We start from the raw sequence: 72089 nt of genomic DNA, 5'->3' as shown, positions 1-72089 counted from the left end.
TTTAACAGAAAGAATAATACACTACTTTCTTAATTTGTGAAACATTAATCAACTTTTAGAGACTAAAATATCAATATTCAGTTTTTTGAAAATTGAAATCCATTAAATTATTCAATTTCAATAGATATTAGGCGGCTAAACTCTAAAGCATTATGCTTTATTATACTTGGGGAGAAATCAAAATAAAAAATAAAACAACTAAATTGAAACAGAGGATATATTCAGTACTCATGTTAATTAAAGAGGTTATAACCAGCAAAAATTAAAGAGTCTAATTAAGCAAATGAGATTAATCTATAATGCATGAATTTTGAGTTATCTACTTTTAATTTAATTATAATTAAAAAAAGGACTTTAACTTTAGACATCAGTCAATTCATATATGGCGCATAAATTCTTGCACTATATATATAGTTACATTAAGTATAATTTTTCTTTTATATGTTATTTAATCTATTTAAAAAAAATTCCATCACTTAGATTTCAAACTCATATAAATTATTATGCCACTATTAGTGCCGGCAAAATGAGCCCATATTTTAGAAACCTATCCAATCCGTTCATATTTTAATGGGTTGGGTGAGTGACTTTTTACATGGGTAAAATATGGATTAGTCAAATGGGTTAAACTTCTAACTTTTATTCACTCAAAATTCATGATATCACTAAAACAAATTGTAACTTCTCTTCCTTTTTATGTTCTTCTATAGAACTAATTATTTTTCTCTATAATTGAAAAGGTGAAGTCTTTGGCCCTTCAAAAATATATATTTTAATAAATGTACATTTCTTTTGTTAAATATAATTATATTTTTTTAATAAATGATAGTGTAAAATAAGCAAATCATGTATTAGTATTGACATTGCTTAAGCCTTAAAGTGCATTAAGCATGTTTTAATCCTAAAATGCAACTATTCATTTACTTTGAAATTAAAAATATTTTCCCATTGTTATTAAATAAATTTATTTTATATTGAAAAGTTAGGATTTTCTTTTACTTTTATGATACAATAAAACTAAATGAAGCATTTTCAACATTTTTCATCTAAAAAAAGACTAAAATATTTTCTCCATGTTAAATTCTTAAGTATAGTACTATTTACTCATGAAAATATGGGTAAACTAATATTTTACCCAATCCATTTGTTACCCAATCAATTTTTACCCATACCAAATATGGACGGATTGAATTATTACCCATTTTATGTTGACCCATATTTAACCCGCCCAACTTTGATCCAACCCGCCCATTTGCCACCACTAGCCACTATATAGTCAAGCAGCCACCTTTGACAATAGTTGTAATGCGACTCATGCATCAATATTTCTGACGAGAAAATTCTCGAAAAATGAAACATGACAACAAAATAATACTAGTATAACTTTTGAAGTAATGCAAGTATAGGTCATTGGCTACTCTTCTACGGAGGTGAGAAGTACTAGCTCGAAATATGGACCATTAGTAATATTTTACAAAATAAATTTCTAATGATTTTATTCCACAACGAAATAGTGACAACTGAAAGAACGATGTTAATGAATATCCTCCTAAGTTATAATATGTGGTTTAAAAAGATGTTTGATTAGTAGCCAAATGGAATTGACTTATGATCCCATAATTCCTTGGGCATTTATTTTGTTTTAGTATACAAAATTAAAAGATATATAAAATTGACACGTAAGGACAAAAATGGAAATTTATATTTTATATTTGTTATTTTCAAAATAATACCATGATTTATATATTCAGATGTTAAGAAAAACAATATATATATATATACACAAGAATAAAATATCTACCTATATCACATACTTCTAACACAAGATGAAAGCAAATAGATAGATGGACTTTAATCATAGTTTCGACTTACAATTTTCTTTTAGAAAAATAGGAAGTAATTTCTTTTCCTTTTAATTGATTTTACTCGAGACAAATTCAAATTAATTTGAGGCTAGAAAGTGAATAGTCAATATCATGACATTAACGTGCGGTTCATAAGCGTCTATTAAATAAGTTAGTCACATAAAAATATGTTTTTTCATTTATTTTAATTATAAATATCAGCAGTAATTAATTATATATAAGTATTAGTTACTTATTCCCCAAATCATTTTACAAGATCTAATACTAAATATCACTCCATATGAATATCATGGTAAAATATTCACATCAATTATTACTTCTTAAGAGATATGCAAAGTCATTAGTGGACAAGTAAAAATGAATGAAAGGTGTATATTTTGAACGAATATCAATTACAGTATATCATCCGCAAATTAAACAATTTCTATGACTCACTTTCCTTTTTAATCAGTCTAAAAAAGAATGACACATTTCCATATTTAGTAACAATTTAACTTTTAAATGTTCATTTTACCCTTAATGAAATGATTAGTCATACAAACATCTATGACTTATTTTAGACCACAAATTTCAAAAGTCTTCCTTTCCTTTCTTAAACTCTATATCAAGTCAAACTACCTCACATAAATTAGGACGGATATAGTACTTCTAAATTGGTCCCGAAACGGAGACTGGTGCAAATTTCAAAACCAAAAATGTTCTCATTTTATTTGAAATTTTTGAAGTTGAAGTTGAGTTTAAAGGCATAATACATGAATGTGTCTTTAATTTGGCTCTACTTGTCATCTATGTCCTCCAACTTTGGGTGTGCATAAGTAGCTTAAACTATTCAAAAATCGAACTAGTAGACACACACGTCAAATGTGGCATTCTATGTGGCAATTCGCTTCCTACATGGTATCCTATGTGTATATGCAACATCGGATACATGTGCTTACTTGTTCAACTTTATACAAGTTTAAGTGTCTACTTGTGCATACCTAAAGTTGAAGGGCATAGATGATAGGTAGAGCCAAATTAAAGGGCACATTTATATATTATGCCGATTTTAAACTTGTTCATTGTATAAATGGATTTCTCCATAGTTTTGAAGAAACCACTCCACATAAAAAGAAGTTGTCTACTATGCAAAAATGGAGTCTATTGCAATTTATTTCTTTGCTTCTCTACTTTTCATACTTGTTATTCTCAAAATAAGAAGTAGCCATGCTGCTTCTTCTTCTTCTTCTTCAAAGCTTCCTCCAGGACCATGGAAATTACCTATTATTGGAAACTTACATCAATTAGCAGCTGGTGGCCCTTTAGTCCACAAAGTCCTTAGAGACTTTTCTAAAAAACATGGACCAATAATGCACTTGCAACTTGGACATGTCTCTACTATACTTGTTTCCACACCTGAAACTGCAAAACAAGTGATGAAAACTCAAGACATAGTCTTTGCATCAAGGTCTCAGCCTCTTGCTGCTAAGATTATTTCTTATGATTCCGCCAACATAGGATTCGCTCCATATGGTGATTACTGGAGACAGATGCGTAAAATATGTGTACTTGATCTTCTAAGCACCAAGCATGTTCAGTCCTTCCGGTCTCTTAGAGAAGAAGAATTCTCAGGTCAGAAGTTGATTCAAAATTTTAAATTAATGATTTCAAATTATGTTTATATAAATATAGAAAACCAGCAAAACTTCTGATGAAATTGTAAAATTCACTTGTTTTTTTGTATTTCCTCTTTTTTTTTAAAAAAAAAAATGAAATAGGGAAAGGGGATTACAAGGTAAGGAATCGAACCTTCACCAATAAGATAAAAGTTCAAGTAGTTAACCAACTGAGCTACTAAGATCCCTCCATTCGCTCTGTTTTAACTGAAGTGTCTAACATTCTTTTTTAGTATGTTTCAAAAATAGTATGGAGCATCTCTTTCTATGTTTGGTAATTCTCTAATCCAACATTCTACGGGTTCACTTGAACTTATTCTTGACATTCTAGATCCGCCTCCATCTCAGGTCTTGCTAGATTCTTGGCAAGTCATGCTGGATCCCCTGTTAATTTGACTCAATTGCTACATTCTACTATGTTGGCTTTCACTTCTAGAGCAGCAGTTGGGAAAAAGTTCAAAAGCACAGACAAGTTCATATCTATATTATGTGAACTTCTTAAAGTTGGGAGTGGTTTTACTATTGCTGATTTTTACCCTTCAATCAAGTGGCTTCAACATATAACTGGTCTTAGGTCAAAATTGGAGAAGCTTCATCATGAAGTAGATAGGCTACTTGATGAGATTATAGATGATCATATTGTTGTTGACAACAACACCACAGGTATGCATGAGGACCTGGTGGATGTCCTTTTAAGAGTACAAAATGACGGAAATTATGAAATAACTCGAAAAAATATTAAAGCAGTGATCTTGGTTAGTTCACTCTACTCCGATACTCTTCTCATTTTAGTTTGTTCCAAAAAGAATTGACATACTTTTATATCTAGAAGCTATGTGAACTTCTCAATTTATATGACATGTTCATATATTCATACGATGTACACATGTAACAGGACATGTTTGCAGCGGGAACAGATACTTCAGCAACAACTGTTGATTGGACAATGGCAGAAATGCTCAAGAACCCAAGTGTCTTAGAGAAAGCACAAGAAGAAGTCAGGAGAGTTTTTGGTGAAAAAGGTTATGTGGATGAATCAAACTTTGATCAATTGAAATACTTAAAAGCAGTCATCAAAGAGACACTAAGGTTGCATCCACCTGCCCCTTTGTTACTCCCAAGGCTAAGTAGAGAAAAATGTAACATTGATGGTTATGAAATACCACACAAGACTCAAGTGTTGGTGAATGTTTGGACAATTGGAAGAGACTCAAGATATTGGGAGGATGCAGAGTGCTTTAAAGCAGAGAGATTTCTTGATAGTTCAATTGATTTCAATGGGAATAATTTTGAGTACATACCATTTGGTGCAGGAAGAAGGATGTGTCCTGGCATGTCATTTGGTCTAGCAAATGTAGAGCATCCATTGGCTCTTTTTCTATATCAATTTGATTGGAAGCTACCCAATGGAATGAAACATGAAGAATTGGACATGAGTGAGGTGTATTTTGGTGTGACAGTGAGAAGAAAACTAAATATGCATGTAATTCCTATAGTCTCTAAGCCTGTGTAACAATAATAAAAGCATCTATATGTCTTCGCACTTACTAATAAGCTTAATCATTGGTGATATTGTACCATTAGTTGGCCAATAATGAAACTGTTGATTATTCGTACCATCATAACTCAAGTTGGATAACTTTCAGATAGTTCAAGGAAAATCTTTCCGTAATTTCATATTTTGCGTCTACAATGACGACTAGATCGACCATCAGGTCTTCTAATTTAACTATATCAATGCGCACAACCAAAATATCTTACCATCGGACAGAGTACGCTCCGGTGTGCATGGAGGCTCAAACTGATCCCCAAACTGAGATGAATCAACACAGGGAGCAATTGCTGGGATAGGTCTTACCCACTGCGTAGACCTCAACTACAAATTCAATTCCTACTCTGTGAAGATTGAAGTTCATGACACTAGGTACAATGTATTCATAAATTTTACAAACGATGATGATTTCAATCTAGTATGGTACAAGAGAGTTGTTGAAATTGAAGGCTTCAGAAACGTTCACCAGACTATAAGCCTGAAGAAGACATTTCTATTGCTCTAGTTTGGATAACTTGGCCCATCAAGTAGTTCGAAAACTTACTAGACAAGCAAGTACGATTCCCATACAAGGAACAATTTACCTATGATACACTCATACTCCTAAATCAGAGAGAATTCCTCAAAACTATCAGAGATGAATGTTAGCTATCAAAAAAACTTGGTAAAGATAATAGATGATGCGCCTAATGATGCCCTACCAAACATCTAATGTCTGAAGTGTCTCACGTTGGTGAAAACAAGTGAGACTCCATACTTGTTACAGCACTCCACTGCATCCTTGTCCCTTATACTCCCTCCTGGTTCTGCAATAACGCTCACTCCGCTTTGACACGCCTCTTCAACAGCATCATTCCATGCTGATTTAATTCAAAAAAAAAATTGTTATGAGAAAAAAAAAATCAATCAGAAACATTCGTCTAAGGCACACATTATAAGATGATAACAATTTTTTTCTTTATCGTATATTTTCTTAAAATTTGCACTTTCAACTAGTCACAGTTTGTCGAAACCTATTGTCCCACTTTGTTTTAAAGTTAGACTTGCTCTACCAGTACACGTACGTACCAAATGGGAAGAAAGCATCACTTGCCAAAGCAGCTCCTTTTACTTCATCTCCAGCTTTCCTCATAGCAATCCTCAAACTCTCTAGACGATTTGGTTGTCCACTCCCCATTCCTAACATACAATTGTTCTGCAATAAATAAAATTATATTTAGAAAACAATGAAAGAAATATCATTTATTAGATATATCAGCTAGAAAGTACCTTGGCAATTACTATGGCATTGCTCTTGACATGCTTGACACATAACCAAGCAAACTGTGCATCATTAAGCTCATTTTCTTGTGGAGTTTTGTCAGACATGACATTGAATTGGATATCTTCCGGGGTCAAATCATCTGAGTCCTGAGCTAACCAACCACCACCAATTTGCCTAAGAGAAAGTTTTCCCTTGTTGTTTTTACTTGCCTCAAGGATTCTCAAAGTCTTAGACTTCCCACGGAGAACCTCAAGACCCTTCTCTGTGTACTTTGGTGCGACTACTATTTCATAAAACATCCTAGTCTCACCATCTGTAGGGCTTCTAAATTCTCGAATATCCTTTGCAAGAGCCTGCAAAGAACCAAAACAGATTAGTTAAAAGAGTTGTCAACCTTGATGTGACACCTAAACTTAAAGTTCGATTTTGTATTTCTCCAACACTAGAAGGTGTGGTATAGCAGATAAAAAAAAATTCAACATAACTCCTATAAAAAGTAGTACCAAATACAACGCATCATCACCCATTTAGGTTTCTAGAAAGAAACAAAAAGAGCACAATTGTAAGATCATAATCAACAAAATTATCAAAATATGCATCTGAATAGGTCCATTGAGTAATTTTACCTCATCAACTTCGACATTGAAGGCTACTATACCACCAAATGCACTAACTGGATCTGCTTTCACAGCTAGCCTATATGCTTCAATGATATCATTCCGTGATGCAACTCCACAAGGATTTGTATGCTTCACAACAACACATGTTGGTTTATTAAAATCACAGACACAATTCCAAGCTGCATCGGCATCCAGATAGTTGTTATATGACATCTCCTACATCAAGAAGAAGGCAGAGTCATTAGCCTTGAAACTTCAACTAGAAGAATCCATTCATGTGATGTTAAATTTAGAGCAATGAAATATGCAGTGTGCAAATGGACACTAAACAGAATTTGAGAACATGCCAAGTTATGAACATTAGAATTCTAACCTTGCCATGGTGTTGGATAACAGTTGCAATTCCACCAGCATTAACCTCAGACAGAGACTTGTCAGCATAAACTGCAGCCTTCTGATGAGGATTTTCACCATATCGAAGTTGGTCTTTTAGAGAGAGTGGCACTGTCAGGCTGGGAGGGAACTTATCTACCAACAGAGACCAAAGTCATCAATCAGCATAATAGCAGATGAAAAGGCCTGCACTCTCTCACACACACTCAGTTTTAACATCATATTCAACAGAATATTTCATCTCAAAGCACAATGAGTCTTTGAAGGCTACTGTTCATCAAAATTAAAATAAATTTGGAACCTTATTTTTCCATGGAAAAACCATCGACATTTATATTTATTTCAAATGAAGAGGCCGAAGATGATCGTTTTAATGTTTCCAAGTTCTTTATTGAACCTCTTTATTTCTTGTTATGGGGAGAGAGGATGGGAGGAAGAGGGATTTGTTTTATTGGGCTGTATTAGTTTTGAAAGGGAATACCTCCAACAGTCTGTTTCCACAGCCACTCTGAAACTGCAGAATCATATGAAGCAACATGTTGAAAAGCTTTCCAGGCCAACTTCCTTCGAAATTGTTGGTCATCACTATCTCCGTGTAGGAACTCCAAAAGATCTGGGTAATCTTCAGAATCAACTACGACCAAAACATCCCTATGATTCTGTTAAATAAGCACTGCCCACAGTTAGACACAAAGTTGTACACAACACAATGTAACAGTCAGCATTTACTAGAGAAGGTAGTTTTATAAATGTGGGAGAATTCACACAGAGAAGTACACCAAAAGATAGAAAGCCTACCCAAAAGATTCAGCAAGCATTATAAATGGTGTAAGACACTAACCATGATTTTACCAGATACAGTTTTGTTATTGATGTATGCCACAAATTGAAGCATACAACATATTATCCAGAAAAGCAATTCATAGAATTTTAGCATAGCTGGAATACAAGTTAGCTCCTTGTTCAACTCAGATACTTTATAATGAATAAGAGCTTCCTACATAGCACAGAATGGCATTATGAAGCTAAGAGGAAAGTTTCAAATTTCAGATGTACCTACTTTATCCCACAACCTTTCTGATATATAAAGCATCCTATACAAGCCAGATTGCCACAAACTCCGAGTAGGAAAAAACATTTTTCATCTTAGGAGTCATGATTGCTCCCACAGCATTTATCCAATTAAGATCAAGAAGCCAAAGCATATACCTAAGAAAACCTAAAGCTGTAGCAGAGAAGATTCGAAGATGAAAAAATGTTGGTTCACAAGTGAAATATATGTGCCAAAGCTTTAGATGCAGAGGTACAGAATGCATTAAGATAAAAATAACTTGTCTTATACAAGTTGCAGGTAAGGGAAAAGTGATAAGCTAAGCAACCTTTGCAGCAGCTCTAATCATGGCAGGTCCACCAATATCGATGTTTTCAATTCCATCCTCAAATGAAATTCCACTTGAAGAAGAAACCTTGGCATAAAAGGGATACAAGTTGACCACTACAACATCAAATGTACCTGCACATTGAAAACATCATTCATTTGTTTCCTTATTCCTAACATAGCATCATGCTCCTCTAAGAAGACTAGATGTATGCCGAACCCCAGGCTTTTTTGGTAACCAAGCAAATAAGTGTTTCCATAATGCAAAATACTTTTGCAACAGAAACCTTGATTCCTTTTTTTAATTAATAAAGACCTTGATTCCTTTGGGTTCCAAGGTCAGGGTGTAAACTATGTATTCTACCATAATAAAAATCAATTAGCTCACCAATTTCATGCTTTTCAAGAGCTTCCATGTGATGCTCCTGATCCCTTCTAGCAAGAATACCTCCATGAATGCCTGGATGCAAAGTTTTTACACGGCCATCAAGCTGTGACAAGGAGAAAAGTTCTCAGTTATGTTTTTGAAGTTAAACGTCATGAGTCACTGCTCTCGAGTTATAAAATCAACTACAAGGATGTGTAAGCACAACACTTATTGGACCAAGCATTAAGAGAAAAGTTTGAATACAATATCCTACGAACCATACAAAGTAGGGGTGGGCATTCGGTTCTTGGCTAAGTTCTTTCAAACTTCGGTTTTCGGTTATTTATTAGTGTATACCGAAAATCAAACCGAATTAATTCAATTTGGTTCGAGTTTTTTCTAATTCTGTTCTTTGGTGTGGGCCTAATTAATGGCCTATTTTTTTCTGCTTGTAAAATGGTTTTTTCAAAATGGCTATTTTGTGTTTTATGAGGCAAATACCTGCCTCAATCTTAGCTTATGAACTTGCGCGTCAAAAAAATGGCTCGACACATAATAATTAGCTTGGTGAATTTCACCAAAACAAACATGATATAATCTAAGCTAAAATTTTGAAACAGATAATTTCTAATGTATTCCCTTATTAGATTACATTACTGTAGAAACAGACATAATACTTAAAATTTGATACCGTTTTATAGTTAGATTATATCCTCATTAGAATATGGTAACAACAACTGAATGAAAGGCAAAACTTTTAACCGTAAAGAAATGGCAAAAGAAATAAACGTACGCCAGAAAAACATACCCTGCAGAGCTATTAAACCATTCCCAGAATTTCAGTTAACTGAAGAACCGGGATCCTATAACCAAGAACCAAACAGAATACTGAAGTTTTGAAAAAATTAAAACTGAAACCAAAGAACCTAATTAATTCGGTCCGATCCGATTTTTGGTTCTTTGGTATCTATGCCCACCCCTAATACAAAGATGTGCAAGAAACATGAAATTGCAAAAGGAAATAAAGGTAAAATTACATGTAAAAACAAAGTTGTGCAGCTAAAAAGAAGTCAACCATCATAGCGAAGATGCAAGGATTGGCATTTCGAGGAAGGTGTTCCATAAAATTTTTATTTTATTGAGAACAGAATTATTTTTAATAACCGTGGTGTTTGGAGCAGCCTGTGCACACCTTGACTAATTCCACAGGGTACCTGCTACCTCCCACCGGCACAGATACCAGGTAGCTCCATCCACCAAAGCTTGGACAGATGGGAAAAAACCTCATGGTCGCCTTGGGGTGTTTAGGGATTGCCTCACCCCCGGGCAAGTTCCAGTTATACCTTTCAAACATTAGTCAGGAGTTCCTACCATTTCAGGGAAACGTGTCAGCTCTTCCACTTTGGTGACAGACACACCAGCACCTTCCAAAGCGGATGCAGTGCCTCCCGTTGAAACAATTGTGTACCTGCAAAATAGATTAAATAAGAGGTCTTTGCAATTTGAGAACTATCCAGTGGGATGTAAATAAGTTGTATGATTTTGGCCAGTAAATATAGGTAGCAACTAGACACTTCGATTTGCAAGATAATGGGTACAGTTTCATCAAAAGGAGCACAAAGCAAGACATAGGGGACACCAGCACCAATCAGATTAAGCCTAGATGATATCATAACCGAGTGACTCTCAATGCAGATTAGGATTATGCCCTTTCATGTGATGCTCGACAGTCTTTTTTTTCTTTAGGAAAGTAACAGCAAGTGAAGTTCGGCAGTCATGTACATATAATTAAGATTCACTTCAGTAACACACTAACAGCTCTAGGCCAAGCAATTTGACTTGTAGATGCTGCAACCATCCTTCATTATTTTTGCAAAATATGAAAAAATGTTTCTGCAATCTTTACCCCAACTCCTGCAGCCCATTGCCAAGCTTAGCCAAGTCTGTCTTATCTGAAAGTGATATCAATGCTTGCTTCCTCCCTAACATAACCATATACATGAATAGTAAGTTCACATGAAAGTATAGTGATTGAATACATTCCAAATTTTAAATTGATAAAGAGTTATTAAACACTGGCCTGACTTCTAAAACACAAGGTTGCTATCATGAAATGTCAATTTTGTAAGTAGCATTACTTTAGTATTACATGAAATTTTTTGACTTATCCAAAACAGCATTTACCGAATCAGAACACAAACTGATCAGCAAATTGCATGTTGAGCTTTATTTGGGTTGATTTTATAAAGTCCTTACTATGTTTGATTCCTTGATGCAAGCAGGAGAGGTAAACAAGAGAGCCACTTGTTGTTACTTTCTTGATATGTTCGTTTACTTCTGATTGTTTTCTGTATGGAATAGACTCCTAGTAAAAGAGATATTTCCACCTTTTCAATCAATTCAAAGCAATTGAAGAAATGTCCAATCTATCCTCTTTTACTTTCCCCCTCTTTCTATGCATCCTCACCAGATGAATGAAATATAGCATAACTTCCCTTTCATACCCACCAAGTTTCCTACTTTTAATCCAAGTGAACACAATCACATAAAAATGGATTAAAATGTACCAAGGAATATCAAAATAATAGTCAAGTATGACCTTGCAGCTACTCCCTCAACTCCATAACTTCTTTCCACATTTACTTTCTTCTTTCTTATTGGAGTGCCGTGTGCATAGACTCTTTGACATTGACCTCTCAAAGGGAAAAATGGAACTTCAGAATAAGATGACAGTCAAAATAGTTAAAAGGTCAAAAGATGACTCTTAGAGGTCATGTTGTATTGCAACTGATACATTCTTTGTAATTTCAATTCTTGTGTTCATTTGCATCTCCTTGGTGCCATCAATGAATACTCTTACTTCATCAAAAAAAAGATCCATCAATGAAGACTCTTACTTCATCAAAAAAAGATTACTCTTAAGAGGTTGGTTGGTTTTATAAGAAGATATAATCTCCTTATCACATATTACATATATAGCATTTGGATTTTCAGCATAAATACCGTTGTTTGGTTCGCAGACAAAGATATCACGGGATTACAATCCTGGGAACTAATTTATCCCACATGAGAGGTGGGATAAAATAATACTACCAAGTTAGACGCAATAAGGTGGATATCCAGAATTAAAGTTGGGATTAAATTTATAGTTCCAAGGCGTTTAAGACCACCTTTACCAAAACCGAGAGCAATGATAACTGCTAAACTAGTTTACAGACTATACAAACATGTTCCAAAATTGTTCAAAATTTTCAAGCAACTATTTATTACATTCAAAAAATTAAAAGGGATTAACTAAAATTTACTCCAAAAATAATTAAAGTAAAAAAAAAAAAAAAGACCTGAAGTTGACAACTTGGGAGCAGACTGAGTAGCTACAGTTTCAGCCATGGCCTTCACTGGATGAACAAACAACCTATACGATGTCTTCGAGAACTGGACCACGCAGACCATAAAACTTATTTTATTATAAGATAGAAGAAGAACTATTAGGAGTATTTTGTTTTATTTTTCTCAAATTTTCATTACCTGTTGTGGACCGAAACAATGATCAGTTCTTGTTCGGATTGTGTGGAGCTGCGGAATTTGGGTGCGGAAAGCTTTGGCGGCAATGGCGGTGGCCGGCGTGGTGGCGGCGGAAGAGGCCGATAGCATTGTTTTTGTTCACTTTTTTGGGGTTTTTTAAAAAAAAAATTATGTCTGGGTTTTAATTTGGAATTTTGGATGGAGAAGAGAAGAGGCAGCACTTACCTGTTGCCTTTGTACTTGCCCATTAGCCCTAGAAAATTAATCTTTTTTTTATTAGGCGATGAGTTAAAAATATATTTTGATAGTAATATTTTTTTCGTAAGTTTTACATTTGAACTATTAAAATATATATACTTTTTTTATTAAAATCATTACTATTAATCATTTATCTCGTATTTAATTAGGTTAAGTGTCTGAAATAATCTTAAAAAATTATATGCTTATTTAATTTGTTCGTATATTTTCGTTCATATGACAATTGATTTATTAATTTTGGGCCTAATCCATCGGTGGCCCCCTAAACTTGGCACGAAGTTTCACTTAGGCACCTCAAGTGGGCGATGTTCATTTTAAACACCTCATGTAGGGTTTCGCTGTGTCATTTTGACACTTTTTGCTGACTAAGCACAGTACGTGTGCTACACGAATTTTGAGCGCGTCAGAGACTTTTTTTGTAAATATTCTGAATTTTTTTGTAAATATTTTCTTCTCCTTCTTCTTCCTTGCTTTCTCCCTTCCATCTTCCCCACCTTCTACCATCCTCCATCACCACACAACTTTTTTTTAAAAATCTACAATATTTTACTAGGTTACACTCTTTGATTCTTCCATCTTCTTTGAAAATCGAATTTGCATCTTGATTCATATTCAAAAACAAAATCGATTTCAAGGGAACAAAAAAAGAAATCAACTTCTTTCAAATGGAAAAACTGATTTACATTCTTACCTTCTTCATTGAAAATTAAATTGATTTCAAGGGATAAAAAAGAAATAAAGAACAACCTCCAATGGAAAAAAAAAATTATTTTACATATCCTTCATTGTAAATCTCAATCGTAGTAGCACAAGAAATCATCTTCTTTTAAATGTCATATAAAAACTTTTCGATTTGGTATGATTTCCCTTATTCTCCAAAACGTATTTTACTTTGTAAACTAACCTATGTTCTTGCCTTTTTGATGGAGAAGAACAGATGAAGGGGAAGGAGGCGCAAGAAGAAGAAGAAAAGAGGTGGGGGCATGGGGTTTGAAATCTGGAAGAAAGAAAAAAAGAAAGTAAAATTGAGATTTTTAAAAATAAAATAAAATTTTCACGTGTCACATACCAATTCGTTTATTTTTCCACATAAGAGGCGTCTGGATGTACGCACTTAAAATGCGGTTTTGAAAATATAAAAAGTGTCAAAATGACACAATGAGGTTTGACATGAGGTGTTTAAAATGAACAAAACCTAGTTAAAGTGTCCAAGTGAAAGTTGGTGCCAAGTTTAGGAAGCCACCGATGGGTTAGCCCTTAATTTTGACACATGTTTTAATCAATAGTTATTGATACTTCATATGACAACTCATAAAAGAAAAATTAGGTGTGTTTTTTAATTTTAATGATTTAAAAAAATCATTTAATCCCTTTAATTATACGACATATCCATAAAAATGTATGTTAGCCCCTTTATATTTGTCTTAATAATGGATCAATTAACACAATATATTTTAAGAGCAGGTATCATAGTGAATGTTATCTGAAGATAACATGTATTCATTGATGATGTGAAGTTAACTATATGTTAGAGTTTTGAAAATAGACCATACAGACATTAAAACACCATGTATGCACGGCAAGTTCAATAATATATCACATGAGACAAATGTAAAAATAAAGATTGATACAAATTATCTTAGAGAGGATGTTTCAAATATCTTGTACTTTAAGAAAATAAAGAAAGTGATGATAATATCATATATCGTATTTAAGTGTGATGATGAAATAGAGGCTCTTTCAATTTTATTTATAAGTTTATGACTGTTATTTTTTTCTATTTTTGATATCTTATCATACATTGTTACTCTTATATTTCGTAAATTTACTTCTTTTTTTAATGTGTTTTTTCTAATCAAGAGTTTATCAAAAATAACTTTTATTCCCTAATAAATAGAAAGTCGTGGGTGGCCAAGAGGGCTCCCACTTGAAAACTTGGGATCTTAGCAGGAAATACGAAGGTTGCAACAAAATAAAATATATTTATAGTCCATTCTATTTATTTATGAAAAAACTACACAATTTTTTTTAATTTTTATTTGAAATTCATAATCTACTTCACTTCAAATTTATTTAGGCTTTCAAAGTGATTAACAAAAATATGGGGAAATAATGAAAGGAAAAAAAAAACAATTCGACTCGTTTGACCATAAGTGTTTAGTCTTTTGTATTTTTCAACTTATTTTCATTTTTAAAGTTATATTTTAAAAATATCCAAACATAGATATAATTTTAAATATTCTTAAAGAAAATACAATTAAACACAATTTTATTTTTAATTCAAATTTTATCGTGTCATCTCACTTGACTTCAATTAGAATTTATATGTGTTTTAATTTAAAATATGTATAAATAATCATTTAAATTTATATAAAACTAAATAAATAGTGCATGCCAACTTACGTGTAATGCGTTCAAATTTTATATTACACTATATAAGAGGTATATTATGTCAAGTAGAATATGCATATAGGTATATTATGTCAAGTAGAATATGCATATCTATTAGTATAATAATTTACATATATCTCATAGTGTAAATCCTAAATTACATCATATCCCTACTCTTTTTTATTTTACAAAAATCCCTTAAAATATCAGCTATCCGGATACATAATTGGTTGTCCGAATACATTAATTGTGATACATTATATATGTGGTTGTTGCGCTTAAAAAGGAAAACAAAACAAAAAGTCAAATTAAAATCCCATAATTTACACTATTCGGATCCTAATCAGAGAATTAAATTCTAAAATAACAAATCAATTCAAAATTCCTGTTCATCTTTGTCCTTGTTTTAGCGAAGAAACTTTCGAGTAGGATTCAAAACTTTTGTTGAAAATTTAATATATGTATTAATGTGCTCCATATTTATTGTATCAGATACATAGTTGCAAGATCTTCACATTTTGCCTTAAACTAAACAAACTTTTGATAATAACTTTTACGTATCACCATTTATGAATTTGATACATACTTGTGTGCCACTTTAATGCATCATGTACTGTGTACGGATACATATCCTTCTAAATTTGAATAAGATAGAAGATACATAGCAACACCTAGATACATTTGGACACGATACACTGTGCATGATAAAATTGTATCAAAATTAATATTTGAACACGATACACTGTGTATGATAAAATTGTAATGTATCGTAGTGTTGAAGCGAAGACTTTATACATTAATTTAAGAAACAAAATTAACTAGATACATTTAAAATCTAGTTAATGTATCTCAAACTATAACCGTGAGATAATTTAGTAATTTGAACACGATACACTGTACATAATGAAATTGTAATGTATCATAATGTCGAAACGAAGGCATTATACATTAATTTAAGAAACAAAAACAACTGGATACATTAAAAATTTGAACCCATATATATCGAAAAAAGATAAACAAGAAAAATCGGAAAAAAAATCAACAATCTGATCTATTACGACTTCTCCTTCTCAACATTCACTTTAGAAGACAGATGTACATCCACTTTTTTCTACATTTACTTTTGAAAACGAAGGTACATCCTTCTTCTCAACCTTCACTGTTGTATCTTTTTTTTCTTTTACTATTAACATAGACATCACCCATGGATCAAAAGTCCTTTCCAAAGCCACCAGTAGATTGGCTTTTTCCGTGTTTTTGAGCATTTTTTTCACAGTTTATTTAGAAGTCGAAGATGAATGCTTCTTCAACTAGTTGAGTAATACCAATACTAAAATAAGGATCATGATCCATATGTATCATGAAATAAAGAAGAAAAATAATAAAATTGAAGAAAACGATTATGGAGGAGACACACTATATCAGGAAATAAAGAAGAATTTTCTTTTGAAGAAGATGAGTATGGAGGAGACGCACTATACTTATTGAGTAATTTGAATTTGATTGAATGGAAAGATAATTCTTTTGAAAATATATGGAAATTATAACTTATAAGATTGTGGAGTGAATTAGGAAGAGATTAAAGGAGTGAAAAAAGAAAGGAAATCATGTGTTAAGGCTGGGATACTTATGTATCCGACTGATTTGAAAATTGGGGAAAAATAAGAGATTTTGAAAATATTTTAAACTGATAGGGAATAATGAAAATTATGAAAAATAAAGATGTATATTATAAGTAATTTATCCTATCTATGTATTTATGAGCAGTATGGCAGGATTTGACTGATGTCAGTTTGTAAAGATGGCGGTACTCTTCTCTATCCATTCAAAGCTCTTTGTTTAACATAACGTGTCACTCTCTATGGAATGGAGGTGGCAAAATCCCCACTTTTTTAGCGACCCCACTCTGAAAAAGATGTTTCCTCAGAGGCTCCGTCTTCCAGCTTCCGCATTCCAGTTTTTCGATTCTCCATCACTCACAGTAAACTCTCTTCTCTTCATCTTCCCCACTCCTTTTCTTTTTTCAAATGGAAAAAAAAAAAAACCTCTTTTAGTAAACTAAAGCTCTTGTTTGGCTGTAGATTTTAAAGTTGTGATTTTTAAAAGTTGAAATTGTGTTTGGGCATGTAGTTTTCTTGAAAAATTTTTTTAACTTTGTTAGCGAAAGTGAAATTTTGAAGATAAATTTGATTTTTAAAAAAGACTTATGGCTAGACAGATATTTGAAGGTATAATTTTGAAGTTCTGATCCAAATCTATTAATGTATATGTATATATTTGTGTTATTTTGGAAGTGCAAATTATGTGCTTCTTTCTTTGTTGCATTCAGATATTGATGTTTGTTGTATTTGTTTATCAATTTTTGGCTTGATAAATTGTCTGTATTCAGTCTCTGTCTTTGTTTTCAGTTTATGTTGATTGTTGAGAACAATTCATAGATTTGAACGTGGTTCTGAGTCTTTTATAGGACAATTAGTTATTTATAGCAATTTGCTTGCTCTGTGTAAGACTGATACTATCATTATAAGGCTGAAATTTAAGATGATGAAAAAAAAGTGTTGTGATTTGAGCCTTTTGGGATGTCCCAAAATGTCAAAAACGATGGAAGTTTTTTTTAAAAAGGAGTCAAGTCTCCATGCCATGACGGAGGCAGGATTTTCACCCAGGGGTTCATAGTCTCTAGCTTCGCGTTTGAAAACAGATATTAGTCTAGGCTCTTTGATAAGGTGTAGTTCTTCCAGCTGATTTTGGATCAGCCTGAGAAGAAATACTATGAGTTTTGATTAAAAGATGAAATGACCAATTTTGATCAAGCCCACAATTGCGGTTAGGATGAGTGGTGAGGGCTTCCCTTTGATGCAAAAGTAGTAGGGAGTATTAGATTTAGATTCATCATATTTGTGGTGATGTTGTTAATCAGTGAATTGTTACTATTCATGTTACACATCTTGCAGCACCTGCTTTTGTTACTAATTCAGTCTGCCATCATATCAAAAATTGAATCCACATATAGAAGATATTACTAAGAAGAAATGAACTTTGGTTTCCTTGGTTTTACTACACACAACTTTTTCAAAGATATCTGAACTGATTGGCTAGTGGTGAGCTTGGAACTGTCTGATTTCCTCTTGCATTCTATGAGGATAAATTAATGCCATTTAACTTATAAGAGGGGAGTTTGTTGATTTTCAGAGTGCTTCCAGCATTTGAGGGAACCGTTTTCCTAATAATTTTTGTACACATTTCTGTGTTGTGGTTCATTATGTAACCTTAAACTGGTTGGACTTATACCGAGAATGTTCTAAATTTGTCTTATTTATCTGGTACTCTTATTGAAGACTGTAATTTGATCATTCTGTGAATTAACTTCTATACCGAGATTTTGAGGACTTGAACATTTTATGCAGATGGCGAACATATAACCACTTTTGGAAGTATAGATGGCAGAGTTACTTCAATTGGTCAACACTGTTATGATCTTGCTGATCAAGCCTTTGTCACTTGTCAAATTCACTTGCTTCTTCGGTGTGAGAACAATATGCATTGTTATCCAAACATGGACAGAACTGCTGAGAGCTGCTATGGGTTTTCATGCCAGATTACTCTGGAGACTGATAATTTGGGCTATTGCTATTCTATCCCTGCCTATACGAAGTTTAACTGCTCTACAAAGGGAAAGGGCGGTGAGTTTTATTTTTGAAAAGTTTATTGTGTGTGTCCACTTTTATGTTTTAGTTTTTTGGATGTTTCTTCCACATGTCTTGTATGTAGTGTTAATTTTTTTTTTATTCTAGTGCTTCATGAACCAGAACCACAGGAACTAATAATTGAATCATCTGAATGGGTAGTACACTCAATTTTGTTAGACCAGTACATAAGTTGTTCAAATTCCCCATCTGACATTTTGTGCAGCACTCTTGTTTGGATACCTATGTGAACTTAGCAAAATATAGTTGGTCTCAAGCTCGGAGTAAGAAGGAGGATTGTGGTAGTTGGCAATCAACTTAAAACTAGCCTAACTAGTGTGAAGTTTTCCGATATCTAATATTTGGCATACAATAGAACCTGGATAGAGCAGAATGAAAAAAAATAGAATTCATATAGACTCATAGTAGATTGATATCATTGCTTGTAAAATTTGTGAGATCTGGAGTAATTTGGAATTGTGTTTTGATATTTCTCCTGAAGGAGAAAACAAAGTTGAAGGAAGAGGAGTGGAGATGGATAAGGTAATTTAATGAGTTTCTATCTTCTCTTTTCTTGTACACCTTGTGTGAGAGTGTGGCGGGGGTTTGGGGGACCAGAACATTTTCTATTGTATGAGGGTTTACTTGTCCTTTGTACTACTTTCACCTGTATAACTTGAATATAATCTTGTTAGACTTCACAGGTAGCTCTATTTCCAAATGCTGTTCAGTTTCGTGGAATAATTTCTTCAGTGAGAAAAATGATTAGTAACTTCATTATCATTATGGTACTACCTGATATATTCCCATGAACACAAAATTTCAATGCCACATTAACTTTGAAATCTTCCACCGTGTTAGTAGTCAGGAGTTATTAATCTGCTCCTCGTTAAAGATCTCCTACAATTCATATTGGATGCAAGGACTGGGTATATATATATAGTGTGTGTGTGTGTGTTTTGTTTAGTGTCACAGATGTCTATTTAGTGATGTCTTAAATTGATATAGCCTTTACTCTTCATCTTGAGGAGTTAGTATTATTTGGCTGACTAAAAGCAACTGATTTGATATAGCCTCTACTCTTCATTTTGAGGAGTTAGTATTATTTGGCTGACTTAAAGCAACTGACTTGATATAGCCTCTACTCTTCATTTTGAGGAGTTGGTATTATTTTGCTGACTTAAAGCAACTGACTTGAGAACAATACATGTGCAGCTGGAGATGCATCTGCAGGAAATGCAGATCGAGTTTGAGAATCTTGTTTGGGAAAGGAAGCAACTTGAGAAGAAGATACTAGTAGCCATCAAGGATAAGAAGATAATGCAGGCCATGTTAGCAGAACTCGAGGATGAACATGACGATGCCATCGTCAAAATTGAGCAATTGGAGGACCAGGTGAAATATTCTCTCTCTACTTACTGATAAAATCTCTGTTTGGATACTACTATACTAGTACATGTCACTTTAGATTTATAGAAGTTCCCATGCTACCACTCTTTTGCTCCATTGTATCAGCTGGTGTCTCAGTTTTGTTGTATCGTTGTTCTGCTATAACTTCTTCTGTGCAACAAAGAAGCACAACATAGTAAGGAGAATATAAATCGAAATGTTGAAGGAATACACACATTTAGAACTGTGTGACTTGAAGAAAGAGTAACCCTGTTAGGATGGGTCAGAAAGTTGATCATTTACTTGATTTCCTGGATTTTGGGACTGTAATATCAAAATTCTCCATTATTTTTTCGTCAGTGTCACATTTTGATTTACCTTAGTAAGGAGAGGAGCTGATTAATAGACAAAGGGTTTATATGATCAGTTGTTTAGGACAAGATGCCATCATTAAAAAGGCCATTTTTTGCAAAGATGACTTTCCTGCCTTTTCTTATACAGGAGAGCTGCTATATTCGGATTTGTGTGTTTCAGGGCATTGGATGGTTAATGTATATATAGAGATATATAAGAATTAAGAATGAGAATAAGAGCATTGTGAATATGGTGACCGTTCAGGGTTTTTCAAATGGTGATACAGCTTATAGACTATATAAATTTTTTTATGTAGTAGAAAGTAACTTCTTACTGTTAATTGTCAAGTCAATGAAACTTAGCTTAGAGTTACTGCTTGAATATATGTCCCATTTGTTATGTGGATGAGTTAAGATTTGGTTTCTTAAGTTTTCAGCTGGATAACCTTTTTCTGTTCAAATATGTATTTTTTGCTACTTAAAAAAAAAAGGATCTTATTAAGAGAGATATTGAGGTAAACTGGTCACAGAAAAGCGATAGCTTCGACATTTGTTATAATGGTCCTGTAAGTTCCAATTTTTCATCTGCTCATGATACTGCAAATTTTGAGACGAGAAAGCCTGAACTTTGTATTTGGTGTGATATAGCTTCAGAATCTGAAGGTGGAAAATCAACGATTGAACGAAGTTCATGGTAAAGCACTTTCAGACCTAAAAGACCATTTTGATGGCCGAGTAATGCAAGGCTGTAGCGATGCTGTTCCATTTTGGAGATCAAGTGGCATTGAGAGCGTGGCCATACACAAGGAAGGAATGCAAGAAGATAAAAGCAAAAGCGGAAGTACGAGCCCTGAATTTATGGAAGCCAAATTCTGTCGAGATGTCAACCGGCCACATACTCGGACCACGTCTGAGAATTTGACACAAATGATGAGCTACACCAACGAAGGGATCTAGCTGTTTCCCAGACCCTGTTTAGTGCAATATTATCGCTCTTAGTTGGAACGATCGTATGGAAAGCTGAAGATGCATGCATGCCTCTAGTCCTCGCACTATTTGCTGTCGTTGGCATGTCGTTGTGGAGCGTGGTCCAGTTCTTCTCAACCATTAAGAACAGACCCGCGTCTGATGCAGTTGCTCTCTTGAGCTTCAATTGGTTTTTACTCGGAACGCTGACATATCCTACGTTGCCAAGGATCACTCCTGTATTTGCACCAGTGTTATGGACTCTCTCAGACAGGGCTGTGGAGCTGCTAGGTTTCTAAATCTTGAGATTTTTGCTTTTCGCAGTCGACACATACTACACACTGTTTTTGGTCCTCTTGATGCTTGTAAAGTAAAGGTTTATCAAAATGTTTGTTCTTTTTGGGGTCTTGTCTTGTAAATTTCTTCTGAAAGAATTTGGTTTTGCTTAAACAGTTGTGTTATTGATGTCATGGATGATAAGTAAATGTATAATATCCGTCTTTTATTAGTTCTCCAGCTATGAGTTAATGCAGGTCAAAAACATGTCTGAATTATCTATTTTGCGAGTCTCATATCTTAATTATCCATTGTTTCTTTTATCTACCTAAACATCACTCCTTTTGTATTTAAATGCATCTCAACATAAGTAAAGGAAAGATATCTTTAGCTCAATTATTGGTTGTTCTAAGTGTCATGTGGATTGATTTTTATGGGTTTTTTTTAAAGCCTCCAGGCGGCTGTTGCCTACTAGTTTCAGCTAGATTTTCAATGGAGTATTGAAGTGTGTTTTAGTATTAAAGTGATGATTTTACTTAATGAATATGAAAATTCAGGACAACATTTAAAGGAAACCTTGTTTCTGCAACTTTCAACAAAGATAAATCTGAAATACTTTTGGAAAATGACATACAAACTTGTCATGATTCACCACAAAATTCTTTTAAACTACTCACTTGACCAATCAAGTTTAATATCCATTCACAATTTGTAAAGTGGGTTGATTTTTTATTAGGAGCCAATGGGTAGTACACAAAAACATGAAAGGCATGGTTAAAAAAAAAAAATTGATCCTCTTGCTGAATATTTTCAAAGATTTTCTTCATATTGATACTTCTCACTCAGAATTTGAAGAAACAAAATATTCTATCCACCTTATTTAATATACAGGTGAAGAAGTAGACGGACAAAAGAAGTAGCTGCAATAATATACTATGAGTAGCTAACATCCCACATAACACAATAGACTAGGTAGATTTCTACTATATATGTATATATTCCAATAGCCATGTAACTATTTCAGATAGGAAGTGATCCTGATGATGGCTTCTTGGAATCTCAAACTTTCAGCAAAAAGAAAGTTACTCTCAAATCAACTATTCTGCACCACAGATCCCTCAGCTTGCATTTACATGAAAGCATAAGTTCAGTCAATACAGCATACAAGAGAAAAATTATAGAGAACAGAAAATAGATGTTACCAAAGACGTCAATGAAATTACAGAGAATGAGGCAAACATGGAAAGACTTTGAGTTGCATACTATACTCTATCAAATGCCAGACTTTGAGTTATATAATTTAGAGAACCATCAACCAGCAGATAAAGCAGCAACTAGAAGACTGATGCTATGGTAATTGAACAGAAATTTAACTTTACTGTATCATGCTGGTGATGTCGCAACATGACTCCTTTCCCATCGCAAAAAGAAGAGAACTGTATAGTTCTGCTTTAATTTTGGATGTCCAACATTAAAAATTTTGAGTTGTGTTCAATTCGGATACTAAACACTGACATTGGAGAGAGAACAAAAAGTACCAAATATCATTGACATTTGAAGAACAAAAGGAACTGAACATCATAAGCAGAAAAGTGAACCTTTCATTCCTTCAGCATAGAGAATTTACTTACAAGAAACTTAACAGTCAAGAGTGGTCTTGATGAAACTTCATAAAAGCATTCAGAAAACTACACAAGTCTCTGCTCAAACTATAGGGATCTTTGTAGATAGAGTTAGTCGTCGCAGAATTAATTAATTTGAATCCTCATTATCTTTCTGAGCTCTACCATCTACGGTTGTATGTTGTGTAGACTAAACAAGAAATTGGCTAAGGTTTGGTACCAGTTAAGTTCCTTATTCAGCAACAACCCTGTTCTATTTAGATCTCTATCTTTAACCAAGACTAAGGTCAATCACTTATCCTTGCCAATGCAAAACCTACGCTAGAACTCAATGTTATCCACCTCACAATCCTATCTAGCACAAGGAACAGGAGCACAAGCAGCATCTTAAACCGCCACTTCAAAGACCCATGTATGCACACCACATGACAGAGGTACCAATACTGGTCTCATGCCATCACAAATGTCATCAACATCAATCAGTCTATCACGAATTGGAAGGAACGAGACGTATACGCCTGCTGACTCTGTTCGGTTAAGGATCAACTGTAAGCTAGAAAAAATGTTAGAAGTGACCTACTAAAAGCAACAAACCTATAGCTATAAAACCATATAGAGCACCCAGACACGTGATTGATTTGAACATTGGGGTCTAATCCTCCGGCTCATCGAGTCCCTCAATCATATTTCTTGTGTTTTGCTCAGCTATTTTGCTTTGGAGTTTATTTTCCCCACAAGCATTTAGGACCACTGGACCGCAAGCAGGTCAGAAGCTCACTGGGCATGGTTATCAAAATAAAGAAGATATCCCACATTTTAAAGTGATCTAGAAGACTGTGTATAGCAGAATAGGTTAGATATATATGTTTAACAGGTGAGTCATCTGTATCCACTTCTAGCATTCAATTATCAAGAATTAAATAATGGAAGAAATGAATGTCACAGAACAGAAGAATCAGTGATTACCGGCATTGCAACGCTGTTTGTCAAACCAGCTTTTTGTAGACATCAAGGCATTCACTAAATCTGACTCCACGGATCTAATATTTCTATCAGGTTCACCCACATCGGTGAGATAAGCATCATAGCCTGTAACAAGAGACAATTGTATTGACAAAAGATCACGAGCTAAATTTGATAGGGCAGGATATCTGGGGCTAGCAGCTTTCCACCAACTCAATACATCAAAGTTCTTGGTCCAAGGCACAATAGGTTCTTCCAGATAGCAGTCAAGTTCTGATTTTGGTGGCTGACTAGTTGTTTGGATGAATTTGCTGAACTAATCTAAACAGTTAAATCAAAAACTATGATCATCAAGAATTTCCATCTGTTCAAAGAGATCTTCAACCGTATCAGAATCGTCAGAACCTGAATCGCTGATAGGATACTCCATTGAGGACTTGTGCACCACAGTCATGGAGAAGGCTTCGGATGGACTCCAAGATAGACGATAGCGGTGAATGATCATTATCTTTATACTTCAAGAAACAGAACTCTAAGTACTTCACTTTGTAGCGTGGATCCATAATAGTAGCTAGAGCGAACACCAAATACATATTCCTCCAATACTTGTCAAACTTTTCCAACATACTATTGGCTAAATTTCTAGTAAATTTATCTGAACTCACAGAATCTTTCATCAGATTAAATCGAAGATTATTAAGATTGTGGAAGTAGAGGCCTGCAGTGGGACGTTTTGCCATAAATAACACTTCTGCTGCAGTATAGACATGTCCTACAAGTTTACATACTCCCCTAACTTTCTCCCACTCTCAGGGAGAAGGTATATGATAACCCTTATAATCATCTGTTTTCAAGTATTCTCCTTTAGCCTCCAACTCCAATGCTTCCTGTAGTTTATGAAATGTCACATTCCACACTGGTAGTGATCTGCCCCAACATATTATGAGACGAATGTCACTGATTAAACCCTCTATCATCCCAAATGCTCTTTTCACCATTGAATTGAAAATGTCTGCACAACAAGGTACACGAAACAATTGTCCGTCTGGCTGGAGTCTTTTCTTTTTAAGAAGTTTACTTTTAATGACATCAATAACCTCATCAAAGTCCAGATAGCTATGCACAGTGACAGCACATATCTTATCTTCAATACCAAAATCTGAAAGACATTGCATTGTCTCACCAACATAATCGTCATATGCATCAAAAGACTTAAAGCTAACAACCCAACTTCTTAGCTTCCAGTCTTCGCTAATGAAATGAACTCTTAAGCAAATGAAATCAAAACATGTTTCCTCACAATCTGAGGTAGGCCAGTAGCCAGGGTCATTGAATTTGTTATAAGTTAGCCTCTCAACTGAGAGGCAAACTCGTCCATTCAAGCTTCTCAAAATTTCTTTAACATTTGCTTTCTCTTCGTCGTACAATTCCAAGCAATACCGTGAAAGAATGGCAGATGAAGGATAAAATTTTGGATTAAGATAGGCAGTTAATTTTTTGAAGTGCACGGCTTCTACTGACTTTGGAGATGTACCGGGTTGACATAAAATCTTTGCCATAGTACGATAAGCTGTTTCTTCATTGACAACTGCTCCTTCCCTAAATTACTTCTGCTCACGTTCCTCGGATTTGCATTTCTTGGTTCACAGTCATGACTTTTCTCTTTTGTTGGTATATTTGGAAAACAAAATAAAGAACCATTTAAGCCAATTTGGTTGGAGGGATTATGAAAAATAATGCCAACACAAAGTTCTATATAAAATAATAGTGTTTGATTGGACGATTAGGAAAATAGCCTCTGAATAACTAATGCAGCTTTTGGTAGGGTGTATAAGAAGAAAAGCAATCCCTATATTATTATTCACTACATAATAACTCCGAGATTATTCACCAAACAATTATCATTTCTATTCTTATTCACACCAAAACTACATCTTGGATTACTTTTTATTGCATAACTAGTATGTGAACCAATTGACCTGCTAATGTGTAGTAACAGTGGAAGACAAATAAAACAAGTAAAAGAGAAGAAGAATGGAACCAGATCTAGGAAAGAAGTCACAGAGTGTTTTCCTCTTTGCGTCGCTCATTTCTGGTTTATAAACTGCACCTGAGATGAATCAGATAAGAAGGTTGAAGCATATAATATGATGTCAAATTTTCAGATGTAGAAACAGCATTAAAATTTGTTCTTTTCTTCAATTTTCTTCTTTCAGACAGTTCTGCTGTGGGATTTTATCCAAAGATCAAATATGTTGCATGATGTAGCATGAGCGGGTAAGGTCTGAGTACACAACACACCACTAGTGGGATCACACTAGCTAGGCATGTTGTTGATTGTTTGTTTGACTGTGGCATGAGCATCTTCTAGTATAAATATAGGATTCTGATATGGATTTGACATGGATATATTCAATTTTGAGTGTATTTTCTAAAATATATATTCGAAGCTAGTTGGGCTTTGGCTATATAAATCCTTTGTATCCATCAATTTAGAGGATTCATCATTGTTTAATTATTCAACCTAATTACAACAACTCTTAATTATTCATCTTGAGACCAGCTACACTTTGCAAAGTTAACATCAGCTAACAAAGTTATATGCTACTATCAGTTAAAGCTTCAAAATTTAGGAAAATAGACACACAAAAATTACAATCAGATGGGTTTAACTCAAGAAAAGGAACAAGTAGGCCTTGTTCAGTATTTTTTTTTCTTGATTTCTTCACTCCAATTATTTTCTTGAGCCGAGGTCTATCTTAAACAACCTCTTTATCTCCCAAGGCCTAGGTAAAGTCTCAAGCTACACAATCCTCCCCAAACCCCCTAATAGAATTACACCGAACATGTTGTTTGTACCAAACACACCCCAAGTATTATTTTATTTTAGGGATAAGTGTATGAAAAATACCTCAACTTTGGCCGAAATTGTTGTTACGATACCAAACTTTATGGAAGACCTATTATCCCCTAAACTATTTAATAGTGTATTAAATAGGTCCTCGTTAAAGTTTGGTATCATAACAACAATTTCGGCCAAAGTTTAAATATTTTTCAGACACTTATCCCTTTATTTTATGTGTGTGAAGGAATACACCCCTAAGCAAAAATTAGTCTGGTGCACTAAAGCTCCCGTGCTATATGTGGGGTTCAGGAAATGGCTGAATCATAAGGATATATTATAAGGAACTATTTTCACGACTTGAATCTGTATCCCTGTAGCATTCACATGATACCCCAGGAAAAAATATTACTAAAACCCTAAATCTACCCCTTTTAAGCGTAGACGGTAGAACCCTAGGAAAACAGTATAAAAAGAGAGCAATAATTTATAGAAGATCATATACAAACGATTAGATGATTTGAATACAATGAACAAGAGAGATGAGTGAAAGATTGAAACCTTTTTATATATGGAGAAAGAGAGCTTTGTAGCACGAAGTTGTGCAACTTCATATGAATGACTTTGAAATTTATATTACAAAAAAATGTGTGTGACAGGTCCACTTTTGCCCGGGAAAATATGGCATTGCCGGGGCCCAATTAAAAAAGAGAAAAACACATTTTATGCACATTGGTATAAAGTTAGGGGAAAATACATAAAATAGACCTTAAATAAATTAGGAAAAATTATCTAAATACACAACTTATTTTATTATATTCTGAAAAATTTCCTACCATTTAAATTTTTTTATAAAAATTCTTATTTTCCTCACCCTATTCACGGTACATCACTCTCACGCGATGTATCAGAATGTGATTTATTGGGGTGCGATATCGGGACAAGTGTGTCTTGTATCAACAAAGGTAATGTATCGAGACATTGAGAAATGTATCGGGACAAGTGTGTCTTGTATCAACAAAGATAATGTATCGGGACATTGAGTAATTTATCTAAAATCCTTAAATTTTAAGAATTTTTTATAATTTGGAAAAGGGTAGAGATATGATGTAACTCTTAACATTGTGAAATTTATGTAATTTTCACTAAAAATAAACTAACTACTGATTTTTTTATTTTACATTAAAGACCAATTGAGCCACTTTATTGAAAAAATAAATTGTGTATACAAATAGGATCAGCCCATAAAGTCAAATCCAAATTTGTCGCCACCTGAGCTTACACTCGCACCAGAAATGCGCCAGGATGGGGCGGCACGCCATTGAGGCACCAAGAGGGTTGGAGCCCCGCGCCTACATTGCGCCTGGTGCCCTGCGCCAGAAATGCACCAGGGTAGCCTGCCTTTGTTTCTCTTCCGTCTGAGTTCTTTTAAATTAATTGTGTCTTCACTCTCTTCTTAGGTATCACTATCAAAAACTTCTTTAATCACTGAGAGATCCTATATATCTTGATCATAACTCTTTAATTCACATTTCAAATTCAAGGTAGAGTTAAGAGTAAAGTTCGAGGGAGTCCTTTGAGTCATTTGAGAAGCCTTCTACAATTATTTATAACTTGAGTAAATGAGTATGATAATGAGGAGAGTTTGAGTTCATATTTCCAAATGAGTATGACGGGACTAAGTATTCCCAAGTGTACAACACATTTACATTTAAAACGAGAGGAAACCTTGATTTCTAAATAAGTTCATGAAGAGTTTTTGAGCATTCTCTTTTAAGAGAACTTTTTGAGCAATTATCTCAAATCGACTAGGAGTTATGTTTTTAAACATATGAGCATGAGTTATATATTATTGGGAGTAGTATTGAGCACTGATATGGGAATGAGTTCAGACAACTCAAAATCCTCATAAACCATGTATGCCAACAGGGGTAAAGGGTCGATGATTCCTTATTGCTTTTAAGCATAGCTTAGTGAATCCACTTAGTTGAGGATGCCCTATACTCCGGTAAGGTATAGGATAGTTCTGTTAGCGTGGGCGAGACGTTGTATCATCACATAGCTCATAGTGATGTCGGTTAGAGAATCTCCCAAATAAGAGTAAAGAGTTTATTATTGTATTTTTATATACATTGAGTTATTATTTACTATTTTAATAGCTTTATATATATATATATATATATATCACTGCTTTCATATTATATTGAGTTGAGTATTATTGAGTTGAGTTTTTTTTTCCACCAAAAATGCATTTTATTCATCTTCCAGCAAAAAGTTACATATGATATGAGGGAGATTACAATCAGTGATTACTACTCCCTATTAAGAGAAGAGTATATCAAGCTATCCTATTTGAGACGAAGAAAATGCAAGAGGTGGCTTTTTCATTTGGCTATAGTAACCAAGTGAGCCAATACACCAAACTCCTGTACTATGTACTGCCAGTACACAAAAATGCCTCAAGGAGGTTCCCAATTAATCAGATCATTCCTCCTCTTCTTCATGGTTCTAAAGTTAGTCATCTCCCACCTATCCATGTTCATTAGTCCTTTTACTCTAGTTGGTAATTCTGCAAAAGCATCATAGACCATGTTGTTAGGATTGTCGTAACTGAGAGATGCCAGAAGATCTGCAACTTTGTTTGCCTCTCCATAGCAGTGGCTTAAAATGAAGCCATTAGTCTCCATATGAGCTTTCAATTCTTGCACTTCATCATAAATTATCCATGGTGTGAAGTTGATGTCATTCACATAATTGTCTTCCTTTCTACCCGTTCAAGCTTATATGTTATATGTTCTAGTGTTCTGAGGGTGTAGACTCAGGCGTGACAACCACTTTCCAAGTTTTTCCCAAATTTTCCTCAAGTTTTCCCAAGATTTTTTTTGGGCCAAACGGGTGGGTCCTAACAAAGTTGGGGTTAATTATATGAATTTTCACTCATGTTTTAATCAGATAAACCCAACTCACATCATTGTGTCAAATAAAATAAAAATTTATATTTATTATAATAATAATAATATTCTTATATATTACTATTATTACTCATTATTATTATTATTATTATTAATATTAAAGGTTATCTACATTAATTACTAGTATATCAATTATGTTAGGATTTAATAACTACTTTGCTCGTATTTACTCCCTTCTTTTATTTTGTTTTCTCCATCTTGTAACGTCTTTCACCATTTTTAACTATTATTCATGTGCCACAATCTCATTCATCAATTATATCTATAAATAACCTCATTTTCCCCTCCCCTAACATAACATTCTTCTTTTATTCTCCTCTTTCTTAACTCTTGAGATTGTTTTTTTTTTTTTGTTCTCTCTCTATATATAGAGGGACATGAAATATGAATAGGCAGATGAGCATCTATCAATATAGATGAGTTTTTTTCGTTTTACATAGTATCTAATTTTTCTGGTGCAACTCGGGCACTAATTATTAACTTTCCGTGACCGTCGATGACGAATTTTGTGAAAAGAAAAATTTGTGCCCGACTTACACAGGCTAATTGGAGACTATAGTGAAAAAAAAAAAAAAATTTCTTCAGATCCATCTAATAATGCCCACTACTCGTGAGGTTTGGATTTCACTGAATCAAATTATACGTATAATCTTGCATGCATGCTATATCTTTTTTTTTATGTGTATTTAATATATACATAGTCAACTTTAATTTTACTGAAACAATTCCAAATCAAACTACAAACTCAACTTTTGTTTCTCAATTAATGATTCATATGCGTACGATCGATCATGGCAAATTACTATAAACTTGTACTGATAGAAGACAAAATCGAGGAAACCATATCGAGGTAATTCAACTCCATTGAGTGTATTGATTTAAAAAGAATAATAAATTTATATCTTTTGAACTCTTAAATATGAAATGAGCACAAGTTACTTAATAAGATTACTAGAAAATTTATATATTTGGCAAATATATTTTTATTTTTCGAATCCCGTGGATAATTTCAGAGATAATCCTTTAGGTTTGGCTTCATAAGACTGATATTACACTTAATCTTCGTTACACTGATTTTCTATTATTTTTGTAAGTTGGATTACATTCGATCTAATTCTTCAAGAGTTTGCTTTGTCTTAATTTGTTTTAGTTTGCTCATTCTCACGCTTGCACGACGTCTGAACTTTGAAGTTTGTAATAGAAAATTTTGTTTAAGGTCTCGTGTGAATGTATCAGTTTTCAGTTTAGAAAGCTTTAATGTGATTTGTCTATTTATGAACTTGAATAGAAGAGAAAAATATTTTTTCACTAAGCAAACTCTTAGCAATTTTAAGCTACATTGCAGTATATCAAAAGCTACATTTTAAGACAGTGGCGGATCCAAAAATTTTGTATCATGGGTGCTCAACTATTTTTAGCTCGAAAAATGCTACATATAANCACTATTTTACATATCTAATGTGATGAATGCTAAGGGCTTGTATGAGACCTCCGAGAGGTCGAATACGCATGTTACGACTTGGGGGTGCTCTCGGGTCGTGACACTCTGGTGATTGGTGAAGCCAAAGTTGGACTCTATTTTCTCTGCACTAAGTGTCTGATGAAGCCCAATCATCCTGATGCTAAATGTGCTGCATCAACTGCTTCTGCATCTAAAAACATGTCAACTACTTCTGAGTCTGTTAAGTTTGTTTCCTTTCCTATTTTCTCATGTAAGAACAGTACACCATCTGTTAAAGTTGTTCCTTTTCCTGCATCTTTTGTACAACATTGTACTTCATTCAATAAAAATTCTCAGAATTCTGCTTCTTTTATGACTCATTCTTGCAATGATATAAATGTACTGTGGCACAACAGGCTTGGACATGTAGCTTTTGTGAAGATGAGGGAAATCACATCCATACCTGATAACTTTTCCACTAAGCAACCTTTTCTTTGTACTATTTGTCAATGGCAAGACAAGAAAGACTACCTTTTCCACACAGAACCAGCACATCTACCAGGCCATTTCAATTGCTGCATATAGATCTTTGGGGTCCCTACCACATGATGACACATGACAACTATAGATATTTCATTACCCTTGTTGATGACTATAGTAGGTGTACATGGACTCAATTATTGACATGTAAAAGTAACACCTTGAAAGTCATCAAAACCTTCATGTCCATGATTGAAAACCAATTCAATGTTTCTGTCTAGACTATAAGAACTGATAATGGACTTGAATTTGTAAATTCAGAAACCTTAACTTTTCTTAAGTCTAAGGGAATCAATCATGAAAGAACTTGTCCCTACACACCACAACAAAATGGGGTGGTGGAAAGAAAACACAAATACTTGCTAGAAACTGCCAGGGCTCTTTTTTTCCAATCCAAATTACCACTAAAGTACTGGGGGGAATGCATTTTGTGTGCCACATATATTATCAACAGACTACCTACTTCACACATGAAGGGGAAATGTCCATATGAATTGTTGTATAAAACTAAACCAACTTACTCTCACATGAGAACCTTTGGTTGTCTTTGTTATCCCACCTTTCCAAAGTCTCACAGGGACAAATTTCAACCTAGAACAACACCTCACATCTTCATAGGTTACCCTTTTGGATCAAAAGGATACAAAGTTCTAAACCTGGCTACAAGAAAAATACATATCTCCAGGGATGTAGTTTTTAAAGAATCCATTTTTCCTTTTGCTACACTTTCTGATGTATCTTCTTTTCCTTCTGTTTTTCACACTGTGCCTTTCATGGACACTGTACATACTGATATTGGAACACAAAATATGCAACATGTTGAAAATAATATAGTTGATGCAAGTAACACTCTACTTCCCACTTCACCTACCCATTCAACCAATTTACCTACCACCATTCAACCTTCTAATCATATCCACATAATTGAACCTACAGCTCCACCTAGACCATCTAGATCACATAAACTGCCTACATACTTACAAGATTATGTCTTATCTAAGAATATGACAGCTGCACCTAGTGTTAATACACCTAACCAACTGCAAAATTCCAACATCTCCCTCAACGCTGCATTTTCCAAACATCAACATATAGGTGGTCTTGGCAGATGAGAGTCAGACTCTTGTGAGGAACATCAGCAATGATGATGAACCTTCCTCATATGGGGAGTCAACTATGAATTCTGCCTGGCAGCAAGCCATGACACAGGAATTTGAGGCATTGCATGCAAATCATACTTGGGATCTAGTTGATTTACCTAGTGGCAAGAAGGCCATAGGATGCAGGTGGGTTTATAAAGTGAAACATAAGGCAGATGGGACTATTGAAAGATTCAAAGCTAGACTTGTAGTGAAAGGCTACACTCAAGAAGCTAGGATTGATTATACAGAAAATTTCTCACCAGTTATAAAGATGACAACTGTGAGGGCTCTATTAGCCATAGCTATTAAAAAGGGCTAGAATATTTTTCAACTTAATGTAAACAATGCATTCCTTCATGGGGATCTACATGAGGAGGTCTATATGAAAGTTCCACCTGGCTTGGTAGTGCACAAGCCAGGGATGGTATGCAAGCTAAATAAGTCCCTATATGGCCTGAAACAAGCCAGTTGGCAGTGGTATGCCAAATTGACTGAGGCTTTGTATTCAAAAGGTTACACTCACTCGTTAAATGATTATTCATTGTTTCATAAAAAGTCTACAACCTCTACCATTTTTGTTGCCGTATACGTAGATGATGTGATTTTGACAAGCACATGTGTTTCTGAGATTGAAGAACTCAAGACCTTTCTCCATGATAAATTTAGGATTAAGGACTTGGGAAAATTACACTATTTTCTTGGGATGGAAGTGCTTTATAAAGATGATGGACTTATCATCTCACAAAGGAAATTTGTCCTAGACATGCTGAAGAATTACAAGGTTGCAGGGCTAAGAAGCTGCACATCTCCACTGGACCCTGCAGTAAAGCTCCATGCCAAGGAAGGAACACCTTTGTCAGAACTTTTGTTTTATAGGAAGCTTATTGGAAAGTTGAACTTCTTAACCAACACTAGAATGGACATATCATACAGTGTACAACACCTTAGTCAATTTATGCAGGATCCTAGAGAGCCACATTTGCAGGCAACATTCCATTTATTGAGGTATCTCAAGGTTGATCCTACTCTAGGAATTTTTATGTCCAAAGACCAGTCATACAATGTCAAGGCCTATTGTGACTCTGATTGGGCTGCATGCCCTGACTCTAGGAAGTCAGTGAGTGGCTATAGTGTACTGTTAGACAATAGTCCACTGAGCTAGAGATCCAAGAAACAAGAAACTGTCTCTTTGTCTTCAGCAGAGGCAGAGTAGGGCTCTAAGAAAAGTTGTAGGTGAGTTGGTTTGGCTTAGCAGATTATTGACAGAACTTACAGTGCCTCTGCCAACACCCATTGAAGTATTTTGTGACAGTCAATCAGCTCTTTATATTGCTCGTAATCCGGTGTTTCATGAAAGAACCAAACATATTGAAGTTGATTGTCACTTTGTACGGAATTTGTTTCAAACTGGACTTATCTCACTACATCACTTAAGCTCTGATAATCAACTTGTAGATATACTGACCAAAACTTTGACTGGGATCAAACATTATACAGCATTGAGCAAGTTATCAGTGTTCTCCACACCTCCAACTTGAGGGGGGGGGGGGTATTGTGATTCAGCTAATTATGTACTAGTCTAATTAGTTAGTTAGTTAGTCTTGTCAGATTAATTAGTCAAGGTAGTTAATATACTGTTAGTGTTCTGTTAATATGTCAGTTCAATTGTTAGTTAGTTTTACTATTTCCTCTTTGTATAAATATACACTCTTCTCATAATGAAAATCCGTTAAGAGATTTTCCCCAAATTACTCTCTTCCTCTCCAGTCTTTTTCTCTCACGCATTGCATCCATGGATGGTGCTTAGCCATGGTTGTGCAGTATTATTGACAATTTCTTCACTCCAGTTATTTTCTTGAGCCGAGGTCTATCTTAAACAACCTCTTTATCTCCCAACGCCCAGGTAAAGTGTCAAGCTACACAATCCTCCCCAGACCCCCTAATAGAATTACACCAAACATGTTGTTGTTGTACCAAACACACCCCAAGTATTATTTTATTTTATGTGTGTGAAGGAAAACACACCCTAAGCAAAAACTAGTCTGGTGCACTAAAGCTCTCGTGCTATATGTGGGGTTCAGGAAATGGCCGAACGATAAGGATATATTATAAGAAACTGTTTTCATGACTTGAATCTGTATCCCTGTCGCATTCACATGATGCCCCAGGAAAAAATATTACTAAAACCCTAAACTTACCCCTTTTAAGCGTAGACGGTAGAACCCTAGGACAATAGTATAAAAAGAGAGCAATAATTTATAGAAGATCATATACAAACGATTAGATGATTTGAATACAATGAACAAGAGAGATGAGTGAAAGATTGAAACATTTTTGTATATGGAGAAAGAGAGCTTTGTAGCAAGAAGTTGTGCAACTTCATATGAATGACTTTGAAATTTATATTACAAAAAAATGTCCACTTTTGCCCGGGAAAATATGACATAGCCGGGCCCAATTAAAAAAGAGAAAAATACATTTTATGCACATTGGTATAAAATTAGGGAAAAATATATAAAATAGACCTTAAATAAATTAGGAAAAATTATCTAAATACACAATTTATTTTATTATATTCTGTGAAATTTCCTACCATTAATTTTTTTTTATAAAAATTCTTATTTTCCTCACACACTCTCTCCTATTCACAGTATATCACTCTCACGCAATGTATCAGAATGCGATTTATTGGGGTGCGATATCGGGACAAGTGTGTCTTGTATCAACAAAGGTAATGTATCGAGACATTGAGAAATGTATCGGGACAAGTGTGTCTTGTATCAACAAAGATAATGTATCGGGACATTGAGTAATTTATCTAAAATCCTTAAATTTTAAGAATTTTTTATAATTTGGAAAAGGGTAGAGATATGATGTAACTCTTAACATTGTGAAATTTATGTAATTTTCACTAAAAATAAACTAACTACTGATTTTTTTATTTTACATTAAAGACCAATTGAGCCACTTTATTGAAAAAATAAATTGTGTATACAAATAGGATCAGCCCATAAAGTCAAATCCAAATTTGTCGCCACCTGAGCTTACACTCGCACCAGAAATGCGCCAGGATGGGGCGGCACGCCATTGAGGCACCAAGAGGGTTGGAGCCCCGCGCCTACATTGCGCCTGGTGCCCTGCGCCAGAAATGCACCAGGGTAGCCTGCCTTTGTTTCTCTTCCGTCTGAGTTCTTTTAAATTAATTGTGTCTTCACTCTCTTCTTAGGTATCACTATCAAAAACTTCTTTAATCACTGAGAGATCCTATATATCTTGATCATAACTCTTTAATTCACATTTCAAATTCAAGGTAGAGTTAAGAGTAAAGTTCGAGGGAGTCCTCTGAGTCATTTGAGAAGTCTTCTACAATTATTTATAACTTGAGTAAATGAGTATGATAATTAGGAGAGTTTGAGTTCATATTTCCAAATGAGTATGAGGGACTAAGCATTCCCAAGTATACAACACATTTACATTTAAAACGAGAAGAAACCTTGATTTCTAAATAAGTTCATGAAGAGTTTTTGAGCATTATCTCTTTTAAGAGAACTTTTTGAGCAATTATCTCAAATCGAGTAGGAGTTACGTTTTTAAACATATGAGCATGAGTTATATATTATTGGGAGTAGTATTGAGCACTGATATGGGGATGAGTTCAAACAACTCAAAAAATCCTCATAAACCATGTATGCCAACATGGGTAAAGGGTCATACTTTTTAGATGATTTCTTATTGTTTTTAAGCATAGCTTAGCGGATCCACTTAGTTGAGGGTGCCCTATACTCCGGTAAGATATAGGACAGTTCTGGCAGCGTGGGCGAGACGTTGTATCATCACGTAGCTCCTAGTGATGGTTATCGGTTAGAGAAATCTCTCAAATAAGAGTAAAGAGTTTATTATTGTATTTTTATATACATTGAGTTATTATTTACTGTTTTAAAAGCTTTATATATATATACTTTTATCATTGCTTTCATAATGAGTTGAGTTGAGTATTATTGAGTTGAGTTGAAAACTTTTTCCACCAAAAATGCATTTTATTCATCTTTGAGCAAAAAGTTACATATGATATGAGGGAGATTACAATCAGTGATTACTACTCCCTATTAAGAGAAGAGTATATCAAGCTATCCTATTTGAGATGAAGAAAATGCAAGAGGTGGCTTTTTCATTTGGCTATAGTAACCAAGTGAGCCAATACGCCAAACTCATGTACTATGTGTACTGTCAATACACAAAAATGCCTCAAGGAGGTTCCCAAATCAGATCATTCCTCCTCTTCTTCATGGTTCTAAAGTTAGTCATCTCCCACCTATCCATGTTCTTTAGTCCTTTTACTCTAGTTGGTAATTCTCCAAAAGCATCATAGACCATGTTGTTAGGATTGTCGTAACTGAGAGATGCCAGAAGATCCGCAACTTTGTTTGCCTCTTTGTAGCAGTGGCTTAAAATGAAGCCATTAGTCTCCATATGAGCTTTCAATTCTTGCACTACATCATAAATTCTCCATGGTGTGGAGTTGATGTCATTCACACAATTGTCTTCTTTTCTACCAGTTCAAGCTTATATGTTATGTTCCAGTGTTTCAAGGGTGTACACTCGGAGCGTGATAATCACTTTCCAAGTTTTTCTCAAATTTTCCTCAAGTTTTCCCAAGTTTTTTTTTGGGCCAAACGGGTCCTAAATAAGTTAGGGCTAATTATATGAATTTTCACTCATTTTTTAATCATATAAACCCAACTCACATCATTGTGTCAAATAAAATAAAAATTTATATTTATAATAATAATAATAATAATAATAATATTCTTATATATTACTATTATTATATCATAGTGTTATTACTCATTATTATTATTATTAATATTAAAGGTTATCTACATTAATTACTAGTATATCAATTATGTTAGCATTTAATAACTACTTTGCTCATATTTACTCCCTTCTTTATTTTGTTTTCTCCATCTTGTAACGTCTTTCACCATTCTTAACTATTATTCACGTGTTACAATCTCATTCATCAATTATATCTATAAATAACCTCATTTTCCCCTCCCCTAACATAACATTCTTCTTCTATTCTCCTCTTTCTTAACTCTTGAGATTGATTTTTTTTGTTTCTCTATATATACATACATAGAATAGAAAAAGAGGGACATGAAATATGAATAGGCAGATGAGCATCTATCGACTATCAATGTAGACGAGTCTTTTTCATTTTACGTAGTATCTAATTTGCCTGGTGCAACTCGGGCTGAGTCGGGCACTAATTATTAACTTTACGTGACCTAGCTTGTCGATGACGAGTTTTGTGAAGAAAAATTTATGTCCGACTTACACAGGCTAATTGGAGACTACAGTAAAAAAAAATAAAATAATTTCTTCTGATCCATCTAATAATGCCCACTACTCGTGAGGTTTGGATTTCACTCAATCAAATTATACGTATAATCTGGCATGCATGTTATATCCTTTTTTATGTGTATTTAATACAGAATTATTAACATGAGGATAATTAATGTAGTCTTAAATTACTAAATAACATCACTAGAAATTTTACATATTTGGCAAATATATACTCATTAACATGAGGGATAATTTCTGAAATATATACTCATTAACAGTTTAGAAAGCTTTACTGTGATTTGTCTATTTATGAACTTGAATAGAAGAGAGAAATAATTTTTCACTAAAATTTTAGGTACTGAATATGAAATATATGGGTTAACACTGAACCATAAAAGTGGATTAATATAATCCCAATACCTAAATTTCAAATGAAATATGTAATGTCTAGAGTGAAACATACAAAGGCTTCATGAGAACCAAATATCTGATATGCCACAAATTCCAAATCACATCTGCAGTATATCAAAAGCTACATTTTAAGATAACATTTCTAGTGCTTTGACATAATCACTTCTGTCATGTAAAGCAAACTCTTTGTAAGTAATCACAAATTTCTTAGATGATCTACAGTTGTCTAACAATTTCTTAGCAAGTCCTCATACATATCGGGAGACACAGTTCTCTGAACAATCCAGGCATTTTCTTCTCTTTGCTATGATAACAAACTCCTTCAAAACCACTGCATTCTTCAGTAGAACCTTCGAAAGTTTGAAAAGCTTGTATTTGGACCAAAACTTCGAACATCCCCATGTACCATCGACAATCTTAACACTTTTGATATTGGGAAACACAATGTTAGAAATCCAACTCTGCAAATTGCTATTTTTTGTTTTGACCAAATAGATCTCAAAGAGAAAATGCACATCCTCAACCTGGAACTGAGAATATAATCAGGACCTGATGCAGGTCTACGACATAATGAAAATTATTCTACAAAAGACAATAACATGATTTCACAGCATGGCTGATATAGAAAAATTTTCAAAATCCAATCTTGAATAGTTTTCAGCAAATAATTACAATATCAAATCCGTTTTAGAAATACGCAAACAGTATATAAACCAAGCTGAAAGAATCAGTTGGTCACCAATCCTCCTATCCAATTATTTATACAGTAGCATTATAGTGACAAATGATTCTTGTTGAAAATTAATGTTTTGGTTTATTTACGTTTCTCCCTAAGAAACTCAGTAAAAGCAGTGGATGTAGAAAGAAAAGCATAAATCAAGAGAAATTACGATCCAAAAACCAAATGCATGTTGACGGTCTCCAAAAGTGGTGTGGCCTGCAAAAGGCTAGCTATTCCATAAAAGGTATGATACATTGGATGCAACTCCAGCGTCAAGCATTTGCATCTCAATTCTGGAAGGGAAACTCCATCGAGTAGCAATATGAACACAGCCTGGTGATATAATCCCAACAAAAGATAATTTTATCAAAACTTAACCATAGTTATCACTTTAAGAAAAAACAATGTATGAAAGGCTAGTTTCTAAAATAATCTATTGTCAATAAGGAAATACCCATCTTCAAAAAGTACAAGGGAAGATCACAAATGGTGAAAGAAGACGATCGTTTTGTAAACATAAAATAATTTTCTTTTAATAATTCAACCAAAAAGGAGTTTCACTGAAATTCTCAGGTATGTAAAAGTTCATAGTTCATAATGGTATGAGATTTTGTAGGCAGAATCTTTCTCAGGGTTACATCCTGCAATTCTTAGCAAAAAGTCGATAGAGAATAAGATCTTTTGACATAAAAACAAACCTCTGTTAACCAATTTCCAAATGTTAGCTCAGTCGCATAACTCAACTTTTAAATATAGTCCAGTACAAAGTTTCTCAAAACTTGATGATAATCACGACGGCCTTCATAGGGAAAAGCAATACTGTTAAATTGACAAGTGAGGCGGGCTGTAACCAAAGAGGATACATTTAGCAGCCTACACTTGAGATACCAAATATCTCCTGAAATCTCCAAATATTGGGGCAATTATTTTCAAAGAAAGGCCAGTCCCAGCATCAGGCTTCCAATGGCCCGCCAATGTTAGTCTTTTCAAATTTGAAGAAGCAATATCAAGGCGACTCAAACCCCTGAATAGTGACAACTCCAAAGTTTCCAAAGCAGGACAAACTGACAGTAAGTTCACGATATCATCATCATCGTTTAACGTTATTAAGTGAAGCCTTAACCTCTTTAAAGAGTTCCAAGCTATATCTCGTCCTTTTTCACTCAAATTCAACGAAATCAATGACGAAGAACAGTAAATAGATAGGGGAAATTCATAAGTGAGATTCTCATCATATCTATACAATACAATATCTTCCACTTTTCTTTCCGCAGCAAAATTAATCCATCGGCTAATTTCCAAGTAACAGTTAGATGGACTTGTATAGTACTCATCTAAATCGAGATGGAATTTTTCAATTTTGGAACAAGTACAGCGAGCTAAAACGTGATCCACAAACGATATGAATTTTGCTGCTGTTTTATAATCAAAATTAGAGAAAAATGAAGCTATAAATTGAAGTCCAGAGATAACGCCACCTTTTTGATAGAAGAGACGATGTTTGGTGGGCAAGAGGGAGACAATTTGAATGAGAAGTGAGTCGGGCAACTGACTGATACGATCTAGGGTTTCTTCAACTCCATTGTTTTGTTTCGTCGACATTGGAATCTCTCAAATTACTAATGCCAATTCTCACTACAAAACCCCCTTTTTTCCCTTTCAGAAAGGCAAGAAACCGATAGTTTCTCAAAGGAGAAAGGGCTTTGGGCCTCGTTTTCTTTGGGTCACTTGATTTGGGCTTGCCTAACTTTTTCGGGTGACATAAATTTAGCAACTTACTTAAATCACACTAATTTAGGAGTTAATTACTTACATACACTATAGTTTCTAATATTATGTATTTTACTAGATTTTGATGCCTCCAGATACATGTATCTCAGATATATGGGGTCAAATTTAGGTATAATGTAATCTAGATACATTGTATCGAAGTAGATTCGCATGTATCTAGGTACATAGCAAATCTCTCTCGCCTCTCTTCCATTTCGCTCGCCACTCTCCTATGTATCTAATATCTCACATACATGTGAATCACTATATATATATTGTATGTATCTTTTGTAACTCACATATATCTAGGATACATACAAATTTCGCCTACGTCTCTCCCTATTTTTGTGTATCCAGTAGCAAAAATACATGTATCTAAGTGTAAGATACGTAAGAAACTTTTAATTAGTGGTAAGATACGTAATATTTCAAAAGTATAAGTAATAATATTATATATGATAGTGAAGTATAACTAATTGTGTAGTTTTTCCTTAATTTTATATTTTTGTATGTCTATACTTGAACATAACTTCAGTTTCTAAAGAGGTATAAGTTTGATTGTTAAACGCAACAATTAATAATCATTTCGTTTGATAACATAAATTAAAGACCAACACGGGAAAATGTGTAATTTTGTGATTTTTCCCGCTTTTTACGTAATTTTTAAAATCTAGATTTTTTAAAAGAAAACATCCCTAAACTATCAAAAATAGAATACAAATGTTGTCCATTTGGTTTTTAGTCCAGAGTACTCCTAAAAATTTCAACGGGCACACTATTTAGTTGTCCCCATTTAACTTATACCCATTTTCATAAAAAATATACCATTATTGATATAAGTGAATTTTTACCTAATCAAAAATCATTTTAAATTGATAAGTATTTAATTGATGTAATTTAATGAAAAGTATATCTCACTTCTTATGACTTATGAGTGAGAGATTTTTTAAAAGTACATGGCATAGCTAAATATACCATATGACCAGGGATGAATTTACTATTGTGCATGTGAATAATTTTTTTTGTCAAACTAGATATTTTATATACATATTTTTTAAGATTGATTTAATTTTATCTGTTGACACTCAAGTTCTTAAATGATTGATTGATGCATTTGACTAGATATATATTGAGTTATTCATCCAAAGAAACTGAGATTAATTCTCACTTAATTTATTTTCCCTTTTTTTTTATTAAGTGATGCACTCGTGTTTTAGAAATTTCAGATATGATAGGTGGGAGTAATTCTCTATTACTTGATGGGCATAAATAAGCTCAACACAAAATTCCAAAATCAAAGTCCCTAGGGAAAGGGCAAGGATGTGTGCCATTCTCGACATTCTATTCCCTCACATGGATCCACGAAATAAAGACACAAAGTAATGAGTTTACACGAATTCATGTGTAAAGTTTCCAATTTTCCTACTTGTAGGGAATTAGGGACATAATGAAGTTGATTTCTTAAACATCTTTTTCTCCATAAAGTGTATATATTTACATAGAGCAGTGTAGTGTTTTGTATTTTAAACATTTCAAAGTTGAAAAAGGTTCTAATTATTTTCAAATGAGCCATTATAGTTTAATCTTTTAACAATTGGTTAGACCTGTTTGTGTTTGCAATAAATTTTAAAGTAATAGATGAAAAAACATAATTGTATTCATAAACATATGTTTCTCCCTTGATTCTTCTCTCTCATAAGATTTATCCATGATTCGAGGATCGTTAGTGAAGTATTTTTCGAAATGATTTGGTTTTGATCGCTTAATGAATAATCCATACATTTGCGGAATATTCGAAATGTCTCTTAAAGGGAATATAATACCCTTTATATAGGCATGAACTATGATTTTGAGTTGAATAGCCTCCAAAAATCTTAATTGAAATTGAATATATTTCAATTCGAATTGAACACATCTAGTAAAGTCGTCCCACAAAATTTCAATATTTACAAGACCTTTCACGATTAATTAGAGTTTTCATATTCAAGTTTAAAAATAAAATTATCTATATAATAAAGATTTGAACATTATATACTATATTAAAATATGAATTCAAATTAATCGAGACGCTCAGGAGGAGAAGTTTATTGTGGGAAGTAACCAAAATTCAAATGTGCTACTAGTAGTGAAGTGGCAGTAATGATGGGTCGAGAGCGCCGCGAGATGCGACAATTTGAGAACTTCCTCCCTTTCTCCCGCCGTATATCCTGGCCCCCCTTTTTCTTTTAAGAAAAAAAAATGTTTGTGATTTCAAATTTTTCAAAACTTAAATTTGTGATTTCAAATTTCTGAAAAAATAAATTTTCATTGATTAAATATTTTAAAGTTGAAATTTAAAATTTAAATTTACGTGTGATTTTTGGAATTTATAGTTATGGTTAAACGTGTATTTTACGTGGAAATAATTGAGGTTTCGTGAGTTATTAAATTAAAATATCATTTTTAGATAACATATTAAATGAATTATTTAATATATTTATAAGGTATATATTAAAATTAGGGATTGATTCAGCCAAATCCGTTAACGAAATATTAGCTTCCCCCCACACCTTGACGCATGGAGTGCTAAATGCCTACAAAATAGGTGCACAACTTAAGGCTCCACTTGAAGATATTAAATTCCATATTATTAATTAACTAGTAAACACATCCGTGCGACTCATTAGATTTATGAATAATTTTTTTTAAAATATTTTGAGTCAAATATTATTACCATTAAACCCAATAAATTATATTTCAACTTATAATCCACTACCTATGCTTTTAGTACTTTAAATATAGTTAATTTCATATAATCTATTTGGTATGTTATCTTTAAAAATGTGTAAAGAAAGAAAAACAATTTCAAGAAAATTTGCTTTCTGTTTGTGCGTCTTCAATAAATTCTAAATTATATTTTTAGGACGGAGTTATATTTCACGGTGTTCATAAAAAATTATGAAAAAAGTTACTCTAAATAAATAGATAAACAATAATTTAATAAAATTCAGAATTTACATTCTCTAACTTTTTTAACATGTCATATATATATATATTACTAAAATTCCCAGAGTGGAAATATATCACTAATTTCAAGTCATGTTAACCATATTATTTTATCTAAAAATTTTACATCTTTTAGAATCTATTGCTTGTAAAATAATAAATGGTAGATTTTTATTTTGGTGAAAATCATCTTCAATATATTGAGATATCATATCAACACTACACAAACAATCCAATAGGAATATCATATTTGCATTATTCAATTAATAATATACTATACTTAATTTTTTTAATCTAGCGTGAATCTAATATGAAAATCAAACATTCAAGATAAAAAGAATAGCAACATAATAATTATTATTATACAACGGAAAAAAAAAACGATGGCAATATACCAAAACAATTANAAATGATGGCAATATACCAAAACTATTAGTATACTCTTATAAATATATATAATATATATATAAAAAAATAATGCTAATAAAATACAAAACTCTATAGAAAATCTCCTCAGTTTAAAATTGTTACTTGTAGCAACTAAGTAAGATAAGATAAAATACATAACTTGCACATTAATTAATTTAGGGGGTTATCCACATGAAAGGTTTTGAAGTCATGAATATTTTTAATTACCAATTAAAAATAGAAGTTACAGAGATCAAGAAATGTGAATTATGGAGAATAATACTATTGAGTAATTATTTTTTAAAATATCACACCGGTGAAAAAAATAAAGAAAATGCTAAAAAGTTTAGAAAAAAGATAAATACAGAAAGGTACCACATTATCTTGTTTATATCTAATATTTTAACTTTATATATAGATAGATATATTGGTTGTAATTAAATAATTAAGAGAAAGTAACTTAAAATATTCTTTAAAGAAATTGTTATTTTAAAATTTATAATTAGAAGAAGGTTAAAAAAAGAAAATAAAATGGAAAATTAATTTATTAAGAGTGGAAATTAGAAAGTGTGAGTTATGGATAGTTACTCCTAATAAATTAGTATGTGAAGAGTTTTTTGTTGTAAATGTTCTTTCATTAATAATTAATTGTTTGTATTTAATTAAGTTAACTACTTTTACAAAAAATAGTTAATTTAAATAAGAAAAAAGGTCAAAAAAAGAGACAAAAGATAAATGTCACATCACTTTTTTTATGTTTCTCATTTACAATAATTAAGAGAAGTTAAAGAAATAACATTTTTTTTAGTTTTAATATAATTAATGTGACTAAGGGAAAATTGTTTCTTCATTCTTTTCATTAAATAATTTGTTTATCAATTAAAAGTTTTAAAAATACTAAAAAGATAATTTATTTATTTATTTATTAATTTTTTTAGTGACTGTTTTTTAATATGACAAACCATATCATATATTTTTAGGGGCAACAATATGCAATAGCTATGAGAAATGTATCATGCGTAATATTATATCTTCCAACTATGACAAAAATTAAAATATTAATTAGAACTTGACAAACAGATATACACAAAAATAAAATCGTATAATGTTTCATNTATATATATATATATATATATATATATATATATATAAAATAATGCTAATAAAATACAAAACTCTACAGTAAATCTCCTTGAGTTTAAAATTGTTACTTGTAGCAACTAAGTAAGATAAGATAAAATACATAACTTGCACATTAATTAATTTAGGGGGTAAAGGTTTTGAAGTCTTGAATATTTTAACTTTAATTACCAATTAAAAATAGAAGTTACAGAGATCAAGAAATGTGAATTATGGAGAATAATACTATTGAGTAATTATTTTAAGAGGAGATTTTGGAATTATTTTTTAAAATATCACACCGGTGAAAAAAAATAAAGAAAATGCTAAAAAGTTTAGAAAAAAGATAAATATAGAAAGGTACCACATCATTTTGTTTATATCTAATATTTTAACTTTATATATAGATAGATATATTGGTTGTAATTAAATAATTAAGAGAAAATAACTTAAAATATTCTTTAAAAAAATTGTTATTTTAAAATTTATAATTAGAAGAAGATTAAAAAAATAAAATAAAATGGAAAATTAATTTATTAAGAGTGGAAATTAGAAAAGTGTGAGTTATGGATAGTTACTCCTAATAAATTAGTATGTGAAGAGTTTTTTGTCGTAAATGTTCTTTCATTAATAATTAATTGTTTGTATTTAATTAAGTAAACTATTTTTACAAAAAATCAATTAATTTAAATAAGAAAAAAGGTAAAAAAAAAAAAAGAGACAAAAGATAAATGTCACATCACTTTTTTTATGTTTCTCATTTACAATAATTAAGAGAAGTTAAAGAAATAACATTTTTTAGTTTTAATATAATTAATGTGACTAAGGGGAAATTGTTTCTTCATTCTTTTCATTAAATAATTTGTTTATCAATTAAAACTTTTAAAAATATTAAAAAGATAATTTATTTATTTATTTATTAATTAATTTTGTGACTGTTTTTTAATATGAACCATATCATATATTTTTAGGGGCAACAATATGCAATAACTATGAGAAATGTATCATGTGTAATATTATATCTTCCAACTATGACAAAAATTAAAATATTAATTAGAACTTGACAAACATATATACACAAAAATAAAAGCGTATAACGTTTCATCTTCATTCATTCACATAATAATAATAACAAGAAGAAGAAGAGCAAAGTAAAATGAGTAAAAAATGATAATTGAAATTTCTAATATGATGATTAGTGGAGTTTCATAATTTATTTTTTGTTGAATAACATTATATATCTAATCAAAATAAAATAAAAAATAATAGAATAATATTAACTGAAATAAAACAATACATGAATGAATCTTCAAAATATTTGGAAATCATTCAAACTTTTGTGCTAATATGACCATCTTCTTGATGAAATCTTCCTTCTTCATTTTGATGAACTTGTACCAAACTAATGTGAACATCCATGTGATTATTCTTGAAGAATATATCTATGATCTTTATCAAAATGAAGAGCATATGGTGACATTATTAAGTACATGATTGATAAAAAAGAGGAAGAAAAAAAAAGAGGAAAAAACTATACTAATAAAAAGAAAGAATGAGAAAATGAAAATGAAAATGAACATTGAACATTGAACATAAACAATTGTTATTTATAGATTGTGTAAACCATAAGAATAATTAGAAATAAGTTGAAGAGACATATTATTTAAGTAGGGAATGTAAATAGATGGAGGTTTTATTGTAACTTATTAGAAATAATTAGAAGAGTAAATATGATTGAGTTTTTTAATTAATAAACAAATTATTTAATGAAAAGAAATGAAAAAAAAATGCCAAAAAAAGAAGAAAAAAGATAAATAGGATGAGCTTTTTTTTTCCACCCACCCTCTCCTTGAATCTTATTCAATATTGTAATTGATATTTCTCCCAATCTCACTACTTTCTTAAACATTAATTTAAATTTGTTGATACCTTTTTTTCTCCTATATTGTGAGTTTTTTAGGATTTAAATTTTTTAACGATTTTGAAGAAATAATTTCAGATTCGTCGGAAAAAGTTCCGTCAAAATTATTTTTGATACAATTTGATTCTATTTTTGACGACAATAGATTTAAGTAATGATGGTGTCGGTGGTGCGTGGTGAAAGAAGGGGAAGAAAACGATGGCTTGAAAAATAAAAGGAAAAGAAGATGATCGGAGAAAGAATGGCGATGGCGGAAAGTCGGTGGCAATGGTGGTTGAGTTGAGTCAAAGAAGAAGAGGAGATGTTACTTTAATTATTTTTTAAAAAACCTTTTTTTAAAAAAGTAAATGATGACTTCCACGCTCTTCTTGTGTGTGTATTACACACATGCTGCCATGTCAGCAAAAAATGTTTAATAGGTACAAATTTATTGTAGTGTAGGTGTTCAATAGGTAAAAGGTTGAATTGGGATGGCTAAATGAAATATGAGGACAACTTTAAGGGGCCGTGTATGACTTAAGTCAAATAAAAATAAATGAGTAACCCAACCCTACCCCATCCCCTTTTCTTCTTCATCTTCTTCCTAGCAAGATTTTATTTCTCAAAGGACAAAATTCAATTCTTTGTTGATTGCTTACATAATTATTTTGTATTCCTAATACGTGAGATCGATTTATTCAAAGAGACTGATACAAGAATGATGAAGAAAGACACTGTCAATCGGTCTTGAGATCGATAACAAAGAGAAGTCGAGAAGACCTAAATTAATTTTATTGAATCAATCTGATATTATATTTGATAATTTTAGTGGGTTTAAATTTTAATTTGAATGGTAATATTTGTTCGAAGTGTTGGGAAAATACAGACAAACACAAAAATATATATGGCCAAAGTAATGGAAATAAAATGGAAAAATAATGACACCAAGAATTTTACGTGGAAAACCCTTTTTAATAAGGGAAAAACCACGGGTCAAGAGGAGCAACTAATATCACTATAGTAAGAAATTTTACACTGTGTAGTCACGAATACAATACTCAAAGTGACTACTACACACTCAAAAAGAATAACACTCTTTTGATTTCCACCTTACTTAAAATATCGCTCACACTCTATTTTTCTTCATAGACTATTTTTGTTGTATAGTCTATGGAATACCTCACTTTTCTCTGAAAATGGTGTTTTCTCTCTAACTTGGTGTGTTTCACAAATGAGCAAAGGACTCTCCATTTATAAGAGAAATTTACTCCTAATTGTGTCACCAATGACATCATAAAAATACCAAAGTTTCAAACTTTGCAACTATGTAGCTATCTTGATAAGAATTAGTTGGTATGTAGTTGTACCAACTTAAGACTTCAACAAAAAATGGGGGCTGGAACCCCACAAATCTCCCCCTCCAGTCCCATTCACTGGAAGGAGGTATCTTCATTTTCTTTAGAGAGAGCTCATACCCACAAGTTCTTTGCATAACTCGAACTTGTCTTTCAGTATCGTCTTGGTCAGCATATTTGCAGGATTTTCACTTGTGTGGATCTTTTTGACGTGAATTGATTCACTCTCCACTTCCTCACGAATCCAATGATATCTGACGTCGATGTGTTTTGTTCTTGCATAGTACATGGAGTTCTTGCTCAAGTCTATTGCACTCTGGTTGTCACAATAGACAATATACTTTATCTGATGCAAACCAAGCTCTTGAAGAAATCGCTTGAGCCATATCATCTCCTTACCGGCTTCAGTAGCCGCAATATACTCAGCTTCAGTTGTAGATAGTGCAACACACTTCTGCAACTTCGACTGCCATGATATAGCTCCCCCTGAAAAAGTAAACAAATATCCAGTAGTGGGTTTTCTGTTATCAAGGTCACCTGCAATATCAGCATTGGTATAGCCTTCAAGATTGGATCTGATGCTCCAAAACACAAGCATTCATCTTAGCTTCCTCTAAGATACCTGAGTATCCACTTCACAGCTTCCCAATGCTCTTTTCCCGGATTGTCGAGAAATCTGCTAACAACACCAACTGCGTGAGCAATATCAGGTCTAATGCATATCATTGCATACATTAGACTTCCGACGACGGAGGAATATGGAACTTTGGCCATGCTCTATTTTTCCTCCCTAATTGTAGGACACATCTTCTTGCTCAACTTCATATGACCAGCAAGAGGTGTACTAACAGGCTTAGCATTTTTCATAGTGAAGCGCTCTAGTACACGTTCAATGTACTTCTTCTGTAACAAATAAATATTTCTTTCATCTCTGAGACGAGTAATTCTCATGCCCAAAATTTGCTTGGCATGACCCAAGTCGTTCATAGCAAAAGACTTACGCAACTCTTTCTTTAACTCGTCAATCTTGGAAGTATTCTTGCCCACAATCAACATATCATCCGCATACAACAAGAGGATGATAAAATCATTGTCAGAAATTTTTGTACAAATACACAATGATCTGAAGAAGTCTTCTTATAGCCTTGCTCCCCCATAATAGATTCAAACTTTTTGTACCACTGTCTAGGAGCTTGTTTTAAGCCATAAAGACTCTTTTTTGAATTTGCACACAAAATTTTCTTTACCTTCTACTTTGAAGCCCTCAGGTTGTTCCATGTAAATTTCTTCTTCTAGGTCACCGTGAAGGAAAGCCGTCTTCAAATCCATCCAGCCAAACCCAGAACAGTACGAATCGAGGACATTTTCACAACAGGAGAAAATATCTCGTCAAAGTCAATATCCTTCCTTTGACCAAATCCCTTAACAACCGATCTAGCTTTGTACCTTGGCTTCAAGTTGTGTTCTTCAACTTTAACTTTGAACACCCACTTGTTCTTCAAAGCACTCATGCCCTTGGATAATTTTACCAACTCATAAGTGTGGTTCTCAAGTAGAGACTTCATCTCATCTTGCAAGGCTTCAATCCATTGATCCTTGTGCTCATCTTCTATGGCCTCCTCATAACATTCAGGTTCTCCCCCATCAGTGAGTAATACATACTCATTGGGTGAATAGCGAGAGGAAGGAATCCGCTGCCTTGTGGACCTCCTGAGCGGAATATTTGATTCATCCAAAACTTCATGAGCAGGAGGATCATCAATAACAATATCATTGTTATTATGAACATCAACATGTTGATTCGAAACATGATTATGGGCGTCACCGTGATCATCAAACCCAACAACATCATGCATACTTGTGTGAGGAACTTCTTCTAGATGAATTATAACTAGGGGTGTGCAAAAATCGATTTAACCAATAAACCGAACCGAAAAAAACACTATTGGTTTATTGATATTGGGTTATTGAGCTAACACTTTTTTTAAACGGTTTTGCAAATTTTTTTATTGGGTTATTGGTTCGGTTTTCGATTTTATAATTTTTGTTAATGGTTAAACCGATAACCCAATAAGACTATACTAAATTTACTAGTCTTATTGTTAATGGTTAAACGATTGTTACTTTCACACTTTTCGTTAATGGTTAAACGATTGTTACTTTCACACTTTTTCCTTTGAATGTGTCTAGTGTCTAAACTTGCAAGAAAAATGATTGTTACTTTTATGATTATTACTTTCATGCCAAATGCTGGAAAAATCATATGGTTTATTTGAAAATTTTCTTATTGTGTATATAATATATATGAGTATTTTCTTATTGGTTAAACAGAAAACCGAACCGTTAAGTACCATAAATCGATTAACCAAAAACCGATAAGAAATATGTTATTGGTTTGGTTATCGGTTTGAAGTATTTACAAAACAAAAACCGATAAACCGAACCAATAACACCTAAAACCGAACCGAACTGACCGATGCGCACCCCTAATTATAACATCAAAACTTGAAGATTCTAGCTTCTCCGCTTTGTCAATATCTTCAATTGTTTGATTCTCCATGAAAATAATATCACGGCTTTCACAAGTTTCTTCTCAATTGGATCATATAGCCTGTAACCAAATTCATCAAGACCATATCCAACAAAGATGCACTGCCTTGTCTTAGCATCTAACTTTGACCTCTCATCTTTTGGCACATGTACAAAAGCTTTGCAACCAAATACTCTCAAATGGTCATAGGAAACATCCTTTCCATACCAAACACTATTTGGTACATCACTTTGCAAAGCAACAACAGGAGATAGATTAATAACATGTGCAGCGGTCAATAAAGCCTCACCCCAAAATGAGCTCGGCAATTTTGCTTCAGAAAGCAAACATCTAACTCTTTCCATCAAGGTCCTGTTCATCCTCTCAGCCAAACCATTTAGCTGAGAAGTCTTCAGAAGAGTCTTCTGGTGTCTAATGCCTTGATGCTTGCAGTATTCGTCAAATGGTCCACAATATTCACCACCATTATCAGTACGAATACATTTCAATTTCTTTACAGTTTCTCTTTCAAATGAAGCCTGAAACTGCTTGAAGACACCTAACACTTGGTCTTTAGTCTTCAAGACATAGACCCAAAGTTTTCTCGAGCAGTCGTCAATAAAAGTGACAAAGTAGAATGCACCACCCAATGTCTTTGTCTTCATTGGACCGCATAAATCAGAGTGCACCAATTCAAGCAACTATGTCTTTCTTGAAGGGGGGTAGGACTTAAAAGATACTCTATTTTGTTTACCAGCCAAGCAGTGCTCACACTTTTCTAATTTAGCACTTTTGAAATTTAACAATAATTTCTTCTTGGCTAGAACATTAAGTCTTTTCTCGCTGATGTGGCTAAGCCTCTTGTGCCATAATGTTGAAGAGTTATCGCTCTCAATTGCATTCACTATATCAACACAACCAGAAGTTGTAGTCCAGTATAGACCACGACGTTTGTTACCACGAGCCACAACCAAGGAACCCTTAATGAGTTTCCATTTTCCATCACCATTGGTACTAACATATCCTTCATCATCCAAAACACCAATAGAAATCAGGTGCAGACGAACATCAGGAGCATGTTTCACATTGTTCAAAACTAGTTTAGTTCCAACACTAGTTTTCAAACAAATTGTACCAATACCAACCACCTTAGAAATAGTCTCATTACCCATACTCAAGGTTCCAAAATCACCGGGAGTATATGAAGAGAAAAAATCCTTCCTTGATGTCACGTGAGATGCGGCACCAGTGTCCACAACCCAGCTTGACTCATCACAAGCAATATTTATCATATCCGCATCAAGGACAGTAACAAGATCTTCTGTGGTGACGGTGGCTAGGCAATTTTCATTGCCATCTTCTTTAGTTTCCTCTTTGTTTTTATTCTCCTCTTCAACTTTCTGCAGAACTTCTTTGTGTGCCTTTTCATGCCATAATGATAACACTCAATATACTTAAGCCTGTCTTTGGATTTGCTCCTATTTTGTTCTCTATTCTGAGAACCACGAGTTTTGTTTCTCCCCCTGGAGCCAGTTATCAGGACATTCGACGAAGAAGAACCTTGAGATTTTCTTCTCATCTCTTCGTTCAAGACACTACTTTTGGTGGAATCCATTGAGATCACACCATCCGGAGCAGAATTTGACAATGAAGTTCTAAATGTTTCCCAAGAGTCTGGTAGGGAACCAAGTAGAAGCAAGCCTTGAATTTCTTCATCAAATTTGATGCCCATAGCAGATAATTGGTTCATGATTCCCTGAAAATTATTCAGATGGTCTGTCATCGGAGAACCATCATGATACTTTAAACTCAACATCTGTTTTATCAAGAACATTTTGTTGTTGCCAGTCTTCCGAGCATACAAACTTTCAAGATGCTCCCATAAGGTTCGAGCAAGTGTCTCCCCAGAAATATGGTTCAACACATTATCATCAACCCATTGCCTAATGAATCCACAAACATGTCTATGCAACAGATTCCACTCTTCATCTGTTTTATTATCAGGCTTTACAGTGGTAAAGACTGGTTGATAAAAATTCTTGACATAAAGTAGATCTTCCATTTTCCCCTTCCAAATGGCATAATTAACACCATTCAAAGTGACCATTCTACTTGTGTTGGCTTCCATCGTTTCCCCCCCCCCCCCCCCCCCAAAAGTAGTTATTGCAAACCAAAGTAAATCTTTTCTGATGTAGAAGTTCAGATTGTGCTGCAACCACAGAGCATACTCAGATAAAACCTTGGCTCTGATACCAGTTTGTTGGGAAAATACGGACAAACACAAAAATATATATGGTCAAAGTAATGGAAATAAAATGGGAAAATAATGACACCAAAAATTTTACGTGGAAAACCCTTTTTAATAAAGGAAAAACCACGGGTCAAGAGGAGCAACTGATATCACTATAGTAAGGAATTTTACACTGTGTAGTCACGAATACAATACTCAAAGTGACTATTACACACTCAAAAGGAATAACACTCTTTTGATTTCCACCTTACTTAAAATATCGCTCACACTCTATTTTTCTTCACAGACTACTTTTCTTGTATAGTCTATGGAATACCTCACTTTGCTCTCAAAATGGTGTTTTCTCTCTAACTTGGTGTGTTTCACAAATGAGCAAAGGACTTTCTATTTATAGGAGAAATCTACTCCTAATTATGTCACCAATGACATAATGAAAATACCAAAGTTTCAAACTTTGCAACTATGTAGTTATCTTGATAAGAATTAGTTGGTATGTAGTTGTACCAACTTAAGACTTTAACAAAAAATGGGGGCTGGAACCCCACACGAAAGTGACCAAGATGGAAGTCGATCGGCTAACTTCTTTCAGTTCGATGTTCTTTCTTCTTTTTTTCCTCCAAATTTAATTAGCTGATTCAATTTTTATTTTTTAATAAATGTTGAAAAGAAATAGAATATAGAAAAAGAAAAGAGAAAAAATGGAGTGCAGTGGTCTTCATGGAGAAGACGACTTACAGGGGTGGGGTGGGGGCTCTTTTTTTTTTTTTTAAGAATTAGTATTACTTTTAAATATATATTTGTTAAAGTTAAATTATTTAAATGCCAAGTGGCACTCAAAGGAGAAAAAAGTATTAAGAAAAAATAAAAATAAAATATTATTTAAGTTTTTTCACATGCTTAGTGGAAGTGTAAAACACTTTTTTTGCCACATCAACATTTTGTGTTTAATAGGTATATTTTTTGAACAATTCAGGTGTTCAATAGGTAATAGTTATAGTTGAAGTGTTTAAGTGAAATATGCAGACAATTTAAGGGGCTGCAGATGACTTAAGCCATATATATATATATGATGATATGATGGGTTCATTTTGAATAATTAACGGTCCATTTTGAACAATAAATAATACGTGTGAAAATGATATTTCGTTATATAAAGGCTAAGGTTGATTGGTTTGTTTGTTGATGTTGATAGGTCTTAAGTGGAAGCATAGGTTAACTCGGGATTTAAATACGATGGATGTACTATAACGGCTAGTGCATGTTAGTTAAAGCAGATTATTCAATATCGATCCGTATGGTAGTTTTACCAAATACAAAAAATGTAAAATTAATATACTAACATATAAGTATGGATTAAATATCTAAACTAAACTAAAACTTGTTATGTGAAGTGATAATTTTGAACTTCAGTTTGCACTATGAAATTGCAAGTTTGAAACTAGCCAATCATGTGCACACATTTAAACTAGTGCACCCTAATTAGTTGTTGTGTCTTGTAGTGCCTTGTAATATATATATATATATATATATATATATATATATATATATATATATATATATAGTTGCGCTAACGAAAAACAAAAATAAAAATGATGTGCAATGTAATGTATCAAAGGTTATCAAGTTTTCATAAAAGAAAATAAGTTATTTTGAGCATCTAACAACTAAAAGAATTTATGACAATACTAACCTCATTTAATTAAGTCAATCAAAGGAAATTCAAAGATTACTAGTCATGTCCTTGATGTTGAAGTTGACACTAAATGTGGGGTTATTTTTTAATCAAATAATTTACTTAGGACTACTAAATTACCAGTACATAGAACTAATAATTAAATGGGCGCCTCTATCACTATTAACTACTTTTAGTTGAGAATTTTTCTTGAGGAGCCTCTAATTATATAGAACAGGTGAAAAGAAATTAGTCCAATCATTTTGACTTAATATAGTTAAATAAATAATCAACTTATTTAGCATGAAGGGTTGAAAAAGTCCAACGATTTAAAATCAAGACCTTTTATTTAAAACACTAACAATTCATATAAATTCGAGTTGTGAAAACAGTCTTTTATAAAAATATAAAAAAAAAAGATATATATAATGTGGTCCAATTTCAAAAGTCTCCAAGTGAACATATACCCCCACCCTTTTTAAAGGTAAAAGGTGATTAGTCCAAGTTTATTGTGGAAAGGGAACAATGTTTCTAAGTACGCGTGTATTATAGCTATATATCCTATAGTTGCATTTGAATTAACTCTAGTTATTAGATACCGTCACTACAATTTTTTTTGACGTTACATCAAATTTTAGTTAGTATTTAAGAGCATCTTTTACCTTTAATAAAAAAAAAAAATACAAAAAAGGGTTTTAAAAGAGCTATTGCATAGGAGCGGGGGTTTTACCCTGTGCGCACCTAAAGGGTAGCGGCTGAGGATTTTCCTTGTCATAAAAAAATATACCTTTAAAATATGTAACTTATTAAATTCCTTCTTCATATGAAAAAAATTAAAAATATTGTAATTAAATGATGAAAAAAATAAAAACGCCCACCGTGGGGCTCGAACCCACGACCACAAGGTTAAGAGCCTTGCGCTCTACCAACTGAGCTAGACGGGCTTTGATGTTAAAAATTACTTTTATAGATCATATAGCTATGTTTATGAAGAAAAGCTCATTTATCAAGACGAATATCAAGAGTAATATTTTGAGAAATTACAAGAAACATAGTCACACAGAATTTTTAATTTGGCTAAGACAAATTTCGTTTGATTTGTCTATGTATACAAGTGACATATTTATTTTATTACTTTACCCATCAAACAATGATTCGTAATTATATAAAAAAATATATAATATACTCAACATGAATAGAGTCCGGGGAGGGAGAATGCATACAAATTTTGTTCCTATATGCTTCCGAAATCATTAAAAAATGAGTATAAAATGAATAACGTTTTGTATACAAAGGATGAAACTTTTGATTAAGCTAATGTTTGATCATAGATTTTAAATTAGATTTAGATAATTAATGTTCAAAATATCTGTTTGGCCATCAAATTAGATCATATTTTGGCTAAATATTTTGGCTTAGACTAGTTTTTGGACTTGTGCTCACAAAATTCAATTATTATTTTTTTCAAATAAAACATATGTCCAAATATAACTTCAAAAATTGTAAAAGTATTGTCAATTGTATTGTATTGTATTGTTACCATACATACAATGTTTGTTTTGATTGTTACTTAAAATGTATTGTATTGTATTGTTAAATTTCGTTGTTACATAACAATGAAATCTCCCATTTTATGGAACAACCGATTTGGTGTGCTCTCTTTGTTACTTAATTTCTTTTTATAATTATATCCTTATTTAATATTTCATGATATTATTTTACCATCTACCCTATATTATTTAGGAAAAATTGTATATAATAGCAAACTATTAATAAAAATTAAATGCTATAAATATAGTTTGATTTAATTGTACCCCATAGCAAACTATTNTTTTCGTATATGTATACCAAAGCAGATTATACAACTGCTTTCTTTTGTATATGTATAGCGAAATATACACATTTATATTTGATATGGAGCGCAATTATGCAAAGTTTGTTATAGCATACAAATATGAATTTTGTGTTTGTTATATGTGAAAGTTGCTCTATTATTTAATCTCAATCAAACCTCCTACCCTAGAATAATTAAAGACATTTTAGTAAATTTATAAATTACAATACAGTACGATATAGTCAAATCAAACAATAAAAATGTTATTAAACAATAACAAACAATACAGTCTAGTCAAACATTATATCTACTATACAATACATTATAATACAATACAATACAATACAATACATTAAACAATGGGTAACAATGATTCAAACAGAATGTAAATGATAATAGATGTCCGAACCTTAACCTAAAACAATTTACACTAAAAACAAATATATGATGTAACAATTGCCATACGAAATTATTATAAATAAATGGCTGAAATTAAATGAAGGTATGAAAAAAACAAATTGTGAAAGGGAAAGAAAGAAAGAGGCTCCCATTCAATAATTGTAGTAGTACCATATTTTAGATTTTCGAATTCTTCCACTAAGTTTTGTCACATCACACTTACATCATCTTATTTACAACTAGTAAAGTTTTTGGTAAATTAACTTTTCAAAATGAACATACATACTTTTTTTAATAGGGCCAATATTATTGCTTATTAAGTAAAAAATGTTATTCTTACTTCTTTCCTTTCAATTTGATTGTGCAATTTTAATTTGGTATAAAATTTAACAGAATAAAGAAGACTTTTTAATTTTATTATCTTAAATTAAAGATACATAAAATATATCAACATCTCTTTTAGTCTTATAGCCTTAAATATTTACAAAAAATACACATATTAGAGGAGTTAGCAGTGACAGGCGAAGCTAGGATTAGAAGTTTCGGGGTTCGAGAAAATTTTGTTAATGGGGTTTGAATCCACAACACTAGTGAAAGACATTTTCATCACACCTTCTTTATCACAGAACTGCCAATCAATTTTGTTAGGGATTCATAAGTTAATATAAATAGATATCATTTAATTTTCTAATATACATATAGAGTCTACAAAAAAGTTGATGGGTTTGTCCAAACCTTCACCTAGCTCCGTCTCTAATTAGCACTAAGAGTTTACATCATTTTAGTGAACGAAACAAATAGCTTACTTGTCACGAAGATCCTCACGAACAGCCAACTGGACAAAAGAGGGTGGTTGATCACAATTGTTCACCAAAATGTTGTTACTTCTATTTCCATACTTTGCTAATATGGCATCATCAATTATATATAAAAAGTAGTTTCAGAATTTTATTTTGGATATTATAAAGTGTTAAGTTGGTTATGATAAGTGTTTTATAACGTATTGTATCATATTATTTTGATAAATTTAATATTTGAATAGATTGTATATTTTTTTATTAGTATATCATGTTGCACACCAAAAGTTTGAAGAATAAAATCATTATATTATAAATTTTTTAAAAAAATAGCAGACGGAGTAGAGTTATTATTGATATAAAATTAGTGTGACAAATGATAAAATATGATTATTAAATAATAAATAAAGATAAAATAGAAGAAAAAATTGGTAATAATGCAACCAATCAAATCGATTGTTATATAATGAATGATTAAAAGATATTCTATGATATGATTTAAGAAACAATTAATACGATATAACAAAATTCAAGTAAAAAACAATGTGATACAAGAGAATTTAGAATTTTTTTTTTTAGAAAAAGGCAAACAAACTTTTCAGTAATTAAAAATGATTGAATTACTAACCAAATTATTGAATTTCATATTCATGTAGACACTAGTTTTTTCCTTAATCTCATACATGTAGATAAATTTTGAAAATGAAGTTATTGTATTGTGGATAGTTTTGAAGAGTCCATGTCATAATAGCTAGCCACATAATGTTGGAGGAATTATTTAAAAAAATCCAAAACACAAGTGGTACTAATTAGTAGGAATATTAATATTATTGTTGCGATTGTATTTTTAAATTGTATAATATTAATTTGAAATGAAATTCAACAAAAGAATATGTTCGGTGACGATTTATAAATTAATAACCTCATATAACATTGTTTTATTTTATTTTATAAAGTTCTTTTTTTGAAAAGATGATCCACTTGTTCATTTTGCCCCGGATAATTTTTAGGATAGAAGTCAACTCTAAATTTTTTATTCTATATTAGTCTTTCTTTAAAATTCATATATTTAATATAATTTTACTTTTATATTACTTTAATATTTTAAGTAATTAACCCCTTCAACTTTTAAATCTTTGATATTTTATTTTTTCTGAAGGCTACCTGGATCAAGAAGAGAGATGATGATATTAGATAATTTTTTCTTAATCATGCATAAAATTTTCTTGTTAATGTGACATGGCTTTTCTAATAATATTTTTTATTGGGTATAAAATATGGATAATTTAAAAGAGTTAAACAAAATATTGTTAGAAAAAAGAATAACGTGACATGTCTACCTATTAGGAGAGAAATATGTTTTTATTGTGTTATGTATATTTTGAGAAAAATAAGAATAATTGAGTGATATTATAGTTCTAAAAGAAATAAAATTCATATTCTTAGTTAATTTTTCAAACAGGGTAACTGTTTAAAGATTTTATTATTTTCTTAACTAAAGTTATTATTATGTGATATTTTTTAAAAGAAAAATAAGTTCAACAATCCTAAAATTATATATATCATATTCTCTTATTATATAAGAGACAGTTAGTGCTGAAGCAGGCACATCGACAAAGACGTGCCTGCTTCAGCTCTTTCTGAAAAAAAAAATTAAAAATTTATTTCTTTTGTTCTACTTTAATTTAATTACTGTATAATCTTTTTAAAATTATGAAATCCTTTTTAGCTAAGACTTTTAAAATTGACGTACCTGCTTCATCGTATTTCGGAAAAAAAATCAAAAAATTATTTATTTTGTTCTACTTTAATTTAATTAGTGTATAATTTTTTTGAAATTATAGAATCCTTTTTAGCTCTGACTTTTAGTTCTCCGTCGATGTGCCTGCTTCAACACGTTTCTGAAAAATAATTAAAAAATCATGTCTTTTGTTCTACTTTAATTTAATTAGTGTATAATTTTTTTCGAAATTATGGAATCAATTTTAGCTATGACTTTTAAAATCGACGTGCCTCCTTCAGCGTGTTTCGGAATATTTAAAAAAAAGTATTTCTTTTGTTCTACTTTAATTTAATTAGTGTATAATTTTTTCGAAATTATGGAATTCTTTTTAGCTATGACTTTTAGTTTTAAATTCAAGATTTCACGTTGAAACAGGAACATCTTAGTCGACGTGCCTACTTCAGCGTGTTTCGGAATTCTTTTTAAAAACAAAATACTTTTTTTCCTACTATAATTTAATTAGTATAATTTTTTCAAAATTATGGAATCCGTTTTGGCTATGACTTTTAGTTTTAAATTCATATTTTTTAGTTATTGTTTTATTATTTTGAATGTCGGCAATATTTGTTTATATCTTATAACTACTTTGAGTAAAGAATTAACGGTTGATGACGAAAAATACTTTAATTATAGACATCGTAATGGACCTCTTCACAATAAATTTGCACAACCAGAAAATAATTAACCACTTATATATCTAAAATCATATTAAATTTATTCAACTTTCTAAATTCTACATATATCACATAAATTAAAATAAAAAAATATATTAAGATATTGGGCCCGTGCTAGCACGGGCGCCTGTATCTAGTATATAGATAATTACTTGAAAGTGAACCTTCAACTTTCATTAATAGAGTTATACTCCCTCCGTCTCATTTTACGTGACACTTTTCAGAAATTCAAACAAGTTTATTTTTTACCGTAAGTTTTTCATAGATTTTTTAAATATTTTGAATTATCAATTATTGTGACTTATAGTACTTTTTACGTAGTTTACAAATATATAAATTTCATTGAAAAAAATTGAAGATTTCATGCGCAAATTCTCGGTCAAATTTAAAATGTCTGACTCTCAAAAAAGAAAAAGTGTCACATAAATTGGGACAGAGGGAGACGTAATTTGTGATCATACTGTCTTTTTTTAATTTTACTCAAAAGTGAGTAGTCAAATTTCATTGACTAAAACTATTTGTAGATTTCCTTAATCTCGTTTTAAGAAAATTACATTAATTAACTTGCATAAGAACTAATTTAAATCCAATCGATCTACCTCTCTCTACATAATAAAATAATAATAATATAACATCTTCCTCTCATAGTAGCATCACACCTGATCACAAACACATTAGCAAATCCAGTAAGTACACTGTAAAATGCTTTCAGCATGTTGTGTTACAATTCTACAAAGTAGTTTAAGAAGTGAGTGGGTTTCATTTTTTAATAAAATATTTATTGTATTTTAATTTATATCTTTTAATTCGTTTTTAAAAATATATTCATTTCCTTTTTTGATAATTATTTAATTTTAATTTTTTACGTGATATGTTTATGACTATCAAATTAAATAATATTTTGATACATTCTACACATTTTTAATTAAAAACCACAAGATTAAAAAAGCTTCTCAAACTTTTTAAATTTGATGTCAAGTTTAAATAAGATATATAAATTGAAATGAGAAAGAGTAATAATCGACTTTTCATAATAAACCACATGGTATTTAAAATTTGTACAAAGTCATTAAGCTTATGATGATAGTTTGATGGAAGAACTATTGAAAACACCCCTGAATTATTGACAATTTTAAAAATATTTATTAATTTAATTAACTGAATTTTAATACACCTTGATCTTGCAACATGAGTGAAATACACCCCTAAATTCTTGCTAAGTTTAGGAGTGTTTTTAACACTTCTCTCGACTTTTTATTAAGAGCTCCACACTCCTACAAGAGTTTGAGACCACTAGCTATGTAATGTGGTAGATCGGGTGTGACACCCCTTCTTAAGATAAGAAGTCTCACATTGGCAAATACACACGAGAGATGTTGGATATATAAGTAAGCAGATCTTACCAACTAGTGACGCATTTTAAAGTCGTGCGGATCTTGACCCAAAGCGGATAATATTACTAATAGACTGAGCCGTTATAAATGGTATCAGAGTCACTCCTGTGTCAGCCTTGTTGATGTGAGTCAAAGTTTAACGGGTTTAGACAAATTTCAGTAAGGCGGGGTAAACCTCAATACTGACCCAAAGCGAATAATATCATTAACGGGCTAAGCCGTTACATTAGGGGTAATCTAAATTTACATCATAGTATATCTAAATTTAGTTAGTTATGACTTATGAAGACGAAATTAATAATTTATGTCAAATATATATTATATAAGTAAAATATATTTATGGACCATTTCTTGTTGGGGTTACTTTTGGTGTTTTTCCATTTTTTTAATCCATGTACCTCTTTTTGTCTTGACTCAAAAATCTGTTACACTATACAATACTTAGTAAAATATTCTTTCTACCCACTCTCCCACCTCACTTGTCACACACTATCTCCTCCTTTCCTCCTCCAATCTTGTCTTCTCTGCATTCTTTTTCTATTTCCACCACTGTTTTCATACCTTCATTTTCCACCTCTTTCACACTTCTCACCAGAAAGAAAAAAAAAATCTTTACTTTTCAGTATCAAGAATCTGTAGATATATAAATGCAGCTCTTTCTCAATGACACCCCATTTTTTTATCCTTCAGAGAGGATAGATGAATGAAGTTCTATCTTCATTTGATCATATAAAGGTCTGTTCTTGCTTTTGTTCTCACTCTCCATTTCTTGTTTTTTTCTTCATTTTCTTGTCATGGGGATGGGTGGGGGATCAAACCTTATGCTAACCAGACCAAATTCCAAAATCAGCTCAGGAAAAAAAACATTTTTTTTGCCTTTGGGGGTTTAGGGGCTGCAAATTTGTTATTTTTGGCCTTCTGTTAGGTTTCTTTTTTTTTTCATGAAGGGGTTTTAGATTCAATGACATTCAACTTTTCTATAGTAGTTTTTTCTTGATTTAATTTGATTTTCTATTTTTATTTTGAACATATGTGAAAAAGAAAAGAATCCACATAATGATAAATCTGAAGGTTCTGACACTATCCAAATCTTTTTTATGACTTTTTCATCTGAAAAGAGTTACTTTTATTACGCAAAAAGGTTCTCTTTTTACACCCAAATCCTTATTTTTCTTTAAAATAATGATGAACTATTTTTAAAGTAGTAAAATAAAGTGGTTTTCTTTTTCTTTCTGAACTTTTGTTGTTTCAAGGCTCCAGCAGTGACTATGATGGACTCATATTTTAAGAAGAGTATTTTTGAGCTCTGAGTCAAATTGGAGCCTTAGAAAACTGGGACCATTACTATGATTGGTGTCACAAATCTTTAATTTTTTATGGACCATCTATGATAAGTATTCTGTTTTGATTGGTTTATGGAGCTGTTACTTTTTTATTTCTGTCTTTTTGGGGCACACTGGAATGGGAAGCTTGGACTGTGAAGTTAGCTAAAATTGACTTGTTGAGAGTTACATGGAACTAAACAATAAAAAATAGTAATCAGTTTTAATGAACTTTAAAAGGGTGTTTGGTTTTGAAATTTAGGAACAAATTTTAGTGAAGGGTTTGGTTTAATTGTTGAGCCGAGGATCTATTGTAAACAGCCTCTCTATCTTAAATGTTCGCGTACATGCTACCATTCTTAGACCTCATTTGTGGGATTACACAGGGGTATGTTGTTGTTTTTGTTGGTCTGGTTAAATTGTGGATGAGCTTAAATATTCAAGTTCTTTCATTTTCTTACTCCACTTCTTTCTGGGGATAAGAGGATTAGTGTGGTAGCTTTTACTTCAAAGCACAATAATAATGACAAGTGTGAGAGTTTTAATGTATTTTACTTGTTTGATGACTTTTTTGCCTTATTTTCAAAATGATAACAGTTGCATTAATTGTATCTTGCCATCTGACATTTTCACTGTTTGGTTATCATAGGTGTTTGTTGAACAGCATCTTTTTGAGATAATTTCCAGTTATCTGAAGTACATTTTGGTCTAAACGGTAATCAAGATTGCTAAAGATGGTAATCATGAGGAGTAGACTTGCCTGCTGTACAAGAGATAGAGAGATCAGCATTGACTTTGATGAAAATCAGAGTAAGCTTACCCCTCTTACTAGTTATAAATATTCTTTTTTTGTATTTGGCGCGATGTAGACAATGAAGTTTCATATAGATGATCCCAACTTGCTTCGGATTGAGGGATAGTTGTTAGAGTCGAAGAATATGTCGGTTGGGTGGGCAAAAAGTTCCACAAAATGTTGCTCCAACAATCTCTAGTGTTTTCTCTACTGGGATTGTTTTTAGGTGTGGGTCACACAAAATGGAGTACATTAACATTCCTATGATTGCTATTTGTTGGTAATGTACTTAACAAATAGATTAGTTTCTATAATGCTGCATCTCAAAAGCAAAATTAAATAACGCTATAAATTGGGATTGTATTAAGAGTCATTATCTACAATTTGGTACAAGGACCAGACGTTGTCCACGCCCTTGAAAGAATTGTGGAGACCATTGTAGGGAACTATCATTGATATGAGAGAGCATTTTGTAAAGAAGCTATGAGTGCGGGGTCCCTACTATGCATCAATGCTCTTGTGATATGGCCCTCCATTTTGAAGCATATGTATTTTGACCATGACATATTTAATATCGGTCACGTTTATGTCAGTAGGAAGGTAATGACTTCCATTCTTGGACCATAATAGGAGTAGTAGAGCATTCAAAGTAATATTGCCCTACAGATTTAATGGTTCTTTCAGAAAACTGTAGAAGACAGAAATATTTTTACCTATTTTAAAAAAAGAAAAAGAAAGCTGTAGAAGGTAGATGACAGAATAAATGCCAAGTAACTGTATCAAGTAGTTGCACTTGCATCTCATAGTGAATAGAAAATTAATGTTTCATGTTGTTGAAGTAACTTAGTTGATCTTAAGCTGGGATTAGCGGAACTCTAGTGTGTATCCGGAGGGGGGTTTGCCACATCTTTAGAGCTCCTACATGAACAGTCAAATGTGCCATGAACACAACTTTTTCTAAATTTGGGTAGTTTCCTATTTAGTTCTGCGTTGGGAGTTAACAACGTTAATGATATCTTAGTCATCTGTATGGATAGTTTAGCACAATATCAGGGGTAAATGCCAATAAATTTATAAGTGAATGCTAATATTTAGATTGTGAATCCGACATTTACTAACCACCTTGTTTGTCTACATGTTCAGTGTAGTTTCTTTGACTTCTGTGAAGCACATGTTTCTTGAATCTGAACACTGCCATGTTAGTTATTTGGTGAATGCTTTAGTCTCAGTAAATTAACAACTCAAATGCTGGGATCAATGGCTTGAAACTGCCAAAGGTTGAAAAATATACTTTTTTTCAGTTGACAAACAGTCCTAGGGTGGGACCCAGCACTAGTTAGGCATATTTTGAAATTATAAGTCACATGGGAGGAACTATGCTTTGAAATTTTCTACTTTTTATTTTAATAATTTCATAGATGGGAAGGAGAGGAATACTCTTATATTTTGAAATTATAAGCATACTTTTTTTTTAGCCAAGGTCTGTCGGAAACAGCCTCTCTACCTCCTAAGGTAGGGGTAAGGTCTGCATATACTATATCCTCCCCAGAACCTCACTTGTGGTAGTGATTTATCATTAAGCTCTCCATGCAGAGATCTGTGGTAGTTTTCCCTGGTTCTTGTCTAAAATATGCTTGGTAAAATGGTGGACCTAACTCTAGTAGTTCTTTGAAACTAAAAGCTTCACTACAATTTCATGCAACACCTGAAGTAACTACACAGGGGACAAAGCCTGCTTTCCTTTTGTGAAATGATTTAAAGTTTCTGTTTGTATCAACTGCTACTTCGGGAAGTTTCATTTCAGTTTGTGGCATCTGTTTGTATCAACTGCTACTATTTTAAAAAGAAACGTAGAGCTAACTGATATACACATCTAGTCATCTTTATTTCTTGTGAATATAGGCAAATAACATTCAACAGAAAAGTAGGAATTGTGTGCTTCAGTAATTGATCTTCTTTGAAGATCTACATCTGTATTGATATTTTATTGGTTTACCATTTAAGTCATCCTACTTCTTGTCAAGGAGTAATTTGACAAATTTGTTCATTGAGCTGATCATTTTTTTGTTTCTCATATATTTAACAAAGAGAATAGTTTGCAGTGACAAGAATATGAACATACACATACTTGCAAATTAAATATGCTGGTAGTAGTGTCATGCTTGTGCAACATCCATGCTGTATAAGTAACATAGTCGAATTGCACATTTAAGATGCTTAAATTTTTAGATCTTCTGCAAGTCTTTAATTAAAAGACATATAAATTGTGCATGTTCTTGTGATCATTTTATTTATTCTTCCGTCTTGCAGTCAACACTTAAGCATCATGGCCCGTACTCGATTTTTTCGTTATATCTTATTAACAAATGTTTTGTCTTGGATTAGCCTTTACCCTTCCCTCCATCACTGCTAAAATTAATATAACTTTCAGGAATTACAACATATGATGGCCTTGAAAGTATTTTGAACAGTCGGCCGTATGACAATCAAAGTGTCACTAGCAGAGGTGATGGAGGTGTTACAGATTCCTTGGATGATGATGACTCAAGCAGCAGTTCTAGCAATAATGTTTTTGGATCTTTCTCGTCTCACTGGACAACAATGAAGAGGGATGATCAGGGATCTGAGGAGTGGGATTTCTCAGCAAGCCCAAAACATTACTATGTAAAAGAAAAACCGGCTTATACAACCCAGTTTTCCGATTTGGAAACAATGAAAGAAAAATTTGCAAAGTTGTTGCTGGGGGAGGATGTGACTGGAGGAAGCAAGGGGGTTTCCACTGCATTAGCACTGTCAAATGCCATTACAAATCTTGCAGGTATAAGAGTTGCTAATTTGGTTTTGTTCTCAAGTATTGCCTTGCCTAACTCTTTCATTGTGTTACAATTAAAAGGTCTAACAGGCCAATAAAATAGCTCTATTAATGGCCTACACCACCATTACTATTCCTTTTCCCTCCTGATTTGACATACTGTTACTTGATTTCCAGCATCAGTGTTTGGGGAACTTTGGAAATTGGAGCCACTTGCAGAGGATGGGAGGAGGAAATGGAAGAGAGAAATGGAGTGGTTGCTCTCTCCTACGAACCATATGATTGAGTTGGTTCCTGCTAAACGAACTGGTTCTAATGGCCAGAAATTGGAGGTATCTGTGACTTTTAGCCATTCACTAAATAAATGTATTTCATGATTTCATCATAGTAAAGTTTAATGTAAGCTCAACTTGCTGTTGGACCAGATCATGGTTCCAAAAGCTCGTGCAGACATCCATATGAATCTTCCAGCACTTCAGAAGTTGGACTCCATGCTTCTTGTAGGTGGTCTCTTTAATCCTAGAAAAGTAGACCATTTCTTTTTAAGCATCAATTTGGTTCTAATTTTAAATATTATATTTCTTGAAATGTCTAGGAAGCTCTGGATTCAATGGTTAATACTGAGTTTTGGTATACGGAAGTGGGTAGCCGAGCAGAAGGAAGAAGTAGAAGTGCTGGGGAGAGCAAAAGGTGGTGGCTTCCGTCACCCCAGGTACCCATAGCTGGGCTCTCTGACCCTGAAAGAAACAAATTGTTGAATCAGGGTAAGTTGGTGAATCAAATATACAAGGCAGCTAAAGCTATCAACGAAAATGTTTTGTCTGAAATGCCTGTTCCAACAATCATTAAAGAAGCACTTCCAAAGGCAAGTGAGCTATGTCACTGAAGCTATTTTGTAGTTGCTACAATGTATTTCTTTGTTCATATGAACCGAGTAACAAAATCCATTCACTCTAACAGTCTGGCAGGACAAGTCTTGGGGAGGACCTTTATAGGATCCTGAATGCAGAATCAACATCTGTGGAGGATATGCTCAATTTCCTTAACGTAAGATCTGAACACAATGCCCTTGAAGCTGTTAACAGGTTGGAGGCTGCAATACTTGCATGGAAAGAGAAAGTAGCTGACCATGTCTGTGGAAAATCTCCAGCTCGAACATCTTGGTCTTTCAAAAAAGATCCAATATCTGAACTGGACAAGATTGAGGTGTTATCGAGCAGAGCAGAAGCTCTTCTGCAGCAACTCATGAATAAATACCCAAACCTTCCTCAGACATTCCTCAATGTGACAAAGATCCAGTATGGCAAGGTAAAATTTTGTCCCACTAGCTACATCCATAAGATAGAATTAATATAGAAAGGAGAGCCTTGTGATAAACATTACTTCATTTTTGTTTTAGTTCTCGAGATTCTCAATCTTTTTTATTAGTGGGGAGGAATAGAACGTGAATGGCTGTTTTCAGATGAGGAGAACTGTTCCTCCGTAATTTAAAAGAAAGCTAGAATCTTTCTGTTGATAAAGCTAGATCATCTGTGTGCTGCATGTTGAATTGTTTGTACATTCCGTACTTACAGTAGTGGGTTGGATAGTGTGGGTCTGGGAGGTCAGAAACATTGACATATTACCAATTTACAAGACCTTGTTTCGAATTTTGTCATGTTGCTTTTAGTTAGAGAGTCTTCAATAAATGGTCCTAGCAAACAATAGTATTGGCAATTATTTGCTTAGCTTATATTGTGTCTCCCTAGTGCTATGAGGCGTGTATACCATGTCCAGATTATCAAGACTCGAAACGAGTCATTGTATTTCATGGCTGCTTAATGTGTTCTTAATTGTTTTTGTTCTTCTCTTATCGTTGTAGGATATCGGGTGTTCAATTCTTGAAGCATACTCTCGTGTTCTGTTGAACTTGGCATTCAGCATCCTGACTAGGATAGGAGAGATTCTGCAAGAAGACATTTTGAGCAATCCCAATTCTCCCGCGGCTTCATGCCACCTTCCTGGCATAAGAATTGCAGGATTGACAGATAGTCCCATGGCTAGTCGTGTGAGGCACTCGTTGATTGATCAGATGAATAAAACAGATGGACGTTGTTGTGATTCTCGTCGTACCAATGCTTCTGATATAGATATTGAGTTTGCTGAATCAAGATTAAGTTCAGTAACTGCAACTCCAAGCCGAAGAGTGTGGTGCATAGGCAGAGAAGCTTGTCGCAGCATGTCTGCTGCAAACTCACCTTGATAAGCAAAGTTTTATTTTATTAGTCTTTAATGTAGATATCTATATAATATCATTTCCATGTCAAAACAACAGCCTTATAGCTTGAGGCTGAGTTTTCATGGGTTATCATTGGAAACTTGCCCTCATTTACAATATACAAATCGAGTTGAGCATTATCAAGCTCCCGTTTGATTATAGATTTTGAAGTTGAATCTTGAAAATGTGAGTTTTTGAAGTTGTGATTCTTTAAACTTGAAGTTATGTTTCGACATGCATTTTACTTGGAAAAAAATTAAGTTTGTAAAATTTCTCCAGATCATTTTTTGAGACCTTAAAGATTAGCTTTAAATTTGGCCTGTATGAGTTTATGTTACGTGACATGAAATTTGAAAATTGGTCTAACTAAAAGAATGATAGACATAATATTATTTTTTTGGTTGATTTCTCATCCAATGTGTAATATCCATTTTGAAGCTTTAATTAAGTTGGAATTACTCGCATAAGATCAATTAAAGGAGAACTGTTATTTAATAGAATTTGTTCTATTTCTACCGTTGAATTCAAGATTTTTGATTAAGAAAGGAGTGATTCTATTCATCTCACTATAATCCTTGATATGATAGATGCAAATCACAACAATATTAAAGGTGCATACACAAATTGGTGATGCTAGCAAGTAGCAAGATCAATAAATATACATGATGTGTTTGTTCTTAGATTATCTCATCATATCATCATATATATTATTAAAAGTGGGAAGAATCTAAGTCAAAAGTTGAATTACGAAAATATCCTTTAAGTATTAATTTATTTTCTTGAAATTATTTAAAATATTATTTTTTTCATTTACTATCTCCGTCCCTATTTAGTTGTCCACTTTAGAAATGACACACAGATTAAGGCAACAATAATTAGCATAGTGAAGTTACAATTTTACCCTTATAGTATAATTTACTTCCAAAATAAATTCACTCAAGATAACCAATCAATGATGGAAAGTTCATAAGTTTATTTACTTTATTTATGACAACTTTTCACTTTAAATAAGGGTATAATAGGAAAAAAATTGTTGTCCTTTCTTGATTTGTCAAAATGGACAACTAAAAGAGGAAATATGGACAGCTAAATAGGGACGGAGGGAGTAATATTTATTTTGGGATTCAATGAATTTTGACTGTTCGTATTATAGTAATTAATACTCCTATTTCCAAGACTTACAATTCAATACACATTATTAAATTGCAAGTTATTATTAGCAAGAAAAAATCAACAATCTTTACATCTTTCACATAGTAATAGTGATCATAATCATAGTTACTACTCCCTCCGTTCCATTTTGTATGTCATCCCTTTCTAAAAATAGTTGGACCACAATATATGTCATTTTATAAAATTTATGCATAAATTATCATATTTTGTCCATAAACCCTTGATAGATTAATTAATTAATCTTGAAAATGTAGTTACTTTGACTAACCTAGGAAATTTACAAGTAGTTAATTTCATTGAGAGAGTACTTCATTCATTAATTAACTACTTTCTTTATTCACTACTTATTCTATAAAATCTGATTTTGAAAAAAAAATATCAACAAACAAATTAAAAATAAAAAATGAGAAAAATTCGAAAATAATCTAGAAAGTTAAAGCTTCAACAAATTTTATCAAGGAAGATGACATTTCAAAAAGTTCAAAGGAATTTTGTGATGTTGTCATATTTGCTTTAAGAATTTATATATAAAAATATTTTAAAAAATATTTTACACAAAACATATAGGAAAATTGAGGTTGGAAAAACTTGATTTTTTAAATTTTTTGGATCAATTGGTGAAAAAATTTGGCTTCAAAAATAAACTCTAAAATTTAAATAGTCATCCAAATGCATTTATATTTTTGAAATCTAACATATTCATCATTTATTATAAAGTTGTCTTAAGAAAACATTAAATAAGGGTATAAGGGTAAAATTACCTCATTTCTTAATGCAAGTGCAAATGAAAAAGGTGACATGTAAAATGAGACGGAGGAAGTATAATTTTTTTAATAATTAGTCATAATGATTTTCCATTACACATTTAATATATTTAAATTCTTTTACATATTTTATCCTTAGATTACAGTTTTATTTCTACA

The 72089-nt window shown here is 32.6% G+C and overlaps 4 protein-coding genes, 1 non-coding gene and 1 pseudogene across 6 annotated transcripts; 3 read left to right on the top strand and 3 right to left on the bottom strand.

Moving 5' to 3' along the window:
• The first annotated feature begins 2950 nt into the window (after positions 1-2950).
• On the top strand, positions 2951-5136 carry LOC125841240 (premnaspirodiene oxygenase-like). Its single transcript, XM_049520327.1, has 3 exons — positions 2951-3476; positions 3869-4275; positions 4416-5136. Exons 1-3 carry the CDS (start codon positions 2999-3001, stop codon positions 5031-5033), a joined length of 1503 nt encoding a protein of 500 aa, XP_049376284.1. The 5' UTR covers positions 2951-2998; the 3' UTR covers positions 5034-5136.
• Positions 5137-5431: 295 nt separating this feature from the next.
• On the bottom strand, positions 5432-12808 carry LOC125841236 (uncharacterized). Its single transcript, XM_049520320.1, has 12 exons — positions 12623-12808; positions 12436-12529; positions 11001-11076; positions 10466-10562; positions 9116-9218; positions 8729-8862; positions 7831-8008; positions 7330-7484; positions 6963-7172; positions 6342-6689; positions 6141-6267; positions 5432-5932 (listed from the first exon to the last, which is right to left on the bottom strand). The coding sequence occupies exons 1-12, from the start codon at positions 12746-12748 to the stop codon at positions 5781-5783; spliced, it is 1800 nt and encodes a 599-aa protein (XP_049376277.1). The 5' UTR covers positions 12749-12808; the 3' UTR covers positions 5432-5780.
• Positions 12809-17082: 4274 nt separating this feature from the next.
• LOC125841246 (uncharacterized) lies at positions 17083-22176 on the top strand. The gene is given in 5 exon segments (XM_049520333.1): positions 17083-17249; positions 18676-18951; positions 20170-20349; positions 21345-21609; positions 21612-22176. Coding segments are annotated over 4 exon segments (1038 nt in total). The 5' UTR covers positions 17083-17249; positions 18676-18708; the 3' UTR covers positions 21962-22176.
• Positions 22177-23947: 1771 nt separating this feature from the next.
• Positions 23948-25263, bottom strand: LOC125843093 (zinc finger BED domain-containing protein DAYSLEEPER-like; annotated as a pseudogene).
• Positions 25264-56799: 31536 nt separating this feature from the next.
• On the bottom strand, positions 56800-56872 carry TRNAK-CUU (transfer RNA lysine (anticodon CUU)). The gene has a single exon. It is a non-coding gene; the product is annotated as a tRNA-Lys (tRNA).
• Positions 56873-63306: 6434 nt separating this feature from the next.
• On the top strand, positions 63307-70154 carry LOC125841238 (rop guanine nucleotide exchange factor 14-like). Of its 2 annotated transcripts, none has more exons than XM_049520325.1 (8): positions 63307-63544; positions 64781-64941; positions 67356-67742; positions 67914-68068; positions 68162-68236; positions 68332-68601; positions 68697-69044; positions 69598-70154. In XM_049520325.1, the coding sequence occupies exons 2-8, from the start codon at positions 64866-64868 to the stop codon at positions 69976-69978; spliced, it is 1692 nt and encodes a 563-aa protein (XP_049376282.1). In that variant the 5' UTR covers positions 63307-63544; positions 64781-64865; the 3' UTR covers positions 69979-70154. The 2 variants fall into 2 exon arrangements, with proteins under 2 accessions (XP_049376282.1, XP_049376281.1); XM_049520324.1 differs by lacking the exon at positions 63307-63544 and adding an exon at positions 63912-64663.
• The last annotated feature ends 1935 nt before the right edge of the window (positions 70155-72089 follow it).

The sequence above is a fragment of the Solanum stenotomum genome, chromosome 10 (genome assembly GCF_019186545.1).
Source record: "Solanum stenotomum isolate F172 chromosome 10, ASM1918654v1, whole genome shotgun sequence".
In the NCBI taxonomy this organism is placed as follows: domain Eukaryota; kingdom Viridiplantae; phylum Streptophyta; class Magnoliopsida; order Solanales; family Solanaceae; genus Solanum; species Solanum stenotomum.
The sequence above is the reverse complement of the archived record's forward strand: the minus strand, read 5'-3'. Positions and strand labels throughout refer to the sequence as shown.

Excerpts from the sequence above, each read along its gene's own strand:
- LOC125841238 (XM_049520325.1), top strand. The coding sequence starts at position 64,866 with ATGGTAATCATGAGGAGTAGACTTGCCTGCTGTACAAGAGATAGAGAG. Across the intron at positions 64,942-67,355 it reads TGACTTTGATGAAAATCAGA|GAATTACAACATATGATGGC; the intron begins GTAAGCTTACCC and ends TATAACTTTCAG. Across the intron at positions 68,069-68,161 it reads CTAATGGCCAGAAATTGGAG|ATCATGGTTCCAAAAGCTCG; the intron begins GTATCTGTGACT and ends CTGTTGGACCAG.
- LOC125841236 (XM_049520320.1), bottom strand. The coding sequence starts at position 12,748 with ATGCTATCGGCCTCTTCCGCCGCCACCACGCCGGCCACCGCCATTGCC. Across the intron at positions 8,863-9,115 it reads TCTTGAAAAGCATGAAATTG|GTACATTTGATGTTGTAGTG; the intron begins GTGAGCTAATTG and ends TTCAATGTGCAG. Across the intron at positions 5,933-6,140 it reads TGATGCTTTCTTCCCATTTG|CATGGAATGATGCTGTTGAA; the intron begins GTACGTACGTGT and ends GAATTAAATCAG.
- LOC125841240 (XM_049520327.1), top strand. The coding sequence starts at position 2,999 with ATGGAGTCTATTGCAATTTATTTCTTTGCTTCTCTACTTTTCATACTT. Across the intron at positions 3,477-3,868 it reads TAGAGAAGAAGAATTCTCAG|GTCTTGCTAGATTCTTGGCA; the intron begins GTCAGAAGTTGA and ends CCTCCATCTCAG. Across the intron at positions 4,276-4,415 it reads ATATTAAAGCAGTGATCTTG|GACATGTTTGCAGCGGGAAC; the intron begins GTTAGTTCACTC and ends CACATGTAACAG.